Source organism: Lepeophtheirus salmonis, chromosome 5 (assembly GCF_016086655.4).
Source record: "Lepeophtheirus salmonis chromosome 5, UVic_Lsal_1.4, whole genome shotgun sequence".
Taxonomy (NCBI): Eukaryota; Metazoa; Arthropoda; class Copepoda; order Siphonostomatoida; family Caligidae; genus Lepeophtheirus; species Lepeophtheirus salmonis.
Genome location: NC_052135.2, coordinates 8,963,892 through 9,035,980, shown reverse-complemented (window position 1 = coordinate 9,035,980; position 72,089 = coordinate 8,963,892). Strand labels below are relative to the sequence as shown.

General features: G+C 30.6%; 1 protein-coding gene across 6 annotated transcripts; it reads right to left on the bottom strand.

The window, feature by feature from the left end:
• Positions 1-21,942: 21,942 nt before the first annotated feature.
• On the bottom strand, positions 21,943-60,906 carry LOC121117055 (uncharacterized). Of its 6 annotated transcripts, XM_071888218.1 has the most exons (6): positions 60,562-60,905; positions 50,476-50,568; positions 46,622-47,105; positions 26,221-26,418; positions 24,931-25,522; positions 21,943-24,807 (listed from the first exon to the last, which is right to left on the bottom strand). In XM_071888218.1, the coding sequence occupies exons 4-6, from the start codon at positions 26,341-26,343 to the stop codon at positions 23,807-23,809; spliced, it is 1,716 nt and encodes a 571-aa protein (XP_071744319.1). In that variant the 5' UTR covers positions 26,344-26,418; positions 46,622-47,105; positions 50,476-50,568; positions 60,562-60,905; the 3' UTR covers positions 21,943-23,806. The 6 variants fall into 6 exon arrangements, with proteins under 6 accessions (XP_071744319.1, XP_071744317.1, XP_071744316.1 ...); XM_071888216.1 differs by lacking the exon at positions 50,476-50,568 and having other exon boundaries at positions 60,562-60,906; XM_071888215.1 differs by having other exon boundaries at positions 21,943-25,522; positions 60,562-60,842.
• Between the last annotated feature and the right edge of the window lie 11,183 nt (positions 60,907-72,089).

Below are 72,089 nucleotides of genomic sequence, written 5' to 3'. Positions count from 1 at the left end.
CCAAGAAGACTACAGAGACCATCCAGACTACCTACAACATCAATAAATCAATTATAGCCCCACTCAGAAAATAAAAACTTGAACTTATGTAGTTACAATATGGATAATTTCTGGCTTGCCAACATGTGACCCTTCTATAGGCCCAACTACCTAGAGTTTAGAGAATCTTGGAGATGAATGTCTGTTGCACCTCTCATCCAAATTTGAATTCGTTTCGAGCTGCCGTTATGACAGCTCGGAACGCTATGGTCACGACCTTAATTGTCAAGAGCTGTCAATCAGTTCCCCGGCATGTCGAGGCTGTTATTGCTTGTAAAGGAGGACCTATTCCTTTAAAAATATAGCTAAATATAAAGGGAACGGGGATCAAATTACAAAAACAACACAAAATATACATTTTTTAACTTTTTTATTAAAAATCAAAACTATGACGAGCATATAGGTATAGAGTAGCCATTCCTTCGATATAATCACCGTTGGCATCAATAACGGCTTCAATACGGCCTCTGAACTGGCCGCAGGCTCTTCCGACCATCTCATTCTCCATGTTGCCGAACCTCCTTGATGGAGTCCATCAGGCTGACCTTGGTGCTATGGGGATGTCTGTTGGTATGTCTCTCGACATAGCCCCAGACAAAATAGTCCAAAGGATTAAGGTCGGGAGAGTTAGGAGGCCACAAATCCTTGGATACGACGTCATAACAGTTCTCGGTTAACCACTGCATGGAGATTTTGGATACATGGCAGGGTGCTGAGTCCTGTTGCCACACCCAGAGCCTGTCTCCGGCCTTCATAGACCTGGTAGGGGCATCCTCAACCATCTTCTTCACCGTGTCGTCAAAGCCGGTGTCCCTACCTTCCTGTCGGCTCCCTCCTCCTTGGGTGCTCTCTTTATGGTGGCATCAACATCCCAGGTATCCTCTAGCTTTTTACAGATACGCTGAACAGTCCGTAAATTCACTACTAAGGTTGAAGCAATCGTTGAATTGGAGATTTCACCTCCATTATTAACCAATGCCATGACTACGGCGGATTTCGAAAAGCTCCTCGTTCCACTTATAGCTCTTTATCTCCTCATATGATAACGGCATGATGATAACTGAACTACTTATCGTCAGCTGACGAAAATAGCTTTCCTATTTGGTAACCGGTTTTTTATTTGACAATGTCGTCTTCACGTTATCAAGGTTTAAAGTAGGCGACAATTTGATCCCTGCTCCCTGTAGTATTTAAACATATACCAAATTGGTTTTGAGTTGTTGTTTCTCGATTCCTTAAAAGTAACGCTTTTTCTAATTTAGTAATTCAGGTTTTGGGTTCCCACTATGTAGAGGAAACTGAAATAAGTTGCACAGTTTTTTGCAAGCACGTTCATAGTACTCTTATTTATTTATTTTTAATCATTTCTCTTCACAAATTCATTAAAACATTAATTGACGAATATGTCTAGCCTTTCACCATAAACATTTTCACGATTTATTATATCTCTGTATTTAGGTAAAAAACCTAAACTTGCCCCATGATTTAAGGAAGTTGCATCAGAGCGATGATGCAAAATTTCTTTTTAAACACATAGACATAAACAGTTACATAGTGAATAAATGTGAGTAAAAGCATTCACCATTTAAAAAAAAGTATTACTAACCATTTGATGTTACATATATTACATTTATAAATGTATATATTCATCAGTTAATGTTCAATTGTTCCAAATTACACGAAAAAGCGAGATGATATACCAACAACACAAGGGAAAGGGTGTTTTATTTATAATATGTATTGTTTTTGGAACGAAGCTTCGTCATTATTATTGTCAAAAATAAAAGATGGTTTCTCTGATATCCGCCTTAATACGTTTCAAAGATAATCAATTGACACAACCTGTGATACATATATTTAAACTTTGCCTATGGTGCACTAAAATCCTACATTTCACATGTAAACTAATATATTAATGCCAGGAGAAAATGAATATACCTAGTACTCTAAAATGTATTTTAATTTCATACAAACACGAAAAGATAAAAGAACGAAGTAACTGACCAGAAGGTTATTTATTTTAGTTATAACTGATGGGTTTAGTCACTTTTGAATAATTTATAAACGGAAAAAGGGAAGCCAAAGGAATTAAAACCATATGATAATATCATGGATGGACAACTCCCTGAAGGTAGAAAACTCAAAAAATAATTAAAGAAAGGGAGTAAATATAATCTTACCCCACTGCTCAACGTACCATAGTCTCCCCTGTACGAAAATTCTTGATAGAAACGATTAAAGAGATAGTTTTTAAGAAATTATGTATATGTTTGGGCCAAGAGAACAACAGATCCTTTTCACATACCATAATATATATATTTATCGAATACATATGTATGTACCTAGTAAGAAATAAAAGACATAATAAAATATATTTTTTAACAAGAAGTGTATAAACCATGAATAAAATATAAGCCTTTTGGCAATTTATTCACCTATTTAATTACTTTTTAGGCCCTTGCTTTCTAAAATGATACATAGGATATATGTTTGTAACTATTTTCCCCGTTTTCTTTTTATGCGTGTAGCTATGTAAGTGTGTTACATATAAGGTACACCTCACTCTCTTTCCGTGTAAAAGGCTTGAGTAGATTTATATGTAGGAATATATGAAAATAATATATATTTAAAGGCTAATGTATTTTACTTTGTTTAGTAAAGATGGGAAAAAATAATAGATAGAGTCAGAATGAAGAGAAAAAAAAGAAAAAAAAAAAGAGGAAATTTGAATCTCTCTTTGTATGTAAAGAAGTAAAAAATGATTTACAGCCTAGGTTAGTTGTAGTGTTAGTAGTGGTTTAAGGAGAAAAGAAATAGAAGATGATTTGTTTACGAGTAGCTGTTAAGCATACATTATATAATTTGTATTTTTTTTTTTTTTTTTGTAAATATATAAATCAATCCAGCTTAACATTTTTTTTCTTTCTTTCGTTCGTTCAAATGTGTTGTTTTGTTTACTCATGTTTGAACCTTTTTCATATATGTATGTATGTAAGGACGGGTGTTGACGTAATGATAGTGAGGAAGGAAGAATAATCTATAATAAAATGATGTCATTTGATTTATAGCTTATTCAATTCCTTATCTATGGGAATTGTTTTTTTACAAGTTCGTCCACCCTCAAAAACTCTGTAAATTTCTTAAATATAAAAATATTGAAACGATTTTTAGGATTTAAATGTCCTTTCTGTAGTGTTGTAAATCCTAAACATTTATTAGCCGGTGAGTTTTGTTTTTGTTGTTGGCATCCTGAACAGTGTATTTTATTTTCTAAAGTTGTTATCAACTTTCCTTAATTCATAAAATAGAACATCCTAGTTTTAAAGCGTAACTACGTGTGTATAATCATGAACTTACTAAACAATTTACCGATTCCCACCATAATATAAATGGGTACAGCAATAAAAAAAAAAGATATTGTGAAACAAATTATTCATCAGACCAACTGAGATGGAGGGCAAAATAATTTGTGTGTCTTCCCTTTTTGACATGGGAATAGGCTATGGCCAGATCTCCCATATTGTCCCCTGCTCCAAGGGTATAATTACCAAGATTAAAAGTCTAAAGGACGACAAAAAACAACCTTGAGAGTAATTAAAAGGACAAAAAAAAAGTGGCGTGAAGATAACTTGCCAAATTTCAGGCCCTGGTTAATGTGGCCTTCCTTCTTAACAGACTGCAAACTTCTTCACTATGAGATCGGCAATGACATCTAAAGGAAGGCCTGTACTACCTCCTATGTGAGTGTTGATTCCCTAAATGCTGGCGTGGAGAATGAGTCGGCTCACATATCGATGGAATACATGAAAAAGATCTGTAAGGCCGCCAGGTCCAAGATTGAGGGCATGGTGGAAGCCGAGAGTGGCCACATAGAGATTTAATTGAATAAATAATATAAAAATGAACTAAAATTATATTTAGAAAAAAAAAATAGATTCGTTTTCATTTTGTCACGTATTACTCAATTTGAATTTTGAACTTAATTGATCAATTTTTTTGTTGACGTCTGTTATTATTAAATCATCAATAACCAACAGATTTAATATATATATATATATCTAGAGAGTTGTTCTAAATTAACCAAATATATAACTTTACATACAACATTGTTAAATTTTATATCTAGGCGCAACAAAAATAATAATACAATTTATTGTAAGCATTTCATGGTAATATTAAAATTTCATTTGAAATTCCTTTCATTTGCATGAATCACGACCCCAAAATCTCTTTACTACACCGACACTCACCATTTCCTCCGTGATATACAGCATTTAAATTTGAGCCTTGGTGCAGGATTATTCTTTTCTATACTATCCTCTACATTATGAAGTCCAGAGGATTCTAAATTGGTGAGGAAGAAGGCCAATTTTTTTAAAATTTATGTTTGACTAATTTAGAACAACGCTGTATATGTTTATATTATCTCTGAGACCTGAGATATAATGTCTAAATTGAATTACTAATTCATAAAGAAAATGTATTTTTTCATTCCGGATTAAATATCTGATAATTATATAGTTAACCATACTAATTTGTGTTTTTTTTTGGTGATAAAGATACTACCTGGTGTGTAAATATGAAACCGGAATTTCTTCTAGAAAATATATGTTTATTGGCTGAAAATAATAAATAATATTTTATTGAAAGTATACCCATCTCTAGCCAAACATTTTCTCCACCTGTTTGACGATTTATGGATACCACACTTGAATTTTTTGCTTTTTTTCACTAAACCAGCCATCTAGCCATTTTTGCACATCTTTGTAAGGAGCAAAGCGCTGCTGAGCAAGTGCGTGTCCCATCGATACAAACAAGTAATAATCGGGCATAACGAAGTCTGGTGAATAAGCTGCATGCCAAAATATTATCCAAACAAACGTCTCAATCTTTTCCTTTACCGGTTTTACTATATGTGATAATCCATTATCATGACGAAAAATCCCGTTGTGTTGCCTTTTTACGTTCAGGTCATTTTTTGCAAAAAAACAAACAACAATCAAATTGATCAACCATTCAGTAAAATCGGGTTTGCCATACTTTAGCAGCTTATAATAGATCACACCTTTCTGATCCCACCAAAAAAAGTCTTCTGTCCGTATCTGACGTCAAAATTACACTTATCAATTTTTTAATCCACTCAAAGTAACGTGATTTACCAAGAATATGCTCACCCTTATCATCGACAAGCATTCGATGCAATTCTGCAGTAGTTTTCTTTAAATAGTAAGTAACAATCAATGCCGTTCGCAAACATTGTTCCCAGGCACAATATCCGATATTTTCAACGTTATTACAACTGCACTATTGTATGAAACGTGTATTGTGGAGAATGTAAAATCTTCTTTGCTATAATTAAGAAAGAAGGAAATTGTGCATTGACATTGTCTGACGGCAAATATCCCTTGCAATATGATATTTTGTATATCATTTTTAAGTTTACACTGAAGATTGTTTTGAAACTTTATTAAATTAGTTCATGAATACTTTGGGAACAAAATTAAGTTTATTTTCAGTGAATTATAAATGAAAGCGACAATTTTTATTCCATGTAACCTTATTCTCAATTACGACCTCCTCCCTCTTCCTGAAGGTCGTCGTACATACCTTACATATGTAGTATTCTGACAAGTCAGCCTATGTATCCTTGATGGCGGACTCCAAAGATCTCAAATCCCCATGAGCCTTGTTGCAGGCAGCTCCCTCTACCTTTATCCAGATAGAATAATACAAAGGATTAAGATTGGCGGAGCTGGAATGACAACCCATTTCAGTTGTTCAACCATCTCAATACGCAAAAATATCCAATATGGGTTGGTAGACGTTAAGCCCACAGAAACTATGAAGTTTCCAATGAAATTAAAGCATGGGGAATTGAGCTACAGATCACTGACTGATTTCCATATTATGCCACGAGGGCAAGGTGTTACAGCCAACTACTTTGTGGAGAACGTCCTAGAGAAGTATCTTCTGCCGGCAATATAAAGGAGTAAAGAAAATGGATCTAATTCAAAGAGGAAACTTTTGCCTGACATGTAGAAGGAAAATTTTAAGTTGGACAGAGATCGCGCTAATCACTCAAAATTGACACAGGATTGATTTACTTCAAACAAATTTGGGTTAATTTAAACCAAAATTTATGAGCCATTGTCAAAAATGAACTCAAATCTTTGAATCTAGGAATAAGTGAAAAGTCTTTGACTGAAAAAGTTAAATTGCCCTGATCAAAAGTTCAGATATTGTAGATAGTTTAATTGCATGTATACTAGAGTGTATAAAACTCAAGGATGATATCATTGGAAAATAAATTCATTAAAAAACTGTATTGTGTTATTTACTCTTTCTTAAGGTATCAGAAACTTCTTGACATACATACTGCATAGTCAAACTAACACATTGTATTTAAATATACATATTTAAGTAATTATACGACATAATTAAGTTAGGTCATAGTACCATTTGAGTGTTTGCTCCTTTAAAAATCAGTATATGGTCATTGATCACCCTATTTTTATGTGTATGAGCATATATATTCTCTGAGAGATTGTTAATGACGTGTATTTTGTATATCATTTAATAATAATGGCACAATGGACATATTTCTCTGTCTTGAATAATAAAAAAAAATCTTCTTCAAAAGGAAGGGTATTATTATTATGAAGTATATTATTTATAAATTTGTCAAATGGACGACGACGACTCCTTGAAAAAAGAAAGGAATAGAAAAGGAATGTGGAAAAAAAAGGAGGAATTGTTACTGCATGTCAGAGACAATTTTTCTCTTTTACATACAAACATACAACATAGAATAAACAGACTGTGTATTCCCTAATGATGTCTCATTAAAATTATAGCATTATTATCAACCATTCATACGCTTGAGTTGTTGTACATTTCAACGGTAAAAGAAGGAAAAGACACTTTCTCTCTCTCTCTCTCTCTCGTTCTCCTTTCTTTTCTTTTCTTTTTTTTGTTTGATATGATGATGGTTGTCATATTCAAGAATTACTTGATTATATTCGACTTTTTATGTAGTAGAGAGTCGAGTCCCTCCCTCTTTTACATTGTACACTCAGTCTAAATAGTTGAAGGAAAAAAGCTAATTCTTTGTAGTATTATTTCCTTGAATAAATGTACAAAATGTGTCACAAACTTAGATTTCAATATCTTTCTCAGTTTTAGTAACTATGTATATGTAGAGTAATATATTCTTATACTTATATACAATTCCTTTATTTGAACAAAATATAATTTCTTGTATTCTTTTTATTATTCACAATGGGTTGAGAGTTTATTCATTCTATTTTTGTAAGAAACAATATATATATATATTAAAAGTAAGTTTTTGTAACCTTGAGAGATAATTAATTAAACTCAATCAATGGAAAAAATGTTTTCATATACCGTGTGTATCCGTACATAATTTGTTATGCCTCAATGCGTTTGCCTTTGATGATTTTTTAGGAAAACATTAGGAACTAGAATGGGCACGCGGTAGTGGACAAAACCTCAACTTATGTATCCTAATTTGTTCAAAATGAAAGGTCAATTATGCATTTTTTTTATGTTTTGTGTTACCTTGACCTTTGAGTTTTACCTCTCAAAATTTAATGGCTTTTTACTATGACCATACATAATCTTCGTAGTAAGTTTGATCAAAATCGATCGGTAATTTTTGGCATAATCCTGATGACTAAAAACAAATAATGACAAAAACGAACCCTCTGTTCAAATTCGTTGCAGAGGTAATTAGGATGTATCAATATGTAGAAGGAAAGGCTATTTTGGGGACTAAGTCCTTGTCAATGTTATAGCAGTTGTTTATTGTTCTTGCAGTTTCTTTAATACTTTAAAAAGTTGGTTTTATTCAACTAGCTTTTTTTATTTTTTTTTATGGGGGGAGTGGGGAAAGTTGACGTATCTTTTTGAGCTTGTATATGTGATATTGAGATCTGAGGTTTTTTTTTTTACAACGTTACAAAGCGATATAGTAATTTTAGCAAGGAACCATTACATAGCATACAGTATATAACAACAAAATCCTGCGCTTTTTATCTACGAGTATCTACTTTAAATTACCATAAAATTGTCATTACTTACGATGTATTAAAAAAACAAAAACTAACCTCCAGATACAATCATTGAAAATATATCTTACTCAATGTAGCTTCCTTTTGTCTCAATAGCTGACTCGATTCGGATCCCCAATCCGCACAGAGCGCTGGAAAGTATATCCCGATCGAAATTTATGCATGTCAGGACGATGGAGTCGATCAGGGATTTATTGGTGGAGAGAGGAACTCTGTTGACTTTTGAGTCAAGGTAGTTAAGTGGTAAAATAATTGAACCTTTGGATTCAGGGAGTTGGAGCTAGGAAGCCAAATATCATTAAACACCCAGTCATAGCAGTGTTCCTGGAGCAATCCTGAGTCGTTTTGGAGGTGTGGTGGGGGGCAGAGCCATGTTGATCTTTGTCATCTTTGAGACCTCAGTACCGATAATATCCCGAGGGCTGCTGTTCAGCAAAATCAACATAACAGCACACATGTGTTCTGCCCCTAAAAATTTAATAGGAGGTGTTTTGGCTACTAAGTGGAACGTTTATGAGTATATTTCACCAAAAAAAAAAAAAATGTGCTGCTTTGTTACCATATATGCTGGAAAAATCTGGATTTCGTTTTAACATCTTGTAGCTGTAATTTATCAATCTTAATGTTGCCAATTTTTTAATCAACTTTCTCCATTTATGGATAAATAAACAAATTATTTTATTTATTAGTATAATACAAAACAATATTTAATTAACCCAAAAATATATATTTCAAATGTATTTTATAATAAATATATACAATATATGTATGAATAGTAAATTAACAATGGATAAATATTACTTAACATGATTAATTTTTTTTGTTGCAGTAATTAAAACAATGTTGATTCTTTAAAACAAATGGCGGAAGTTTCTTGTTTCTAAACTTTCTAAAATAAGTTATGATTACAACCCGAGTAAATGGCTTTAAATTATATAATCTTTTTGGGGAAGCACTGTATTATTATGTTGAACATCTTAATCTCTGAGACACATTCTATCAAGAATAGTTAGGAAAGTTGGGGGGGGGGGGAGAATTCCTAAAAAACTGAAATTTTTGAAAGACTTTACTGGTTTATCTATTGAATTCGTTCATTTTATTTGATTGGCAGGGGTATACCCGGCATTGTTAGAGTTATTTGACGTCTTCCAACAAACAAACTTAGCTTTAAAATATATAAAATAACTATTCAACAAATCTTCAATGTCACTCACCGGCTTTCATGAGCGCACTCAGACGTAATTACTTAATACACAGATGTTATCTATTCAAAAGTGAAAAATTAATACTAACAGCTAAAGGAAAAATAATAACATAATATTATAACTTAGGAATCTTGGACTAATTTAATCTCTAGAGACCTGCTGGCTAAGCCTCAGCTACACACTCTCCATGCTACATGCAAAATACCTTCCAAGTTTAATTCATATGACTATATTGCTCTTTCTTGGATAAAAAAGTATGTATAGTGCAGGGAACACTATATACAGTACAAGACTTTACATTGACCCTTGCCCGTCGGTCCGGAACAGGTAAATAGTTCTGCCGTACATGCTAATATAGTTTATATAATGTCCAACCGGACAATTTGTACCAATTAATGCTAACTAAGTTGGTTTGAGAGGTAACAGAGTTGTATAATATTTGTTTTTTAATTTTATTTTGCCATATTTACATCGACCATCTTAATTTTTGATTATATCTCTCGCATATGCGTAAAGTATATCGTTTGGAACTGTAGAACTGTGTTTTTTTTTTTGTGTAGGACACGTTAAATAAATTAGGAAAAAAATTAATGTAAAGGCCTGGGGTGCACCTTCTATACCCGCTCAATGAAAACGCGAAAATGATTTTTTTCATTCATAAATACAGACAAAATTTGTTTTATGATTTTAGAAAATATGAATGTACATCGAGGGTACAATTCAAAACTGACTTTGCTACTGTACCAACTGTTCTGCTCCTGATATGAAAAAAACAACATATGTAATAAATTTTTTTTGGATATTAGAATGAAATTGATTTTTTCATATATTACATGGTTAAAGGTTTGAACTAAAAGTATTGGAATGCTTTTTTGACTAATTTATCATTTGTCTGATAAAGTATCAATTGCAATTTTTTAGTCCTTTGTCTTGTGAATATAATGGGTCCGATTTCTTACATGACAAATAGTTTTCTAATTAGATCCATAGACGTTCAACCAGTGTATGTATTTCAAAGCTATATGTATGCATATCTTTTTCCATCAACGTTTTTGTTTCTTTTAAGAACAGTATTTCTTGCTTTGCTTTTGTTCTAATTCTTTATATTTTTGCAAAAAAAAAATCAGACCAAATAGGGGATTATAACCACAATATCTGCATTACATTGAAATATGCTGAATATTCTTAAGTTTTTTTTATTTTTTTATTATTACACTAGAAATCCATTTTTATGTATGAACAGCAGTTATCTCTATGACACCCTCCCCAGAACTATTTACCCTCCCCCTTTCTAACAATAAATATGAACTTTTTCATGAACATTTTATAAACCATTATTTAGACAGCAAATAATTTATTAAATTTATAATTATCTAAAATTTTCTGGTGAAGATGCATTACAAAAATATTACTAAACATTATTTCTTCACCAGATTAAGAGTTAGAAATATAAAATATTCAAATATCTAATCTAATAACATTAGCATCTAAAATCAATTAAATGCAAACATATATTATTAAGAGCAAATTTTCTTCTAAACTAATAAATAGCGAGTTTTTTTTGCTCTTTCTATAAAGCTTGAGTATTTTTCTCCAAACTCCTAAAATGTTTTGATGCGTTTGATGAAGGGTATCCCATGCCCAGTCCCAAGCACCCTCAATCGCCCTAGGGATCTTCAATTCAAACGCGCCATATCTTACTACCGTCGGAATTTAAATAACACGAATATCCTCTGCAATCACAGGTTCTCATACAGTTATATTCTTGTTAGGTAGCTCTTAACATTAAATCAAGCATTTGCAATCGTCTTGGCTTAAGGAGTACTTTCTTTATTTTTTGATGAAACGCCAAATAGAAATATTGTCGTAATTATATTAATATGATTGTTCTCCAGTCTCCTCATGCTTTAACTAATAAATGATCACACAATATGTAAATGTTGACATTCCGAAAAAGATTTTCTAATATTCTTGAATAATTTACCACAATCTTTATATTGAGTGGTCAAAAACTAAATTCCCGTAGCTATTTGAAATTGAGCTATGAATTTTCTTCCATCAGCTATTTGGTAAGTAGAAGATATAGTTCTAAACATACAATTACTAGATCGATTTAATTGCCTAACCCACCCATCACACCTTGATAACGCAGAGTCCTCTTCTGAATTAGAAAAAAACCATTTTGCAATTCCAAGGAACGGGCAAATTGTGTAGCTTTGCATGTCTAATGAGAGGAAAAGTAAACTTCCTTATAAAAAAAAACAAAAAAAACTGATTTTTTGTGAGTACCTCCAATTCAAATGATACAGGGTCCCGTAAATTTTATTTTATTTCGAAAATAATTAAAAAGACTCAGGTGCTAACTATATTTGAATATGCTTGAATTCCAAACTGAAATTGATTTGTAACACTTCACGTTAAACCAAATATTTTTTTTCTGTATTTATTCATACTTGAATAAAGTATTAAATCAAGATGGATTACACTTTGCTCTTGTATAGGTACAAAATAGAAAGACGAAAAGATGCAGCAGTTTTGGAGTGGGTGGGGAAAGGTGGATAAAAATATTATCTCTGTCCATGATGCTGTTTCGTACAATAGATTTGCGAATGGGAGCCTTCTATATTCGTTAATAAGAAGTGGCAAGTGATACTAAGAACTAAACTTTGACCAATAAAATGAAAATACGGAGAAACTATAATAATAGGCATACCCATTACAGGCCACAATAATATGAAGGAGCATTAAAAATACAGGAAATCTGGACAAAACAAATACTAAGATCCAATTGTGAAATCTAGAATGGTATTAAATTTATGGCTCAGCTACAGATTTCAGCAGGACTTTTTTTCCTTTTACAAACCCTGTAAAGACTTTGAGAAGATGTATAATTCGGTCATCCACGCATTTTCTGAGTGACTTCACATTGCAATACTAAGACTATTTGTTTCTCTAAATATGAAAGGGATATGCAATACAAATTCCAGCTACCTATTAGCTATTATTTATTTTTGGATTAGCTGAGGGAATTATTTTTCCTTCAAAACATAGGCAATATCACGCAACCTTTCAAAAAAGAAGCAGATAAAAATCATCCGGTAGTAAGGCAAATAAATCAATCATACCAAGTGATATTTATCTCTTGGCTACTCATGGATAATCAGTATAATCATTTTTCCCCAATTTTTAAAATGAATTGCATATATATATTTCATAATTTTAAAATCCTAGATAATATTTTAATCGATACTGTATTATAATATTGACAAGTAATATTTATTATAAGCCGTATGTATTTCTATATGATAGTAAAAATTTATTCATAGAAATAATAAGATGACCAACATATGGCATGGATCAGAAATAAATTATATTCTTCTCCTTTTGGAAAAGGAATAAAAGTGTCGAATAACTTATTACTTCGTTTATTTACCCAAAAGATTAGATTATGAAATAGCCATGACATATCAAGTCAAATGAGGGAATAGACAGCTCAAAAAAAAAAAAAAAAAAAAAATAGGATGATTTTCAAAAAGGAAGGTAACCCCATGATATATTATAAAAAAATCACTTTGAGAGAACCAATGAGAATAGAAAATTATAGATCTATTTTAATAAATGCCACAGTAAGATATTTTGTTTTAAGTATCAAAATACCGAAAGTCTATGGACAATTGTGGGATTTTGCCACCAACATAGTGAGGTTCATACCTAATAAATCAGAAAGTTATTTGTAAAATTAAAAACAGATTGTTAGTAGTTAGAGAAAGCATCATTGTCCTTCAAAGATGTTAAAGCTGTGGATATTTTTATTACACTATTTTCTAAATTTTCGGAGTACTTATTTCTTTCTTTTTTAAATATTTATGTCAATGTTTTTCATGAATGTAATGGATTATTTTCTTTTCTTTTTTCAATGCTGTAAAGTGAACACTTCATACTTTTTTAGAATTTTCTAAAATTAGAGATATATAAATGGACGGAAGAACGGGTCTATCATCGGAGGTCTAATTTTAAACTTAAATCTTTATTTATACTTTTTAATACGATTCTATAAGTTATTTATTTATTAATTAATTGATAAACTATTAATTCAAGGGTTGAGGGGCAAATTGTTGCAACTCAAAAATTACAAATATTAGTATTATTGCTTATACCAGATGGTCCACTGAAATCTGAATACTTATTAATGCAATAATTAATGAAAGTTGATTGATTAAAGTTAATTTATATTTCATTACAGTAAAGCATAAGCAATTAGTTACAAAACAAAACAAACCTAAACTCTCTAGTTTATGTGCAAGTCGAGAAAATGACACTTGAATGTGAAGGACAAATTTCCTTTCGGACACTCCAAGGAGTTGGGCGTCTCAAGGACCACACTCTAAGCCGTCAGTAAGTCCAAAACGTCGAAGAGGAAGAAGGGACATAAAAAAGGCCAAACTGGTCCCCGGGGAGTTAAAGAAAAAGCCAAGGCCAATTACCTCAAAGTACCCATCCAAGAGATCTCGGAGTTTCACAACAAACTGTCAAGAGAAAAATAAAAAACTTGATGGAAAGAGCCTCGTGAGGGTAAAGAGGCCACTTTTGATACAAGTAATGAAAAAAACAGATATCCTCCGTTGCAAGACGCTTTTGAATGAGTCTTTTGAGCTCTTTATTCTCACTCCCCCCCCCATACGGCCCTGATGCTAACCTAGCCTGCAGTGTCCGTCATCCAAACAACGAAGCCCTCAAAGCCACTGTCAGCCAGCACTGGGACGCTATGATAGATGACTAAATCTGCCACGGCATGGAGACCATCATTGCCACTATGGGCGACTACATTAATGATGAGGAGAGCTCAGACAAGCACATATTTTAATGTATTAATTTGGTTGAAATTCCATTGTTAATTACTTGATAAATTATATCTTGTGGAAGTTTAAAATTCAAATTGTTCAGATTTTAATGAACCACTCGGTATGTCATCAGATAAGTATAATTTTCAATGTTAATACTTATAAATAAAGAAATTCAGAGTGTTAAAATGAATTTCTCAGATCTAATATACTCTAAAAATTGGAAAATATTATTATTTATAATGAAAGAATAATTCTGTAAGTATGTATTTCAGTAACAACAATTTGATTATCACCCCCTGATTTTTAGTGTTATGTAATATTAAATAAAACAAGTCCACATAAAAAAAAATCGAAAAAAACCGAATTTTTTTTAGTGAAATGCTTAGAATTAAGTGATTTTGAGAATCCAATCATTTACTCTAGTGATTTAATACTATATCTACGATGTGCAAATGATTCAATCAATGATTTACCTTCAAGATTCACTATAATATATTCTTGTTCTCAATTAATATTTCAATACCTACTTTACTTTAACTACAAATAACGGACGAAGGATAAGAGGAGGGGTTTAATTTGTCATGGTTAAGGTAAATGTCTTTAGTGAAAATATAATTGGGAAAGGAGGTGGATATGTCTCAAGGTAAGACTGTTCAACTGGCAGCCCACGTCCAAAGAGGTATCTCTAAGTGTTGTAGTTTAACCTTGTGTTGTCGTGGCCCTTATTTAGGACTGAAGACTACAGTACTATTCATTTCTTTCTCTGCCCGGTCAAGTTCAGTTCTGCATATCATTCCTAAAGTTCATATAGTTTGGTCTTTGAAGAAGCCAGTCAAGTTATAGTCCTGATAGTTCAAAGGATCGGTCCCAAGGACTGAACAACCGGTCCTAAGACAGGACTGGACCGAATGAATAAGGACTGAACCAGTCCTACAAGTATGTGTCAGTTTATATATATACGGTCCAGTCCAATCTTATGAACGGTCCTATCTGTCCTTAGGACCTCTCCAATCAGTCCTTGGAATTGTTCCTTTAGACTGTTTTAGTACTAAAACAGATTAACAAAAGGAGAAATACAGGTGATGAACATCATAAAGGACTGAACTTAATAAGTTTGAAGACTGATATGCACGACTAACTTTTTATCCCCTTTCAACCTCGACTGACAAAAAAAAAAGGAATCATTTGAAGGAAAAAAACGTATGGTGAGCACCCTTCTCTATTTTCCTTGTTGACAACTGTTAATTATTATTATGATAATAGCTATTAATTATTATACACATTAAATAGATACATAATTTAATCAAAATAAGTATCAATGACAGTATATGAAATGACAGGAATTCTAAACGAAAGCCCTTGACTGATATCAATTCATATAAAAATCCTATCATATACCTTTTTGAGCTCATAATACGTAGAATCGGCGGCTTTAAATCATACAAGATTCAACTTATGAAAATGAATGAAAACAGCTGAAAGAAAAATATACGACATCTTTGTTTATTTAAAAAAGAGATCTTTGATGCAGGTCTGAACTAGACTGGACCTAGATTGAACTGAAGGGTACCGCAGTCTTCAGTCCTACATAAATAAGGACGGACACAATACTAGTTGATCCCCAGGAAAAGAAACTATATTTGTTTAAATAACATAAACCTCGTGTTAAATTCTCGGATAATACATACGTTGGTTCTTTTCCAAGGGAGTAGAATGTGAGGGGAAGGTTGTTCAGGGGGCAGATGTTTTAGAACCAATAACTTTCATCTCCATAAAATTTGATTTGTTTAGAATCCCTGGCTATTTTACAAACTTTATCAAAAGAGTAGTATGAAAGTTCCATATCAGTACTTTATATATTGTATGTATGGATGAAATGTAAATAGAGCCAGAATAATCTTTGAATGGATTGACAACAAAGAAACAATGAAACACATATTATATGTACAAATAATCGTAATGAATGTGTCTAATCTAGGGGCAAAGGTTCTCAATTGAGCAAGCATACGGAAAGAAAAAACAATATGTTTATGTATGTGTGTAAAATAATGTAACAAAGTCGAATTGATAAAAATAATGAGAAGAGGCCTTGGGCCTTTCAATTCTTATTTCTATGTAAGTTTGATCCATTTATTTGGTGCCCTAGATTATTTTTTTTGAGCTGTTGTTTGGTTGCGTAAGGAAACATTAAAATTAAAAAAAAAAGAATACAATCGTAAATAAATACTACTGCAAGTTTTGTGTACCCACACAGTATAGGCATACATATTATTATATTATTTTGAAGGATAATATTAGTCCCAGGTTTGAAAAAAGTTTGCTTCAAAATGACTTAACTTCTAGTTTTGATTACAGCCCTAGTGTATGTTTGATTAGGAACTACTTACTTCTTCCAGGGTTTTATCCAAATAGATAAAATAAGAAGGGTGCTTACACTCTGAAAAAACAAGATACATTGTATAGAACCGAAAGTTAGTTGAAAGGTGTGAGGGGGGATGGATGGATGGAACAATTTCAATTATTTGTAATTAAGAATATGTTTAATAATTAATTCTGAACCACCCAGTACATGCGCCTTATGTATTATATTGTTATTGTATTAATATATATTTTTGTGCCTTTGAACTTAGTTCCGTCTTATCTCGAATCACCATATGCAATATGACAAATTTTATTTGTTATCGTTATTTAATTTATAAAAAATAAGAATAATAGGAGTTAATTACGTAGAGCACTTTTTCAAATTTATATCCGTGTACAAACATATCAATATGTACTTATAACAGAGTCCAAAAACCGATCAATGCTCTGTTGATATAATTTAATAAACTATAACAAAGCCTACTATATATGCATGTAAAATTATTGTTATTACCTACTGACTACATTCTCTAATCAATAAAGAATGTTATATATCAAGGAAGTCGTGTTTACAAGTTTTTATTATTATAAGTAAATTATACAAGTTGCAAATCAAAGTGAAACGAAGAATTAACTCATTTATGATAACATTATCCAACAAAATCAAACTTTTTTTTATGCACAAGAACAGTATATGCTCGACTTAGTACAATTTGATCCCCTGATTCCGAATATGGCCTTATTTTTTCTCTAAAATACTCATGGCCTCCAAAAAAGGCAATACATTTTTTATTATTGTGGGCTATTTTTAAGGATTATAGCTGTTTTAAATTATTATTATAATATATTTTAGAGCGGAAGTTCAATAAATTTTAAACCCATTTTTAAAATGTCTGCCTTATACTTTTTACTCGAGTTATCTTTGTTTAAAGTGGAAAATACGTGCTTTTTATTCAGAGGCTCGTAGCTTCAAGACAAATAGATTCAAAAGGTTTAAATGTATCTCATTGAATAGCTGAAAGTATGAACTTTGATTTAAAAAAAAGAGCCTTCCCAAAAACACTCTATATTGTTGTCAATTTGAGAGAAGGCTACGACAATATTTCAAAAATAAAACTCCTTTTTAATTGATACCTTAATAAAAGTCCATATGTATTTGCACAGCCCAGCTAGAAGAGATAGAAACAAAGATAGAGAAGAAATAAAGTTATAGATTCACTTTTTGTATAATTATAATTATGCAAAAGTGAATTGTAAACTTTAAATAAATATAAATAACTAATCATTAGATATTATATATCACAGTATAAAGGTCAAATGCCCACAGTTATATTACTTTTTAAATACGCTTCTTGGAAAATTAGTGTCGGAAAAACTGACTTCCGGAAAAATTACTCTTCTTTTACATAACAAAAACTCAAAATGAATAATACTTCAAAATATATAATCAAATCTGTACACAGGATCCACGGAAAGTCCTGTTAAATTAACTTTATATAATGTAATTATATGTTAGGTTACGATATATTATGTTTAAACTCTAGTTGGGTCGAAACTAGATCAAAACAAACCATTTGAATTAAATAAAAGTTTTGCAAACCACAATGGAAGCCAAGAAAGAGGCTATAATTAAGGAGTTCCTGAAGAGTAAATCTCCACCAGCCATCTTAAGGAACCTGAAGAACCTGGAAATCAACCACATCCTCACCAAGGGAACCATTGAGAGGTACGAGGATACTCAATCTTTCAAGGAAAAATCCAGATCCGGCATACCAACTTCAAAAAGGACGCCCAGAGTCGTTAAGGCAGTCAAGTTAAGGATTACAAAAAATCCAAGGGGGAACCTCACCAAGATAGCCAAAGATTTCAACATGGGCACAACAACAATGAGATACCTTATTCGAGATTACCTTTGGATGTATCCCTATAAATTGAAGAAGCAAGAACACCTGTCAAACAAGGTCAAGGCTAAAGACTTGAGAAAATCAATGTCATTCTTCAGAAGGTGAGCCCTGGCACGGCTTCCAACATTGCATTCAGTGGTGAGAAGATTTTCACTGTGAAACAGGCTTTCAACTCCCAAAATGATTGGATTCTGGCTAAAAAAGGGTAAGCTGGGTGGCCATGGAGTCAACAGAGTGCAGAAGCTACAGTGTGTGATGGTTTTGGGGCCGTGATTGAGACAGGGAAGTCCCCTTGGTGTTTGTGTCGGCCGGCGTGAAGATTAACACCTATGTATACATCAGCACCATTCTAGAGTAAGGTCTTGTTCCATGGGGCCAACAACACTTCCAGAATTAGCCATAGACCTTCCAACAGCATGCTGTGACCTAAACGTCATGGATTACTTCATGTGGTTCATTCTTGAGCCTGTGTGACCCCCAGCAAGAATTTGGACAAACCTGAAGGCCTAACTGGTGGCTACCTTGGACTCCATCCCGTGGACATGGTGCACACAGTATGCAATTCCTTTCCTGAGAGACTTCGGACAGGGGTCAAGGCTAAGGATGACCATTTCGACTGAAAGTTATACCACATTTTTTTAAAACTTGTGTCGATCTATGTCTATAATTTTACGCAAATTATTTAATTAGTTATATGATTAGTACTTTAATAAACATTGAACAAAAGTTTCTGGGGAATTTGTATGATAAAAATAAACTTATTGTCAACGTTCTCTCAAATATTAATTTTTTCATACATAAAATACTTCACAAAACACGAAGAAAAAAATCTGCATAAAGTTAAATTTTTTTTCCTTTTTTTGGTATCAATTTCACAGAATTCATGAGAATGAAGAATTCCTATGATAATTTTTCCTTTTCTCATAGGTACATGATGTAAGCTGGCACCAACATTTTTGTTCGGTATATTTATTTTTAAAGTCATTTCACATTGCTTTTCAATCAATATAGATACAATTCATGAGTTCCCCCAAAAAAAACAACACTTTTGCTAAAAAATAAGTTAAAAATACTCGATGATCTGTCAAAAACAGGATCTAATTCACTGGTTGTCAGGTAATTGAGATTTTTAGAATTATTTATTTATTCAAAATGTATTTTATACATTTTGGGTATAAGAAAAATCCATTTATAATCAATTTTTCATTTGAAAAATAGCAGTTTAATTTACCCGTAATTTTGCCGCAAATATTTTTCCTGTGTTAATCTCACCTATTTGAGATTTTACCGTATGACATATTTCCTTCTTTTTTATGTTTCATATCATTGTTTCGAACTTTAACTTTATGTACATATGAAGAGCAAGAAAAATGGAAAATGGTGAGGAAATAAAAAAGGATTCTCCATAATTTTGAAAATTATGAAAAATATCTTGATAGGCTTATATTCCTATTTACAATTGCAATTAATTTTATTTGCTACCGAATTTTCAAATGTTATTTGAAGTTTATCAAACATTTTTTTCTTAAATTATTAATAATACTTATATTAAAATGCTCGTCCTCACCGAAGGGCTCTAAACATTAAGAAGTAATAATATTGATCATTATCAATGTTTTTCCCACTAACTCCTTGGCTTGACCAGCACCGGGTAACTATAGGCTAGTATATAAATGTAAAAAGGCGGCGAATATGTGATGTGGACAAATAACCAAGAAATGAAATTGTCACAGACAAAAATGTTACTGACGGACAACCTTTTCTAGGATAAATTATCTAGAGCCATAAATATGTATATATTAATTATTTCCAAAAGAATCGGACCTTGCATTTGCTTTTGTGTTGAATTTGAATATAACCTCATTTTTTCCTAAATAGTCTTACATTCTATGCATTTTTTGCCTTTTATTTCAAAATATGAGTTATGTTGATATTAAATTAATATACTTAAAGTTATAGTACTCAATTTTCATATATGTAGAAACCTTTTGTTATGCCAATATAAGCTCATTTTTACTTTCTTAGCTACATTATTGATAATATTCTACAAAATGTAAATACTTTAAAAAATACATATATATAAGAATTAGATTAATATATTTTGCTAAGTACCAATTAAGATGTAAGTCTAAGAAAAATATTGCATTGTATTCAAATTCAGCTCAAAAGTACATTCAAAGATATTTCCTTTTATTGTAGCAATTTCACTGAAAAAAACACATTTTTTTAAATTATTTGTTCTATTTTTAATGCACCACTTAAGCAAATTCAATCTTTGATGACATTAAAATGAAGTAATCGATGTTTATACAGGGAAGAAAGGATGGAAGACTCTATAAAAAAACAATCGCCAACATACTTCTCTGTACAACGTCGTCGTTCAAATAAATTGGCACGTACAAGATAATGTGGCCAAAATTTCGAGAGGAGGGCCTATAGCATCTATCATTCAAATGATGAAGGCATGAATGGTACAATTTCATTTGACTTGCAAATTATTTTTATTCTGTGAGGGAAATGTTTGTATCAGGAAAAGAAATATTTTTGTTAAATGTATGATGGTACCGTCGAAAGAATGTCAAACTTTTTTGCTTTTTCATTCCGCCAACTGTTTCAATAAGTTTTAAATTTTTTGTTAAATGTATGATGAACATGTAAATTGAAGTATTCTCCAAGCTGATTTTTATACTTTAGTAAATCGCTAAGAAAGGATAAAAATGTCCAGTATGGACAAATTTCAAGAACTGAGTGCGTGTTGGTCCTTCAACAGAGGTTTGTTTTTGCCTCTGTTTGTTTTTTTAGTCACCAAGATTACGCTAAAAGTTAATCTAACATGCTTCGAAAATTATATATGTTCACTATACCGAGTGTCCATTCTATTCCATTTTTTTAATTATTCCATAATATATTAAAATAAATTATAAAACTCAGTTAAACTATAATTTGTTTGCATTATATTGCATTTTAATGGAAATAAGACTATTTTTTTAAAGATATGTGCAATGCTCACCTTACATAGGTCATTTGGCCTAATAAACTATGTACATTTATAAGAAATAGTCCAAGGACCTGTCTTATAACTGGACTTAACCGAATAAATAATGACCAAAACAACACTAATCACAACTGTGTTCATGTTCAACTTATTTTGAACAGTTAATAAAAATTATTTTCATTTAATCAATATAGTAATATTAGGCATATCTCTGATATTTACTAGTTATAACATACATTTTAGAAAGGCAAAAATTTATTTTGTCTCTCCGAAACATTTTGAAAATGTCCAAAGTGTAAAATTGTATTCTAAAGCAGTTAAATGACAAGCAATTTACCCTGCACGTGTACATACATACTTAGCAACCCAAAGAAATTATGTAATCAAAATGGAAAAATATCATATGTTGTTGTAATTAAATAAGATTTTAATAGTCATTTCAGCAGTTATTTGTACCAGTTCTAAACAACATTTGTTGAAGAAAAAGACGGCGTACTATTTATATTATAGTTATATTATGCAAATCTTTGTATATTTCTAAAGTTAGTTGTGTCTATAAATCCAAAAATCTAAATAAAAAAATCATTGTTTTTATCATCAATTATGAATAGTATTGAAAAATAAAAATTAAAAAAACAAGAGACATTAAACTAAAAAAAGTATGATGATGGTGCAATTTGCATTCGAATGATTATATTTCTACACAACATGAGGGAAGGGGCGGATGAAAGTGGTAGTGGAGTTGGTTTGTGGGGTTAAAGTGATGAATAATATAATGGAACAGGGATATTACTAAATATATTGCAAATGAAGAAAAAAAAAAATGCAGATTGGCATATATATATATTATTTTTTCAGAATGGCACTCTAAGTTCATATATATTTAATATTTATATAGTCATATAAGTTTTGGCCTTCAAAAGAAAAAAAAAAAAAAAACTGATTATTATTGCTATATAATTTGACATAATAATTATAATAAATGATTACATACATAATAATTTAACAAATTTACAATTTAATTGAAGGTGTGGATATTATTGCTCGCTGTTGTTTTTGTAGGTATTTGGCACGTTAATATAATATTTAATACGGAGAAAGGGAAAAAAGAAAAAAAAAATATCTGAGTTTCACTCAAAATCCCACCTGGAAAAAGGTAACCAAAATGCATCAATTCAGTCTTATCGATTTAGACACTTGGGTTGGGAAGGGGTAGAAAGTACGTTGGGGAATACAAGAAGGGGTGGGTCATTGTGCTCTGAGGTAGTAGTCCTTGGGAATAATATATAAATATGTAACAATTTTATATTTGCCAAAAGTTTGGGAGAGGGGTGGGGTGGGGTGTTATAGGGATTATATCATAATTATATGTATATATGAGCAACACTATTTGCCATATACAATACTTATACATACATACTTATTTTGCATTTTTGTTTTCGTGTTAAAAAGTTGTGTTCTGTACCTGAGGTAGGAGGGAAGTTGATGAAAGGAATTTGTAATGATAATCATAATAATTAAAAAGCTGGGGAAATAAATAATATTATATGACAATAATAGCTACAATCTCCAATCTTTTTACCCAAATAAGAAAAAGGGCTCAGGGATAACCGCCAGGCGGTCAAACTACGTCACTTCATCACAAAAAGTTGTTTTACCGGGATAAATTATGCGTATATATATGCTTATATTTATTTTGTTTATTTATATTTCATATTAATAAAATTTAATGTGAAGAACACGAGGAGAAAGGAGGGACGAGAAGAGAGTGGAATAACAAATGAAGAAATAATTTATTTGATTCTGATTATGAACAATATTGCTAAAAATTACAAACTAACAGAAAAGCAACAACAACAACATTCTATTGCTGTAAATTTTTGTGTTTTTTAATGTATTATTACATATCCTTATTATTTTCCTTTTGCTTTTTGGTAAACCGGGGATTATAATTCTTCATTTGAACAATTAGGTTAGCACCTACTCAAAAAAAAGATTTTTTTTTCATCATGCAAAAGGGAGAGGGGGGGGAGGTTGAAAAAATCAAATATTTGAAATGATGAAAATAAATAAATGTAGAATTGCTTTACAAATAAATATGTATGGATTTAAATATCATTCAAGTAATGAATTATTATGTATAGTAAAGTAAGCTAGAAAATCATATGTAATAATTATTGTAATGATAGTAATAGGAAAAGAAAAAGAAGTCATATCTCCATTAAGTTTTCGTATCTCTCGAATAAAATTTATTATAGTGTTGTGTAAAATTGAATCGCCATCGACTGGATATACATTTGCTTAACGGTGGTTGTACATATTCATGTCTTTTGTCTTATTGTTCCTGTAAAAAGGACACACAATTGGTTCAGGGATTCCCTTGTCGTCCTCCATCCTCCACCATTCCTTCTTTCAAACTTCCACCTCGATCATGTTGAGTCATGACTTGTTGCACTTGTTGTTGTTGGATGTGATGTCCTCCATCCTCTGTATCAGATAGATCCTCATTATCAGCATCGGATCCTAATTCCCCAGCCATGTCCTCACGATCAGATCCTGGATCTTTGTCTCCGTTTGAGGGTAGCAAAGTACCTGCTGCAGCTGCAGCTGCTGCAAGGGCAGCACGCCCAGCAGGCATGTGATGAAAGTTGAGAGCTGCCGCTGCTGCTGCCATGTTATTTTCTCCAGCTGCATTGATCATTGATAAATAAGTATCCAGGAGGGCTGAGCCCAGACCCGGAGCACCACCACCCCCGAGTGGTCCCCCAGCTGCAAGTGCAACAAGGTCTTTTGGATTGAATTGTGGTCTAATATGTGAGGATGATAGGTTAGAGCTTGGAGAGGATCCATAAGGAGAAGAGGATGGGACTCGAAGATCTTCGGCATCACTACTTCCTCTATCACTTCCATCCCCTCTTCCAGAGCTTCCTGAGCCACCAACTGGAATACTGGGTGGAAGGGGGAATTGATGTTGCTGTTGAATATGTAAGAAATTGGAGTCTAGTTTGGGGAGATCACTCCTTCGTGGTGCTGTAGGTGAAGCTCGGGCAGCAAGCTCTGTGGGTGTTACCTTTACTCCTGCCTTATTGAAGAGTTGAGATGCAAGAGCGGCATCAAATGGAGCTGGCATGGGAACAACTGGAAGGTCTTTTGTGGATATGCCCCGATGCTGTCTGGACATATGAGAGTGAAGAGAGTTTCTGGACTTTGCAACTGTGCCACAAAGAACACAGCGATACCCTGGACAGACCGTGTGCTTATCCTCCATATGTGTTCGAAGAGTGTGTGCCGAACGATAGATTTTGCTACATTTTGGACATGGACGTGGATCTGTTGCTCGAACTCTCATCATTTCTAGTTTTCCTCCAACTGCAAAGAGAGAGGACTCTAGATCAGATTCATTAGAAAGGAAGTCAAATGAAGTAGAAGTGTAAGGAAGAGCAAGGGTACGAGAAGAAGGAGCTGAGGAGCCAAAGGGATACAACAACTTACTTGTGGGATTAGCTGAATGACTTTGCAATCCTCCTGACTGAATTGGGGGTGTCGTTGTCAGTGACGATGAGATAGGATTATTGTTGTTGGTAGTGACAATTTGATGTGATTGCATGAGACCTCCATGTGAATGACCTTGATTAACGACTGCAGCAGCTCCAAGTCCACCCAAAAATGCTGGCGGGAATCCAGCTTGCCGATACAGAGCCTCTAGTCCGGGTGGAAATATATTATTCCCTCCCGGAACACCGCCCAGAGTTGGAATGTCCATTTTTGAATCTTCTTCATTCATGGATTCATCATGTCTCTCTGAGGCTGCGTCATCCGACGCACTATCATCATGATCTGTGTTATTGTTGTTATTATTATTGCTGTTAAGAAGAGGAGGCTTTTCCAAAGCCTGACTCAGAAGGGATTCCTTGGTATTGTTGTTATCTGAGGGCTCTGAAGAGTCTCTTCGATAGGAAGAGCCGTTCATGGGAGAGTCTTCAGAGCCATTTAAGCGATGTCTCTTGGGGATGGGAGAGTAGTCGTCTCTGTCTCCTACCATGGCTCCTACAGGATGATCTCGATCATCATGAACCAATGAGGTCTAAAAAAATAAGACTAAGTATTACATTTAGGTATTATATTAGCGACGTACGCAGGGGGTAGGCTTGAGGGGTTGTAGGCCCTCCAAACTAAGGGTTTTTTACTTTTTGGTGAGGATGAAAATTTTTTACAGGAAAATAGGGGTAAAATTATTTGTGAATTCTTGTTGCTGTTCACAAAGAATTTAAAATATTAACTTCTTTGGTATTTTATAATTTTTTTTTTAATTATAACTTTTGGATTAAAAAAAAAAGAAGCCAAGCTTCTCCCAAAATATAATCCAGCGGACGCCGTTGCATATGTATGACGTAAGTATGTGTGTATTTACATATTATAAAAAAGTTAAAAAAACAACAACAAGGGCATTCGTTTTTCCTTAAGACAATATAGGTATATATAATATGTATGTATAAAGTTAAACAAAGTTGATTGGCTTAAATTGGTATTGATCCTTATGTATTATTTTACTTTTTGTTTGTGTGTTTTTTCCTTCTTGTATTGCCGTACTAAAACTTTTATTCCATCTCAATTTTTCTTACAAGAAAATAAAAAAAGAGTTATAGTTGTATGTTTCAAAAAACAAAAAAATAAGTTGGATTCTATATATCCTAATACCTACATACATATAAGGAGATACTCGTAGCCTCTCATCCCATGCATGTACGCTCTACATACATAGTTACAAACAGATCTACTTACAGTCAGTGGCCTCATTACATCCTTTGAGAATTGCTCAGCAAGTCCTCGTATTTGAAGAGACTCTGCAGTTTTGAGAAAGTCTTTGATTCGATCCTCAGATATTTGAACTTCTCCATTGTACATAAACTTTAAAAGGGATTCAATGTCAATTTCCACCACATCTCGTAGAATGATGATGGGATGATGACAAGGATTACTCTGAAATAAAGGGAAATAAAGCATTATTAATTCATTATATATATGTGAGCCTGCAAAATACATTATGTTTTTCAATAAATTGTTTTATGTATGTAAAGAAAAGATACTTCATAATAGGATTAATAATACTCGTAAAGAGAAAATGTCCCCGTCAGACCATATCGGAGACAAAAACAGTTCCATAAATGAAATATAGACATTATATCTAGACTTGTATTAGCATTTCCGGATGTATATTTATTTATTTATCAAGCCATCTAGGAAATTTGAATATATGTAACTGACTGAAACATGTCGTGTGAATAAAAATCCCAATTATATTATTTTATTTCATATATATGTATATATGTATACAGGCCAATATTGCATGGACATTTTTGAGTCAGTTATAGGCTTTGTACTCAGTTTTTTAGAATGAGTTAAGATATCCAAGAATTTTAGCTATTGTTTAAAATCATTATTTAATTGAAGAGACTTATATTTGTCCTGATATATCAATTTCTCATTTTTTTTTTCTTTGCTATAAGGATCAATTTAGCTACTTTAAGAGAAGTTTGGGACACACTTAATGGATTTATTACTTGCTGATAAAAATGAACGATAATTTGTCAAAGAATACAAATATAACACGCACTTAATTTTGAGAATACCCATTCTATTTTTATTTTTTGTTGACGGACCAAACATGTCGATGATATAATATTGGGTATGCGAGGAAACTATGCCGAAAGCCTTGTTTCCAAAAGAGAAAAAATGTTTAAAGAAGAGAATAAGTCAAAAATTAATCATTAATTAAAATTCAATGGACAATGGGAATGAATCAATTGTTTGTATCGAATCTGTTGAGAGCTCCTATGTATTTGGTCTAGTTCTGATTGACACTTCTCTATTCAAAGGTTGCCTCTAATCTTATAATTATCAAATGTGATTATTTGAGTAGTCTAATAGATAATTACATAGTATTGTAACATTAATCATAATAAATTATATTTATATGGAGACGTACTTTTGATTTCAGATAACTCTTTCGGGTACAAGTTCCAAAGTAATAACTTTTTGACTTTTTTTTAGCGGGACAGACAGTCAAAAAGTTAATACTGTCCTTACAAAGAAATAGCATATTTTGTAGGCTCTAAGGTCAAGCTAGGAGAAATACACTCGATGAGTTTTAAACTTTGTAAAGCTGTACGCGAATGTTTAAAAAAAAAATACTGGACACTTTGCTGAAAAATTAGGCAATCAAGTTTTCGGCAAAATGTCCTAGAATCAATATTAGGGCCCTTTTCATTTAACTGTTCAAGATTGATTTTATGTTGATAATAGCATATTTTTATTATAATTATTACAAGTATGTAATAGCAAAACCAAAAAAACCTCCACATTCTTTTATGCTCTGACTTTTTTGGGATCATTACTTAAAGTCTGAGCAGTAACCACGCCGTACCTTATATATTTATAATTTAATACTTTGATTAGTTTCCTTGTTGTTTGTTCCTTCTATCGGTAAAGCGTCATTTATTATACAAAAGGTTTTTCCTTCCATCTTTTTTATATATTTAAAACGAAGAAGTTTTATTGCTTTCTAAGTATCAGGAGAAGAAGAAGAAAACTAAATAGGGGACCCCCTCTTCGTTTTCGTTAAGAAAACGAAGAAAAGTTCTTATACATATATTGTTTTGTTCATCACTCCTCTCAAAAACTCAACTACTATTCATTTACCGACTACATACTATTCAATATACATACACATGTAAAAACAATTAATAATAAATATAAATTGCTAAAGCATCGAAGAAGAAATTAAAAAAAAAAGAAAAGAAAGGAGAGGAACGAGAGATGGGATAATGCAAAGTGATGTTCCTTCTATTTCATATATTTTTTGAAGGAGTAAATTACATCCCTAGACACTAGTGTTGGGTTTCAGTCTGAAAATACAAGGGCCGGTCTGAGACACTTACAATTTAAGAAAAGACCGAATGAGTTCGATCCTCTGAAGAAATTCGGTCCGGAACGAATTCAACTTTTTCAAGTAATTAGAATAATTGGTACTTTGGAGGATTATAAAAGAAGATGGAAGGTCTCATTATGTGAAGGATGTTGGGAGTTTGTCTCATATGAAGTATAGGGAGGGGACAGAGAGGAACTCGGAGTGATGATGCCAAGTCAATTTGTAGTGTCTTACACAATGAGGTGTGATCTCCTCTGGCCTCATTCTTACATCAACGGATCAACATTGAGTCCCTCCTCCAATAAATTTAGCTTCAAATCAGTCTACATAGAACAGTGATAGATATCGTAATAAATATTCTGTAAAAAAAAGGTTTATAACATTTCTTTTCTACAGCGTGTCTCAGCGAAACGTGAATAAAACTTTGAAAAGATTTCATTCACTTACAAAATAATTTAGCGATTTGTTTTCATGAGAGCAAAGACAACTGATATAGAGGACAAAATAAATCGTGTTTCATCGCTTCTTGACGCAGGAATGAGTTATACATCATTCCCTGCTCCAAGGGTCTCATTATCAAAATCATAAAGCTGGTGGACAACAACAAGAGCCTTGAGAGTAACTACGGGGCCAAAAAACTCAAAAGTGGTGTGAAGACAACTTGGGAAATTTCTGGCTCTGCTCAATGTGATCACCAGGCAGCAACACTCTTGACTAAGGGATCTGAGGCACCATCGAGAGGAAAATCAGTCACCCATGTGAATGTGGATGCCCTAAATGCTGCAATTGAGAAGGAGGGGGTTCACATCTCAGAGGAATATCTGCAAGCAATAGGATGTAGACCATGGTGGACCCCTTTGAGATTAAATTTTTTAAATGAATGAAAATATATATATAAAAACTCTCATTTTGTAAGCTTTTGAGAATCTTGATAATTTGGGCTTGTGAAAATTCCTTCACTACTCGTAGAGACACACTGTAACCCAGGGAATATCTATTTTAAATGGGATTTATTCTTAAAATAATATTGTAACAACTATCCCAAAAACAAAGAGGATATAAAAATTATGCGTCACATATTCTACTGGAAAATATGAAAACTTCAGGGTCCTTGTGCTACCACTAAAATTTCTGCTCAATCATGTTTTTATTTTTAATTATGGGGGAAAATTTGATTCCTTTTAATAGTCAATCTGTTGAGGATGTCTTTATTAAAATTGGGAAATCCATTTATAAAGTTTAATATCCTTTTGTCTAAATCAAAGATCATATAATACCGAACCGGACAACATTCAATCTCGGACGGATTCTCAACTCTAATTCTCTCCTTTCCTATGAACATACTTCTTCTCATTCATTTAAATTCGACTTTATATGTACCTATATATATATATATATATAAAGCCGACAAACAATTAAATATATTATGTAGAAGGTATTAAATACTCGTATATTCATCATCCTCATTATAGGAGTAGAAGCAGTGTCTAGGGAATTAATATTAATAACCGCATATTCCTCTCAAAAAATCATTAAAAATATATGTACATTATACATACACCTTCAGAAAAAAAAAGAGAAAAAGAATAAAATTACTCATAAAAATAAAGAAAATGATAATGTAGAAAAATATAACTATAATAATTTTATTTTTGTACATGGAAGAAGAAGAAAAATAAAAGTTGTCGTACTTAAAGATGATATAAAATTACGATAAAAGTGTAAAGTAAGACAAAAAGTTTGCAAAGTTTTATTTTCCTTCTTCTCCCTTTATTGTTATTATTATTGTATTATTGTTGTTTTGTTCATAGTACATACATTTATTTTATAGGAAAGAGGGATTATTTAAACACTTTGTAAAGTGTTTGTAATGGAAGAAGGGTCGTCCACGTGAAGTACATAGAGTGTGCGTAGAGTATGTATGTACAAGTGTTGGCAGATTGGATTTATTCTTTCGGTGGAAAATGATTTCCTTATCAAATAGTAGAGCTTCTAGTAATTAGGCGTCCGTTAAAAGACAAATTGTGCTTTAATAATATAGAAAATTACTCCCCAACAAAATCATTATTATTACTCGCCATTTTGTATGGGCATACTCATTTGTAGTTTATTCAATGCTTATATCAATTCATATGAATTGTTCTCTTCTCAAGAATGAAAGAGCAAATATAATTCTAGAGTTTGAGAAAAAAATTATAATATGTATATTGGGGTGACTGATGAGTACTTTAGAGCACTTATTAACAAACAATTAATTTTAACATAATAGCGTTTATATTTAATTCAAATCTTAACATATGCCGAAAAAGCATATGAATATTGATATACGGAAGATATCAATAACGAAAACAAACAGATGTACAGCCTGCAATATTTCATAAATAAGACTACATTATCATTTCTTATATTAAAAATATATATATTATATACATCAGGGATCACTATATACAGGATAGTGCTATATGCAACACATGCTTGCTTGATGCTTGTTTGTAATCCTCATTTAAATTGATATTCCCTATATTTTTTTTAGTGTTTTTCTTTTCTTTTTTAGCATGAAGCACACGCTAATGCTTCATGCAAAACCCCTCAGTATGACTACATTGTTATTTCCTAGAGCAATAATATGTTTATGCTATACATCAGGGACCTGCATACAGACTTATAGCTATTTGCAAAATGACTGCAAGATCTATTTTGTCTGCATTGCTATGCGCACAGCTCGAAAAAAACCTTCATTGGGTTCAAAGAGTCATACAAACATATAATATGTGTTACTCGTTAGATGACTCATAAGTTGAATCGATGTTACTTTCCAAATACTTTTTGACAACAACCACCAAGATTTTTTGCAAGAGAACAGAAGTTTCACTCTATTTTGGTCAAATTATATCAACTCACAGAATATTTTTGTTCACTGTCATGTGTGTGATTTCTCATTCGTTCTTTTCGTTCATATTTTTCGGTTTAATCCGTTTTTGTTTACTGATATATTATTTCCTGTAAATAATGATATGTGTGTTTTCTATTTCTCTTCTAATAAAATATTTGAGACAGAACTACAGAACTATTTCATAAGGATGACTACATTTTTATTTCTTAGATCAAAAATATACATCAGGAACCACTCTATATACTGATGGAAATCCTTTGTATCTTTTAACTGGCATGATTTTTGGAATGGGTAATTTGAAGAATGAAGTTTCTTTTCCTTAGGTGTTATCATAATTATTGATTTTTTTTAGTAGTGATCTTCCTTTCCTATACATTTCATTATATTCAAAGCGTTATAATTGTAAGTCCTATTTGAAACTCGGCATCAGAGTCATTCTTGCCATGGCTTTGTTTATTTCCTCCTCCCCCCCCCCTCCCTTGTTCCAGCGGATTGTAGCTGAAATAATGAATCGTTATGACAGCTCTTCCTAAACAATTTTTAAAGTGTGAGGGTTCTTCTGTTGATTTTCATTTTTTTAACAAGCCAAAAATACACACGATTTTCAACACGAACTATATATATATATATACAGTGTAACCTGTACATACGCTCGATGCTACATGCGAACCGCCTGCTAGATTTAATTAACATGATTTCATTATTATTTCTCAGTTCTAAAAAGCCTCATTTTAATTCAGACATTCCTACTGAGAAACTTTGCTTTTTTAATATTATTATTCTATTTAGATATCTAAATATATTTGTGAATCATAGATAAATATTATATCTAAGTAGTATGTAATGTATAGAGATGCCGAGTAAATTTATACATATATATATATAGAAACAAACAAAAAACTCTTCTTCTTCCCACCTAGCTAGGTGGTATTTATATATATATATATATAGAAAAAGGGGGAGGGGGCTGAAAATTATATATGTATATACAGAAATAATTAATCACTCTTTTCTAACTTTGATAAATATTTTTTTTCTTTCGTTTTCCTTTGATATACATAAGAAGGAGTACAAACGTATATGATATGAAAAGAAGCAGAAAGGAGAAGGGAAACAAACAAATGTATGGAAAGGAAGATGGAGATGAGATTCTTGATCTTGACAAATACAGAGTTGAGGGGGGGGGGAGGGTTGAAGAGGTGGTCCCTCATACAAACAAACAAATATATGATATACAGTACATTCAAAATGTCCAAAATTGTAGTGCTCGTAAAAGGAATTTAACAAAGTAAGTGAACATTTTCATATATTTAGTTGAATCCTGCATCTATTTTATGAACTATAATCACTCCGCCAGACTCTCTAAATTATCATTTTATTACTATAATAGTTTTCCTTTCTAGATCCTTTTCTTGTGAGTACAAATATTGATGGTTCATGGAAGTAAAAATATGTATACCCAGTTCTTGAAAACTTTCCCGAAAGCCACTTTCCAAACATACACATTGCCAAAAAAAAGGAATAATAATAATGAATATATTTTATGATAATTCATGGTGCAATACTTCAAACAATATTTCAATTCATGTTACTCCAATTTTAAAAGATCCAATGTTTAGTTATTTTTCACGAACTTGAATGAGTAAGAAGAAATCCAAATATTGACATCGAACAACAAAATCCTATATATATATTATTGTGTTAACGAGGTAACATCATGATATATTGGACAATTGTTATGATTTTTGTAAGTAAAATCCGTTCAAGTCAACTATTAAATCATCCACTAGAGTAAATGGATCAATTAATGATTAATCAATGAAAACATAATGATTGCAATTTGTGGCAAATAGTTGAATATTTCTTCTTCTAAAATTTGGGTAACATGAATGGGAATCATAATTACATAGTTTTTCAGGATGAATCATTATTAAAGACATTTATTGTTTGTTCGGTAAAATGATTTTCGGAAAAATGTTCATGCACGTGTTTAGGGACGTAAGGATGGTATGGATTTTCCCCCCTTTTACGGAATTCAATTTTTTATTTGAATTAAATTTATAAGAGTGAATTTATTACAGTTTCGTAGAAGTTAGTTTTAACTAATATTCAAGGCAATTTTAATACTCATCACGAACAAAAAAATGGTTGATTACATCTCTGTTTTCATTGGGATGATTAAGTTGTATTCCATACAAGTGTTTCTTTTTATCATTTTGCAACCCATTTGATAATGTTTATTGGACTTTTTTTTTCCTTTTTTTAATATTTGTCCATTTTTTTTAGGTATACATATATTTCTCAATAGGATATACTTTTCATACTTCTGACTTTTTTTTTTTTTTTAAAGGAAAGGTCTGAAATTATATGATTTGTTGTTACTCTTTCCAACTAATTAAAATTTGTAATATTCACAGATTCCTAATAAATAAATCGGGTTTCAACAAATGAAAGCGTGAATAAAGTTAGAAAAGTAGTTAAATTGACAGCTGAAAAAGTTATAATGTACATTATCATGTTTGTGACACAATGGGATCTTAATTGTACATACATATTTCTGAGCTTTTTTTTTTTCGAAAAGAGAAAGCCCCATAATCGTTTGTTGTTTTAGGAAAAACATTGTATCCGTTCATCCAACTGTGGCACAAAAAAAATTTGATTAGGATTCAGTAAATTAAATCACAAAGCACTGATATAGGTCAATAGTCTGCCAATCAACAGCTGGCAAAAATAACACGACTAAGTAAAGTAAATGGAAAAAACTGGAAAGGACTACGGTTCTACGTTACAAGTATTCATAGTTAATATGTGGGCCATCAATATAAAAACAATTTGAACAAAAATAAGAAAAATATAATGTAATCAGGAAAAAGGAGGGAATGGAAAATAAAATGTAGTTTCATTTTTGTAGACGCATAAAGCTTCATACGCAGAGTATTCAGACTTAAATAAATGCATCTGTTATGACTTATGTGCTTCTTGTAAAGAGTGGGAAACAAAGTTTGCCTCTATGGTCATTACATAAAGTAAAAAATCCAAAATAAGGCTGATTCATTACCAAGGCTTGTCAAGTTTGTCTTCCATTATAATCGCTCTGATTTTTAAAAGTTATTGTAGCTTACATTGCTGCAACCGTACTAAATGTATGAATCCGTATTTTATAAGTTAACTCACTTGTCTCACATAAGTCAGTCTTTTCGATCTAGTAAAGCATTAATCAAACAAGGGTTTAAACAAGATAAAGTAGACACAGTTGCTAGAGTACTTACAACTCCAAAATAATCCGTCAAACCCTAATAAATGTTTTGCCACTTAAAAGCGCCGTTAAATATTATTATTAGTATTATTTTTTTCAATATAAATCTGTTGGTAAACTAAACAAACCAATACTTTATATCATCCGTCCATTTTTAGTTTATTGGTGATAGCTTATGCTAGAGTAGCTATTGGGATTTTAGGGTTTATTATTTGAGCACTGTTGGTTTTTACTCAGACACCAGCACTTATTTTACAACTGCTACTATAGTAATTGCAATTCCAACAGGAATTAAAGTATTTAAATGATTAGTATTGTATATTTTTGCTCTTGTCTCCTTCCCCCTCTTCCTAATTAAGGTTCAAACTTCAAAGGAGGGGCATCAATGAATGCAAGCTATAATACTACTTCTTCTTTGACTCACTTTTAGTCCTATTATAAGTAGTAGAAAATAACAACAATAAAAGCTACTTGATAGTCAGTGCACATGGATGTAACAACTCCCTAATTACAGGGATTACTTTTGAAAGTATTGTATACTACTCGAATAGTACTTGTCGTTTTCCTATCTCTAGTCTTTCTATATATCTAAAAGCTTCCTTTTCTTTAAATGAACACATACGTATATGGATGGAAAAAGGAGGTAGAATTATGATTCTGTCGTTCAACCTTGTCTTTCTTGTTGTTGTTGTTGCTATTAATACATACAATAGAAGAAAAAAAGTAGAACTAGAAAGAGAGAGATTTTTTTTTGAGGGGGGGGGAATCAAATCCCTTCTCGCGCCTTTGTGAAGAAGAAAAGAGTATTTATCCCTAAGAAAATGTGTCTTTTTAATAGTAAACTGTAGGTATGTACTTGAAGAGAGGAAGGGATATATACATATATAAAGATATAATGATAATATCAATAACAAGGAAGAAGAGGAGCTCCATGAAACAGATATTTTTGCAAAAGAAAAAGAGAGAGGGAAGCACCATTTTATAGATATGTAATTGGTGCAGAGAATCGTAGTTTACATACATATAATATGTATACGACATGGAGCAATAAAAAAAAAAAACTGGCAATATGACGTAGTACAGCAGACGAAAAGGATATAAAAATATATAAATAAATAAAAGCATCCCCTATTTCCCGAAATTTAATTAAAATTTACATATCAATGATGCGTCTGATGATGGGGACACACAACTCAACTTCTTCTCAGAGCATGCGGCGTAGCCAGGAAGAGGGGGGGGGTACTCTCCCCCTATTCTGACGTAAAAGAAGTGGAGGGTAAAATAGATTATTTGCTATGGCAAATGTATCAATAAGTGGATAAATTGAAGTCATTTCATCCAATTTTGGTTGGATTATACATTATATTTGATTATGAAGCTTTTAAATTCTTTTAAACAGCTTTAATATATTTACATAATTGATATATCCATGTGGTGAGCGAGGGCATAAACAATCTTGAACAAAATGAAGAAATTTATTATATATAAGTATACATATAGCCCAATATTGTCCTAGACATATTTCGGTTAGTATGCAATTTTAAGATAGCAAAGAATTGTAGCAACATGCAATCTATTTCTTTATTACATGGATTATTTTACTAATTTACGGGACATTGCAGTCTCTCCAAAGAATTGAAATTGATGATAATTAGCTATAGAATGAATGCAAATGTTAAACAAACTTAATTTTGAGAAAAATCATTCTAACTTGCTTTTGTAGTTACAAGTTTCATATATAGAATTGATTATTGTCTTCCTTCCTAGGCAATTTATAAAGAATTGAAGTCAACGATCATTAGTTGTAGATTACAAATGTTTTACAAACTTTAATTTTGCGAAAAATCATTCTAGGTTGCTTTTGTATTGAAAAGTCACACATTTAGAAGGGAAAGTATTTTATATTTGGTGCACGACTGTCAATGTATAATTCTTTCATTTCGACATTGAAAGTGTTTTATACTTTAAGGGCAATTTGCAGCCCTTCCAATAATTGAATTTGACGATAATTCGTCAAAGAATAGAAATATCATTAGAACTCAATTTAAAGATTTAAACCCTTCTCACCTTCTTTTTTGTTGACATGTCACATGTATAGACGAACGAGTATTTTTTACAAAGTCAACAAATTGCCTTTTGCATATTTTTTAAATGAAATTATATGAAAACAAGCAAATTGATAAAAAAAATGGTATTGTTCCCACTATATCAGTAAAAGTAATGGCTACGCCACTACTCATAAACTCATATATGTATGTACATATGTACCTCTTTTCCTCTTCACTTCAAAAAAAAAAAAAAAAAAAAAAAAAACTTAAGAAGAGGGGGGAAAAAAACCAATTAAATCTCAAAAATAAAAATAAAGCAAAAAAATACAAAAACTGATGATTAAGATGAATAAATACACAGAAAATAATTTCGTTAGTTGCCTTTTAAAGAGAAAAAGAGAGCGAAAAAAAAAGTTTGTTATATATATGTACTACATATATATCATAGTATATAAAATGTCCTTAGGGGTGCTGAAACACACTATGAAGAAAGAAAAAGAAAAAAAAAGTCAGTCAAATGATGTACAATTTATGTTTAATTCTATGTAATACGTATTTAAAAAAATTTATATAACTTTTTTTTTTGAAGATTTAATTTATATATTTTTGTGTCAAAAAGATGAATTTTGCCTTCCTTTTCTTCATGTTACGTAAACATGATTATTGTACAATATAGTATAATATCTCTATCACTACAACATAATATTCCCTTTCTCTTATATTATGTGTTCCTTCATTTGCTCGTGCTTCTTATAGTTAGCCCTAATCTAATTCAAGAGATATTCATTTCTAATTCCACATCTCTCTTTTTATATACATTTTCTTTCTCCTCTTAATGTATGAATAAATACATAGTTAGCTCATATACATAATAATAATATTACAAAACTCCTTTTATTTTTTTCAATTTCCGCCAAAATACACTCACTATTATATATATATATATATATATATAATCCCTAATTTACTGCACCCTCTCAATATGTATGTATTTATTAATAATATCACTATACTATTAATAGTATAGTGATATTCAAATCTACATATTTTTTCTTTCTTAAAAAATATATGTGTACACATTAAAAAACTAAAGAAAGTACGAATGAGTCATGTCTTATTATTATTTAATAATCAACTTATTGATTATTTATCTCTCTCTCTCTCTCTCAATATATATATATAGGTATGTTACTCACATAGAGGGCGCTTTGACAATTCTTCCCATGGAGTGAGTGCCATTATAAGTATTGTGCCCCTCCTTATTTAGAAATTAAAACTAAAGTCCCTTTCAGTTCAGTCTGAGTCTGGTAGAGTTCTGTCCTACATATCAATTCTAAAAACTTATAAAGTTCAGTCCTGGGTAACATCACTCAACATTATTTGTTCTGAAGGACTGATCTTTAGACTGGACCAACACAACACTAGTCGTTATTATATATTGCCCATTAGATTTATTTATTTTTCTCAAAAAATGTTTATAATGTATTTTGTATTTGATTTTGTCATCTTTAAAGTTTTGAATTAACAATTTAAACTGTCATTTTCATGCCTGAAAATGGTTGTAGTTAATTAATAACTCATAACTATTCATTGAGACTATAGACAATATAATTACTATAATTTTCAATTATCTCTTTAATTACGGAGTTGTATGATACTAAAAGTAATATTAGTGATGAGTAAAATAGAATACCTTTAATACAACTAAGGTTATATATATTTAATACAATTATTTTTGTATCAAATGAATTTATATTTAAAAAAAAAATAGATTTCAACCCTCTACTTCACTGTTGAAAATTATTGAGGTAAATTAATAACTCATTACAATATAAATAAGTAAAAATATGATATGTTGTTTTATATTGCTTCATGATTAAAACTGGAATATAACAGTTTATAGGACCGGTCCTAAGAATGAACTAGACCGAACATAAAAGGAATATCGCAATGCGAACTATAATTACAGACCTCTAATTGATTGTTTTTGATTCCAAGTATCAACATACCATACTATCAAAAGAAGAAAGAACATTAAAATACGTGAAAGCTCCTTCAAATGGCTAAAAACATTTTATATCCTTCTATATATGTATTTTAATTCTTTTTCTGTCAAAATAAGGTTTTCCTTCCCCCTTATAACAAAAGTAAATAAAACATTATCTCTCAATGCTGTTATATATTTTTGTTGTTTCTTCTCTCATTGTTAAATAACTTTTTTTTTCTCCTTCTTATAAGAAAAATTTACATTTTATATCCCTTTTTTTTTTTTTTTTTTTTTTTTGACCAGCAATTGCAAAGTGTTTACTTTGTATTTACAAACACACAATAAGAAGATGAAGAAAAAGGAACAAAAACAACAAGAACAAAAAAATCATTCTTTTTATCAAACCACATCACGTTTGAAGAAAGGAAAGAAAAAAGCTTCCCACTTTTATTTAGAGATTTTTTTTATTTATAAAATAAAAAGTATGTGTTGAGGTGAGAGGAAGAAATCCAACCAGAATATCTCTTCATCATTTTTTAGAGGAAGGGAAAAAGAGAGGTCACGGAAATGTCATGCTTTGAATGATTCTCTCTTGCTCTCATGTCAAAATAATAATAATAACAATAATAAAATTGGAAAGCAGCAACCCCACATACACATAAATACTCTATAGACAAACATTTTTTTTATATACATACTCCCCCAAGGGAAATTAAATTTATTTGAAAAAGCAAGAAGAGTAACATAATGACGATAAGACATTGTTTTACCATCCTCCATATTGTTATTGTTATTAATAAAAAACTTAGTTGTAAAAGTATGAATAAGACTCATTTCACTCCTATCGACAGCTTCTTTCTTTTCAGAATCCTAAAGTGGTGGCCATTTATCCCATAAAAGTAGTTTGGTCAGGCTAATTTTCATGTCAGTATCTCCTTTATATATATATATTGGCCATAGGCGAATGAAGAGTGTTGTGTAAATCCTTATTTATTCGATTCAGTCTAGTCTAAGGATCGGGTCTATCAGTCCTTGGAAATTTTTCCCAAGAATCTCAGTAGTTTATTAAGCCAAATAATATATATAAGATATATATAAACAGCATTGCATAATTATTGCAAAATGAACATAAAATACACCCAATTACGTCATGAGGGATCGATTTTACTCTTTTCGAGGACAAATAGTGGAACTGGACTAGACCGCCTTCTTCAATCCCAAATAAAGACCAGTACTATAAAAAAATCTGCTAAATATTATTATCTTAAAAACATAAGAATTTTCTTTTTCAAATTGAAAGGTTCCGTGGCTTGAAAAGTATATGGTTAATAATGGAAAAATTTACCCCAAAAATAAGAGACATCCTCCTCAAATTGCAAAGGATAAAAATCCACCTATGTGGTCAAATTTCAAAAGTTCAGATATCACAACTCTGTTGTGATGTTCAGTTTATTGTGCACAGTTTCAAAAGAAATCTTTTATTTACTATCGAGAGTATATCCTGTAAATTTTTTTAGAGTACCATGTTGTATCTTGTCTCTCCTGAACAATTTTGAAATGTTCAGATTGAACATTTTTATCTTGAAGCAGTTTTTTTTAAAATTTGGATTCTTATAAACAAGAGACGTTTGTGGTCGAAGAATCTATTTATAACATAACATTATGAATTGAAGGAGCTTACTTAAAATCTTAATGCAAGGTCCTTTCATTTAACACATGGATTGAAAAGTGATGGGCTTCATATATAAATGGCGCTATTTTTGTTAATTCACCTCATTCTCAGTTAGTAACTCCCTTCATAAGACAGCTTAAAAAATTTCATGACAATGTGTTCCTTAGTTTGAGAGTTATTGTTCTATGTAATACGCCACTTTTGTTATTTCTAAAACAATTGGTCAGAAAAAATTGCATGTTTTAATTTTACACCCCTTCTTGAAGAAAAAATACCCTTCAAGGTAAGCAATTGCTTCAAAAGTGCTATGAGAACTCTGCTCCATAACACGAATAAAAAAAAATTATTCAAAATAGAACCCCTTTGAAAAAAAAAGAACGTATTTAAGTTGATTTCTAGAGAAGTAACATATAGCTGAATAAATTAAAAATTATGTGTATATCGTTGAGTGGCTGAGACATCGGATATGACGTTTGCGTTTCAAATATGTACGAAAAGAGTCCACTTTTAAGATTGAAATCAACGTCTCTAATAGTAGTCTTACCTACCTAAGTGAATACGATCTTATGTACGTATCATTATGTATATTTTTTTTCTTGAGGGGATCCTTCTTCGAAGGATTTTTGAATCCCTTAAGACCCCTCCTAACAAACATATAATAATAAATAAATAAAAAACTAGGGGAAAAAGCAGGTTCTTCCCCTTTTTTCTTGTTCTTTAAGTTTTTGACGCGAGGACCTCAAAATCAGTTTGTCCGTCCACAAGAAAGTTTTTGTATTCAAAAAAGTTAAAAATAAAAAAGAAAGAAAATCAATGATGGGATTAAAAATGAAAAAAAAAAAAAAAAAAAAAATAGTGATAGACAGATAGAGAAAGGGAGAAAGCAGAATGATATATATTGTATAGGCGGCAGCAGATGTTTTGTCCCTGTATACTACATATATCAAAATACGATAAAATATTGTAAAAAAAAAAATATCGTTAAACAAAAGACACTTTTTTTTTCTTCTAAGGATTAAGATTAAAAAGTTTTTTTTAAATTTTTTTTGATGAATATTATAAAAAAGATTATTTTAGTGTGTCTGTGTTAAACAAAAAAAAATGGTCACTTTTGTTTGTCTTTTTGTGTGTTTTTTTTTCTTCTTCTTTTATACGGAAAATCAATTTATTTAAAAAGATAAGTTTTCCAGCTTTCCTTTTTAAATTAATATATATATATTGTATGTATATGTAAGATAGAGTGATGTACATTCAAACAATGTAACATGATGTATTTAAATTTACTTTAGAAAGCTCTTTAGATTATAAAAATAGTATTTTAACGGACAAATGACATGTATTTAGTTTCATTGTTAAGTAATCAATGGACTGATGAAGAAAAAAAATATATATATATACTGTTTATCAACAGAGTAAGAGTTTCCAAACCTTTTAGAATGGTTCTTTTCATCAAATATAATCCAAATTGCTTTCTAACATTCATCTGCAATTATCTAAAATATTTTTAATCATAAAAATTGCATTTTTTAAACAATTATGTGTGTGTTTAAAAAAAGCTAAATGATTTTTTTTTTTTTTTCTCATTACAGCTCAACTCAACAAATGCTCATCCCTTGATCATCACAGGTTTGATTATTTTTGGAATCGACATTTTCTTATATATGATCTTTGCCAAAATTTTAGCTTTCAAAAATTGACAATTGATTACTTTATTAAAGCCGTTTCAAATGCTTGTGTGTTGTAATGATAAATAAGTCTATCCTTCTATTATTTCTAAAGCTCTGACTTAAAGGGATTCCTTGATAATCCGCGGGTAATTTTACATGCCTTTAATTTAAAATAATACAAGGTAGCGGGTTGACGTTAACAAATTAGCCATAGCAGACTCATTAAACTACAAAAGTAGTGGAATTAGCGATAACAGAACGGCCAAAGGAAATTAGTGGATTAGTTGATAGCAGATGGAAAAAAAATGAGCGGGGCCCAACTTGGATTTTATTATATAACTACGTAAAAATATAAAATTTTATTATAATTAAATTAAGATTTTTTTTTTGTAATATATGTGCAAGGCTCTTAATACATATGTAATATATCTTATTTGGGTTAATAAACCATTAGTATTTGTAAGAAAAGTTCCTAAGACCGACAGTTAAGGACCGATAAGACCAAACATAACAAAACATAACATTGGACTGGACTGAATAAATAAGGAACAACATAAACTAATCACCACTATATTTATGTCTTATATTGGACTGCAATCCATTCCTGTCTCACTTGTTGGTTCTTAAATAAGGTAAAATTGATTCTTCATTATGTCAGTGTTTTTTACTTTTTAAGTAAAAATAAAATACTATATTGCATTGTAATCAAACCGTGTATATTTTTTGCAAGATAGTTGCAATGCTCTGAATACATGTCTCACATATCTTATTTGCCTTAATAAACCATCGACATTTGTACGACAAAAACCCAAGGATTGAAGGTCTATAACAAAGGAATTGCGACTGAAACACAGCAATAATTGTGACCCATTTCAAAATAGACTCATCTATATACATTTAAAAGTTTGAAAATCAAAAGTAGGAGACAAAGAAGAGAGAGGGAAGAACAGTCAAAATGACGGGCTGTAAATATGTACATATATTGTAATACCATAACTATATTAATATTCAAAACTTTCTAATTTTCTTTATTACATACTAAACATATTATTTATTGTTATCGCATAATCATCATCCTTCATTCTCGCCTCGCCTCATCTCATCTCACCTCCCTTGATTTTAAACTCATATTTCTATGTATATATGAAGACAAAATAACAACCACGAAAAAATAGTGCTACAAAGAGACTTTTTATCTTCTTTCTCCTTTTGAATAATAATAATACATCTCTAAATACACACAACCATTTGAAAAATCATCAAATCAACTCCTGCTTTTGAACCCTTTATTTGCTAAAGGGAGAAGGAGGGGGGAGGGGGAAGAAAGGAAAAAGTAGATATGTTTGTTTGTATAGTGTAGGTAGACAGAAAGGTTGAGTGTGTTCTTTTCTTTCTTTCTTTTATAGTTATATGTATGGTAAATAATCACTTTGTCCCGAATTTGTATTTGAAATTTCAATGAACAAATAATTGTCTCTATAGAGCGTTGTCACGTGACGTCAGAATTTTGATGATTCTTGATATTCACCTAAATATAAGCTTCACTATCTGCCAAAGGTGTAGTCAAACATGTACATGATACTTTTTCGACCAAAAATATAAAACAAAATGCTGTGAAGGACAATTGACAAGGAGCTTTCGAAAAAAAAGCGGGTTTTTTTTTTTTGGGGGGGGATGAGGCTTGATCAAAAATTGAATTACTTTATTATTATAAATTTTTTTCCTTATAATGGTCCATTTTATTTGGGTGATGTTTTATTAAATTGGAGTGGTTACGTCATCGGCAAGCCATTTTTTTATGACGTAGTGGGGCTGAAGGTACTAGTTCCAATATCAGTTAATCATTGTACTGTTTTAAATGGGTCAGTAACCTGCTCCACTTTTGTACCAGTATAGAGCGCTTTCCCCTGACGTAAGGCTCTTAATAATTTTCTTTAACTATCCTCCTTTAATCACTCTAATCATAAACAATTATCGAACCTACGCATATTTATCTTTATTGAATGATTTTTCTTTAGCTACGTTGTTACAGCAAGTTTTTAAAGGGAATAATTATCTACATGCTAAAATAAAATTTGTCTTTTTTTAGCAATAAATAATTTTAAAATATAAAACAATTATTAAAGTAAGAATAAAGGGTTGGGTTACAAAAATCTGAATAGGCCAAAAAAGGCTTGTTAGAAGCAAAAAACTCTTATATTGTCATATTTTTACATAAAAATAAAGCTGCGAAGATTTAAAGTTACTTTTGTTTCTGTTGATTTAAGGTCTTTTGTGTCGTCAGAATGGGCCACAAAGTGAAATTAATTAAACAACTTTCTTTTAAAAAAATAAAAAGTACTTCTGCTACTAATATATAAACCTCATTTTCCTCTTTTAATTTGTACCCCTGCTTTTTTTTCAAATAGAAATACTATTTTTTAATTATACGTATTTTTGAAAATAAATATAATTTTTTTATTGTTATTATTAGAAAATTAAATATTCACAAGCTCCCCGCAATATTTATACATACAAGGAGAGAGAAAGGTTTGTATACTATTGAATATTATATATATATATGTACTGACGATGATGTTCTTCTACAACACACATGAATTATAATACTTTTACAACAACCAACCAACCAAGTATGTACGGGAAGGAAACATAGTAATAATAATATCAAAATGAAGAAGAAAATTAACAGAGAAAGCATTTCAAATAACAAGAATAAAAAACTTTGTAATTAAAGTCTTATATATGTGTATGAATTGGTATATATTGTACCATATAACATATGTAACAGCGTGTATTTTGTGTTCTAATTTTTGCCTTATATATTTATGCATATGTAAATATACTGTGAAGCCTCTCAATCCCTGACAGACAGACAAAAAAAATCAAATTGAATTGGTTCATAGTGGATTTACATAAAGCGGAGAAAATAAATTTTTGATCCTTGACAATGAAAAGAACCGTCTATAATTTGAATGCTAGATAGTTTTTAACGGTGCTTGGGCATAACATATGACAAGATTTTTGGGTCGAAATGAGCCATTTTAAGCCTATTACATCGTACCAAATATCATTCCGTGAGTCAGCTTTTTACTTATGTTAGTATTTGATATATTACTAAGAAAAAAAATATCATACCTTTTGTTTGTTTTTAATCATTTAAGGGGTCCAAAAAGTGCTTAATGATTTGTAATTTCCCTGTTTTATCAAAGATAATGTTCTTTCATTTTGTTTAACAACTATCACTTCCACTAGAATTACTTTTTGTCATATTACTTCTCTTTATGATTTTAATATAAAAGTGAGATACCGCTTGAGCAGATCTTAGATGGACAATCCCATAGCCTTAAAAATAACCTGAAAGTTAGAATGGGAAAAACATCGAACGAAGAATTTTTAGGAGGATATTTCGAAACAAAAAAATAAAATTATGGAGCAAAGAAAATTCAGAAACAAAGAAATCTGAGGGTTGGATACAGTATGTTGAGGGTGTGTTTTTTGGGTCAGGGGAAAGAACGACTTCATTGGATCGAAACCTTGGTGGACAACAAATGTTATGTCGGTCCTTATTTATTCAGACAAGTCTAGTCTTAGGACCGGTCCTATGAGTTATTACATCTTACTTATGAGTTCTATGAGTTACAACAATACCCCAAAATATACGGTTAAGCCAACAAAGGAGTAGCTCAACAAGAAGGCCATTAAGGTCATGGAGTGGCCTAGCCAGTTGTCTCCAGACCTCAATTCCATAGAAAATCGTTATCAGTTGGCAAACTTAGGAAATCGGTAGGAGATCAAATAATTATTTCTAGTGTTGCGTTAGTACTTATTTAGGAATGAACATTGCGTCTAATTAAGTATCGGCCTGGTCCAGTATAGTCAGTATTTGATGACGTTACTCAATAATATTTCTTAGTTTTATAATGGTTCTAGTAGTACTGGTAGTCCCAAGATCCGACAGTTTTAAATACCGGTCCTCCTAATACTGTACTTGACCGAATACATAATGACTAATGCAACAATACTTATTTAATCTAATATTCATAAGGTTGTCATGTTGAATACTAATGATATATCTGCCTTAGAGGGATAACCATATCCTATTTGGACATTTTAAAATTGATAGACGGTCCCCGTTACATTTTAAATGAATCATGTATAACCAATAAATTCAAGTAGGACATTGGTAGTATAATTGATATACCGTATTTACACCCCACCTTTACCTCTTCTGTTCATACGTTCTTCACGTCTAAGTAGCTATATACTTGTCTACATTTAAGTTATACACAATATATCAGTATGTACATATTTTATGTAGAACTGTTCTTCCAATTAAGAAATTTTTCTGATTTTTTTCATCATATGTAGGTATACATATATATATACATATTTGATTTAAATTACATCTTTGATGTGATATAATCAATTTTTTTGTTTCAATCTCTCATTTTATATATAACTATATATATATATATATAGTTATATGATTAATGTAAACAAGATTTTTTTCACATCATTTTGAAACTATGTATATACATATATTAGTTAAATGAATTATTTAAATATATACAAAAAAAAAAAAAAGCAAAACTTTAATATATGACAACATCACATAAAAGATTAAAAAATTGTGCTTTTTAAGATTAATGAAATAAAAGACATTATGAAGAAAAAATACAGATTGAAATAAATGTATAAATAAGAAAGAGCACATTGGCATTTCATCTCTCACCTTAAGGAGCTTTCTAAAATAAGGACTACAGGCGGAGAGAACGACTTTATGAGCATTGAACTGCTGAGAATTACAGGCCAGAGTCACGTCTACAAAGTCCTCTTCCTCTTTTAAATCACGAAAAGAGTTCACGAGGCTTTGAGGATACTGATCCCATTTGAGTCGAAGTTTCCCTCCTTCTCCGGGGTTTCGTTGTTGTTGTCGAGGTGGATCTGTGAGGAACTGAGAAGGATGGAGGAGGAGCGTGAGTGATTGGGAGAGTCTTCGTGGATAGGTGAGGAAATGGAGCCCATGATAGATGTTAGGGCTAGAAGAGCGTCTGGGAATACTCCTGAACGCTTCTTCGTAGATGTGAATGTTTCTTTCTTTAATTACTAGCCGTGAGAAGAAGAAGGGAGAAGGAATCAATCATAAAAAAGTTTCTTTACTCTTGTTTTTTGCAAATTCCTCTTTTTTTAGTATGATTCTTGATTCTTCTTTGCCCCTAAATGCAAAAAAAAAAAAATAATAATTAAGTATTAATGAATATTATGATTAGAAATACATAAAATTATTATAATTTTTCAATCATTAATATATTCTTTTTTTTTTCTGCAATGTTTGCATAGCATCATGCTTTTATCCATCAACAAATTAATTAACTGCTTCTTAAAAGCAAGCATTATTGATGAAGGAAATGAAGAATATTAAAGTATACGAAAATTATTTAGAAATTCTTCAAATTATCCTATTGGTACATCGTAAAAAAAAAAGAAGAAATACACCCATAGTAGTGTCCTTTCAGTACGAGTATTTGACTCAAACTGACAAGGGGAAAATTGCACAGACATTATTATTATTATTATTACACACTTGTTACCATAAAAGAAGAAGAAGAAAGGGGGTATCCTCGTTACGCGTATGTAAGGATAACACACACAAAAAAAGCTCTTACATACTACGTACTACCGTACGTAGTATGTAGAGGATCGTAATAGCAATAATATAAATTGTAGGGGAGTGTGAGGGAGGGAGGGAGGGAAATTCACTTGTTGCTTCAGTTTCCTCTTTTTGTCGCAAAGAGATCTTACGACTAGTACATACATACACATACATTTATTTCTCTGTTTCTCTCTCGTTGTTACTTTTATATATATATATGAAACCATGAAGTGCTTTCATTTGCTTTACTTACTTGCTTCACTTGAGCAAGTAAGTACAACATACCCCCCTTTTTTCGTCTAGTTTCTCTCAACAAAACGTCTATGTAATGGAGACAAGGGAATTCCCCTTCTTTCTTTTGAAACGTGGGTTCACGTATAAATATCCCCAGTCTACAGACGACACTTCCTTAACAATAGCCTACTTTGAGGGATGCTCTATGAAAGAGGTGAATAAGAAAGACAAGGCAGGGCAATTATTTTTTTGACATCAAAATTACGGGAGCGAAATCCACAAAACTAAACTTCATGATGGGTTGTTACAGTATCAGAACCATCCACACTATTCAAATTTTCAGCCGCCTTTTTTGCGTTTTACCCTTGTTCGATAAAAACCTGTTAAATATTGAGTATTTTCTCTTTGGTGTTATCCATCTTTGACAATTGCACAGACAAACATGAGTGAAACAATCACAAACTCTTTTCAAAAAAAAATTAGTACTAAAGTTAATCTTTATAATACCATCTAGCATACACCGAGCCGTGACTACAATTTTTCATCGTGTGTGAGGGGAGGGCTTTTTGATAATATTGAGAGAATGTTTTTGGTGGTTTTTTTATAAATGCCAAATAACCATTTTTTAGAAGAGATATACAAAAATAATTTTTGGGAAAAGATTATGAAGATGTTTCATTTTTTTATAAATATAAATTCATCCCCGAACATAGAACGGAGGCAATGACCCATTGGCCCACATGGTTCCTGTGCCACGGACAAGCCAAAAAAAATACAGACTAGAAACGTTTTTTTGTTCCTCAAATGAGCAAAACAAAATTAGAGAAGTGATTATGAGAAACAGAAGCGAGGCAATTATGAACTTTGTCTATTGAAACCTATGTATACAAATGATGAGAGTGGTGTAATTCTACACTTCACTCCAAAGACTCCCCCTCATGCAATTAAAGTAGGTAGCTAACATATTAGCCTGTAAGTAGTGTGCAATCAGAGTAACCGAAAAATAAGTATAGGAAAAGAATAAACCGCGGACTTTTGTCTCTTTGTTCTCGGATATCTAATTGATTTATTAGGTGAATTAATACAAAACAATGACCTTACAACCTCTACATATGTTCTCTCTCCTCACTTCATCATTGTTTGTTATTTCTACTATTATTATTGTCAAAAGGACATTACTTTTATGTACAGAGACATCATGAGCAATGTTTAATTTGTCTAGATACGTAATATATAAATAAACGAGTTATACCTTTTGGCTAAATAAAAAAAAAACATTCACGGAACATATTGAGAGAAGCGTGTACATACATATTTTATTATTATTTGACTCAGTCAGAAGAGGATTTAAACCTGTCACGATAAATTGCTAAAAATACATACAGTATTAAATTTCTTTATATATATACATAAAGGAAAAATTATCATTCCCTTTTTGATTAGCCATGACTTCAATATGTACAATAGGGTGGTTTGTTTTTCAACTTTTTTCGAATTTTGATTATGGGTATTCCGAAAAAGTTGTGATATTATAAGAAAATAACAATACAAAATTTTATTGACCTACGAGAAAATCTAAATTACGTCTCACATCCCGTTACAAGTTTGAAAGAAGTCAATAGTTATTTATACCCTCAATAAAGATTAAAATACAGCATAAACCCTTATTTAGCATTTATTAATGGTGATAGATATTATTCTAGCTTATAAAAAGTATTACTGATTTTTTTTTTTTTTTCGAAATCTATCCTATGGAGCAAAAATAAAGAATATCATAAGAAGATTTTGATCTTTCTCAAAATGTAGAAAAATAATGCGGCTATTCGCGGATCATCAAATTTTTCAAACTTCTTTCTTTTCTTTTGTTGCATAAGGGCAATATTAGAAGAAGAAAAAAACTTTACAAGCACTTTTCATGGGTAAGAAAAATTTATATCCATTTATTTATTCAAAATCTAAAAATGTTTTTTGTATCTATATTTACTAAATAAAGAGTTTTTGCTTTTGTCATAAATTGATTGAGATGTGCCATCTAATGTTTACCTTGTAGGAAAATGAAATTTTGCATATGTAATTCTCATACTAAATCACTTTTTCCATAAACAACACTACCCATAATAGACATTAGAAAAAAGTTATAAAACGAACCGTCCTAATGTATCAATGAAGAATCGATCCAACCTGTTTAAAGGTATAATTTGATAGTCATATTGTAGGTCCCCACTTTATTTAATTGAAGTTGCAGTGTAAATTTTCTAATTAGCAAAAAAAAAAAAATTGGGAGTAAAAAAAAGTCGTTTAATTGATTTTATGTATAATACATTATGTACTATAATAAGTTGTACATAGGTTTATAAACTAACAAGAGAAAATATCCTGTGACGTCATGACCAGGATATGTGTGTACGAGAAGATGAAGGAAAATATAAGAATTCAAGGTTATAAATAAGAATAATATTATTTGAAAATAACTTTATATTATATAGTACATAGGATTTTCTTATTATCGTTTTCTTATTTTTATGCTTCAAAATGTTATCATTATTCTATATCAATCCACAAAGAAGAATCGAGATAGCTTATAGACAACAACAACAACTTTGGGCCTTCTTCAAGTTGACCTTGAGAGAAATTAACGGAAAAATATTAGTTATACCTATTAGTGTGTATGTTAACTACATCATATAAATGTACAGTACCTATGTGCGTAGTGTTGGGGCTGTGAGAGAGAGAGCGAGATGAGGGGTCAGTTCTTTACACAAATGGCTGCTGACCTTTAGGTTAGGACATACCTATGATGTAAATAGATAAAACGACATGATTTTCCTGTCAGAAACCTCCTCACTTGGAGTATTGTATTTTATACCTATGGCGTATACCCATTCACTTATTTATTTTTTGTGTAACGTTGCCTCTTGCATACCTGGGATACTCTACGCATAATGGATCAAAACACACTAACAAGCCTAGCTACATTCATGTCCTTATTTGCATATCCTTTGTTGTGTACAAATTGTTGCTTGTATAGAGGGATTGTACAAGTGGTAAATTTCTACGATACATTATGTTTTTTTTTAAATTACTAAAAATAATAAAACTACATATTCGTGATTTATTTTGTACTGTAAAGGGTTCGGTTCGAAAATCCAAGACGGTTATGAGACCCTATGGACTCATTCAGTCCAACTTTGGTAAGAACTGGTCTCATAGTAAAATATTGTCTACAAAAAAAATGCTCTTTATTCGGCCCATAGATTGCTTGAGGACATTGATATTGCATAAGTGCTTAGTGCTGGGGTGTCCTCATATATATATATTTTTTTTTTTTTTTTGGGGAGGGGTTAGAAAAAAAATAATAACAAATTAAATTTTTGAAAAGAAATTGAAACATCAACAGCTGGTCACAATTTTTTTTCTAAATCTGCAGCTGTTTTCCACAAATTATTTTTGTGGAAAAAAATTTCAAAAATTAAATTTCAAATGGTAAATTTTGGAAAATATTTTTTTAAATTTTTAGCTATTTAAAGATTTTTTTTTTGGGGGGGACTATTGTCCGTCCAGCCCACTCTCTATAGACCCCCCTGAATTTTTAAGCTACTTTTTTTATTTCCAATACAATGGATCAAAAACAATTTTGTTCTTTAATTTTACACCGCTTCTTTATGGGAATAAATACGGACCAAGCTAAGCAATGGCTTAAAAAGTATTTGTTATGAGGACTCCGCTCTATAAAGCGAATAAAAAAATAATAACAGTTTAAAAAAAGGCCAATTTTTAACGGCAAAAAGTGTTTTTTCTTTTTAAGCCGGGACTTTTTAGCCATACGTTAATTAGTCATTTTCATTAATTAGTATTGAAAATAATTGCAGTATCCTTATGAGAAGTAGGATCTTAAAATAATTATTCTTTCTATTTATGATTTGCAACTTGTACAAACTGCTTATTCACGTTACAACTGTTACACGACTTATATGAAGTACTTGAAGATTAAGAAATGTCCACTTTCTTTGTGTTGTTAGTATGTTTTATAAAATACATACATAATTATGAATATACATACATATATTCAAATTTTAAAAGTAGGTAAATACATAGAGTTCTTGCGCATCTCTGAATTGACCCATGGAATGTACTTCTTAAATGAATGTACATTAGGGTGGTTTGTTTTTCAACTTTTTTAGAATTTCATAACGGCTAGTTCGGAAACGTTGCTATATGGTAAGGAAATAACCTAAATAAAATTTAATTTCCTTACGATGTCATCTAAATTAGATCTCGCATTTCGTTCAACGTTTAAAGGGAGATAAAAGTTATTTATTTCGTGAATAAAGATCAAAATGCGGGAGTAATCATTACTTTGCAATTTTCAAGTATAATAGGCATTATTCTATCCTATAATAAGTATTAATAAATATTTTTCTAAAGCTATCCTATGCTTGGAAAAAAGTGAATAACATAATAATGTCAAAAAATGATGCGTGCTATACGCGGATCATTTAACAACTATTTCTATTTTTTTACTCCCTAAGACAATTAAAAAAAAGCTTTTATAAATATATTTTGTAGGCTATGCAAAACAACTACAAATGTCTTTTGAATATCTATATTTACTCAAAAGAGAGATTATGTCTTTTTTTCCTAATTTGATTGAGAGTTTAAAAACGAACCGCCCTATCGTATATAAAGTATATATCTACTACATAACATTTTGGAATGTTTACATACATTCATACAAATGTGTTTTTGTTCCATCTTTCTGTTTTTGGCAAAGGAGAACAGAGAAGTAACTGAAACAATGTATGAATAATTATATCCTTCTTTAATTAATTAGAAGGCAAGGGCAGTAGTCCTGCTCAAAGGGTGAATTCCTCTCATACTCAAAAACGAATAATGAGTGTACTTGAGAGCAGAGGAGAAAATATTCGTTTCAGTGAGGGGGGTCAAGTATCGATATTATATATGAATGTACTATTCATTTCAATATCTACATACCTACATATTAATTAATTTTAATATATGTAGAATATGTTATATTTCTAAGGCAATAAGTCAGTCATGAGTGACGACGGAAACACAACACTTTGTAAGAAAGAGAAATAAAACAGGTTCTATACCCCCCCTCCTCCTTTAATATCGTATAAATGACAGATCAGTGACAAGGAAAAGAGCTTCTTTATCTAACTAGGCCTATTAGCGCTCTCACAATATCAATATTTTTGTACTGGTTCCGCTACAAAAATTGATATCCGTTTTTAAATACTTTTTGACAAAAGTTAATTCAACGAAAATATAGCAATAGACAATGCACATTCCTTTAAAGGGACGACCTGATAGATGAAAGCTGGCTAACTCATTTAATGACATTATTTTGTTATTTAAAAAAGACATTTTTGTTTGGGGTATCTCATAAATTTAGGGATTCAAGGATGGAGATGCCAATATTCTCTGCGGACTATCAGCACTGAAAGGAGATTGCACACGCGTTGCCTTTTTAATTTTTTCTTACATTTTTATACTTATAGACATGGGATGCAAACAAAACTTTTTTTTGTTTCAGCTGTGGCTTGGTTTTACAATGAATTATCCTAAAAATAACAGGATAAAATCGTAATTAAAAACTTATGCAAGTTTTGGGTCTCAACTCTGTACGTCAGAGTTAATTTCAGTTTCTTTCGTCATATTTAGTTTAATCTTTATTTCGATAAAAAAAAAAAGAAATTTTTTAATAAAATGTGTTGTTTCGTCTTTCTTTCGGTATATGCATGCAAAAACATTCTTAGACAAATACGTTTCGTTTAGTCATAGATGACAAAAGGAACAGTAGTGTACGTCACGTTTGAGTTAATACTTCCATGACGTAATGCTGCAATTAGTACCAAAGTTCCAATATCAATTTAGTAAACATACTCTTGGATGTACTAGGATAATTTCTTAATGTGTCCTCTATCCAATCAAAACCTTACATAAGCTCAAATTTTAAACACAAAGAGGTAGTTGAATTTTCTTTAAAAAAATTCAAATGACTCCCTGCCATCAATTTTTTGTGATATAAATACTTTAATATGTTTTCGTTTAAAACTCTACTCTCTTGCTAATTGTGAATATATATTACGATTCCATCAAATAATTAAGTACTTTTGTTCTTTTTCGTCTTGTGAGATTGATGATGGGAGGAATTATAATAGAGCGTAGGTGTGAAAGAAGGTATTGAAATATTTTATTATTTAGGCACTTATTATTGCTAGTACTATAAAGACTCACATTTTTGCTTTTGCAAATTCTTTTTTGACTCTGTTATGTATGTAGTCTAAATAATCAGGGGAAAAAAGTTAATACTTAACACTACTTAAGACTTGGAAAAATTAAATTGTTTAATAATCTTACCTTGTATTTTGATACTTTATTATACAAAAATAACTACGCTCCGATTATTATTACGTCTCCCCCCCCCCTTCTGTGTTCATACTGCAATACACAGTGCTTGTTTTTAATGTTTATTAATGATTGGAGAATTATTTAGAGAGAGAAAGAGAGGCACAATTACAATTCAAGTTGCAATTAAGAAAGAATTTTTATGCGAAAATAAGTTCCCGTTTGCTTTAGTTGTTGTTTTTATTAGCATTAATTAATTAATTGATTGATTTGTAGGTTATTCATCACTTCATTTTGTAATATGTTATACGTACAGCTCTGTAGGTTTAAAGACAGAATTTAACATCTACAAATCCCAAAATTCATGATAAAAGGTAGATTTACTTGATATTTGAAGGGATAAATTTGAAGTATTATCCTGTGTTAACGTCTCATTCTTGGAATAAACATTGAAGGCAAATGTTATGGGGGATTTTGAAATCAAATATATTTTTAAAAGACAAATTTCCTAATATTTCACTTTCTGTCTAGTTTGGAGATGTTAAAAAAAATTGATATTTTATGCAGGGAACACTCAGATAATTTCAATTCCAGAACCAACTAATCTAAATTCTTGTAAATCATTTTGTTTCCTTGTTTCTATTTGGACAAACCGGTATTTTAGAGGGGCTTCCTTTGAACTTAAGTCAATGAAATATATGAATAGTACTTTTTATGGATATTTATTTCGAAAAATATCGTATTTAAAGTTATTAAATTCTTGATCTATTATAAACTCCCATCCCCAACAACCTTGACTTATTTTGAAACAAAATTACCTCCATACTAGTAAAGGCAAAATTTGACAAGCTCTGTTGTCTAGTTGCTAATTTTAACGACCGTTGATCCCTGCATATACGAGTAAAGAAAGAATGGTCACAAGCGCTTGACATTTTCAATATCTATACTTAATTTTTAAATAAATGAAATAAAATAAGCCAGTTTCTTGGCAATAAATTAAAGCTTTTTTAATTAGTCAATCTTTTTTTTAACACTATTTACTCTTTTTATATTTCTCCCCTAATTATATTTTAATTAAAAAGTAAATTTGGCAGATTATTTTTCTATGTCTCTCTCTCTTCAAGGAGGGGGGAGTTAGGTTTATAGATATATAAGTGAATACCTAACTATCTAAATAATTAGAGTCCTATTTACATATATTTTGTAAAAAGGGAGTTCAAGTAAACACTCGTTGTGTTTTTTCATATATATATATTTTTTTATAAAAAAATAAAATAATAATGAGTCATATCCGCAAATAAAAAAGAAGGGGTCAGTCCTTTTTCTATTTCAATATATTCATTCATGGAAGGAACACTCTCAAAAAACGAAAGGAATAGGATACAAACGCATCTGCCCCGGTTTTATATAAATATATATTTATATACAAAATATATTTACAACAAACATTTATTCAAAATAAAATTCGTCAAAACCAAAGACTCACTTTTTTATCCCCCTTTTCTCTTTTTCTCGTTGAAAGAGACTTATTTTCTTTAACATTTATATGTACATATAATAGAATTAGAAATTCGTCAAATATAAATACAACAAAAAAACCTCCAATATATATATATCCCCGATTCCCATCTGCAGTAAGTGTGTGTGTGTGTGTCTGTCCATAATCACGCATCAAATTTGAATAATCAATACCCAAATTTTTATAATGATTTTTTTTTTTTTTCCTTTTTAATTTCTTTTCTTTTGAAAATGGATTTGTGATGATGATGATATCGTTATTTATCTGAGGGAGAGAGAAAGAAAGAGAGTTTGTTTCCCCCTTGGTATATATATATATTTATTTTTTTACACTCATATGTATAAATGAAATTTATTTAAAATATGAATGAGGAAGTGGATCTCCTCGTCCTGAGTAAGTGCTTTCTAAAAAACAGTGGAAAGATTTCTTCTTTTCTACTTTTTTTTTTGGTAATATTTTTAATTTATGTTTTATTCCTTTAGCTGCCTCCTATTTAACCCCTTCCTTTCCAATGTTTGTCTAAAGATTTTCCTTCCTTGATTAAGAAGAAAAAGAAGAAGAAATATTCTTCTTCTGATATTATTTTCTTCTTTATGTCTTGAATTAAATAAATTATTCCTTGTGTGTATATGTATAAAAAGGTAAAATATGTATAAATATATAGGTACAGAAATTATAACACATAACTTTCATTTCGGAAATTACAATATATATTTTTTTTTAGAGTTTCGTTCCGTTTTTTTTTTTTTAAGGAGTACAGTAAAAATAATAAGATTTATGGCTGTAAACAAGAGAAATATACATACACAATAATATATGTTGTTAAAAATATACATTTTTGACACTAAGAACTATTGTTATATAGTAATAATAACAAATATAGTAGGCTGAGAGTAATTTATGCAAAATTTATATTTTATATATATATAAAAATTAATTTAATTTCCTTTAAATCATATTTATTTCTGTTAAAAAAAAAAAATAGAAAAAAAAGGAATCAAATGGAGAAAAACGTTTTTTTCCCTCTCCCCTACCAAACAAAGTACATTATGTAATAATTTGGGAGCCTTTGACAACTATAATTTGATATGATGCTTTTTATAGAAAGTTAAGCTCAAATTTTCTTTCAATCGACTACTTTCTTAATAATGTTGCTCCATTTAAGAATGTGTATTTCTTAATTATCTTAAATAAAAGTTAGTTTTTTCTCTACGCCATCTACTAATTATAATGATCATAAAGTATTCGTTGAGTGATGGATTTGATCAATTCTATGCAACCATTATTTAGCAATAAGTTGAATGTTATTTGTACTATTTGTTCGCCAATATGTTGTTAGTCTGTACCTTGTAGTTTTTTGCTAAAGGTATGAGTTATGCTAGTATTCAAATATCAATAAGCTATGTTTCAAAAGCTATGTATACGTTAGCCAAATACACACCAGTGGTGAGCATTAAAATGTTTGTTTGTATGGGAAATATTGTGTTATCGACTAATTATTTGCAGTTTGCTGTATATATTCAATAATTTGATAGCACTTCACAATTTTAAACTTATGCTTTAAGTGAATTTAATTTTTGAAATTTGGTATTTCGAAATGCAAATAAATACAGGATTTATGTACATAACTCAGGGAAATACTCCATTTGAGTACTGATTCGACCATTCCAGATTTGTAACTTTGGTTTTCAAAACTTTTTTAGTAACGGAATCTACTATACCATCAAAAATATAATGTTACTAAGTTACAAAGGCAGTATATGACTATTCCAATTATTACAAGTGTTTCAGGTTATTTCCCTATAAATTCAATAATTTGACAATATTACACAATACTAAATGTATGGCCCAGCAAACAGTTCCCTGTTAATACCAAGTTATATGCAAGTAGAGAGCCGAACAATGTCTAAGACAGTGTAACTAAGTAATTAATTTATTCTTATTCTGCAAAAAAATTAAATAAAAAATATGTTCGATTTTCAATTCTCAGCATTTGAACGCTAATATACATATATTTATTAGTTTTCTGTTTGGCGTGTTTTAACACAAGCAAATTGAATATCAATGCTTGGCAATATGCTATCTTTGAACATTGTAGGTTATAACACATAGATCACAATTACACCCCTTGAGTAGCAAATGATGTAGATTAGATCAGTTCTGGTTTGCTATATCAAAGACATTTCAAGATATTTGAATTGTAGTAAAATCCCATCTGTAAAAAAATATGTTTGTTGGTCAAGGAGACCATTTTTTTATATAAATATGTTCGGATCGAACTAGCCAGATACTGAATATGAATATTAGAATATGGATTTATCAAAACTGAAAAAATATAAGTACCTTTATTAAGAGGTTGACTCACAGAGATATTTTAAAGATTATAGTTTGGTGACAATTTATTAAAACATCAAGAATATTTATGAAGATACCCCACATTATAAAAGTATGGGGTTTCTAGTCTTATCATTGCTATGTTCATACAGTTACTACTAATCATAATGGTATACCATTTCGAGTGAAAAAAAAAAGAGTTAATTCAAAACGAGAGAGGATGGAGGGGGGAGCTTTTAATTTAAATTTAAAAATGAATTATCCCTTTCTCTGTGTTTTTTTTGTTTTTTTTGAGCATACATATATATAAATCCGCATTATATTCGTGTATAATACAGGCTATTATTATTATTATAGCGATAGCTATAAATATAATAATATACATACATGTATTTATCCATATAAAAAATAGCATCTTTTTTTGACAAAAAAATTAATGAATTCTTTTTTTAATTCGTTATAAAAAGGTTTACGTTATGGCGTCTACAATCAATACGAATACTATCAATTTCAAAATAATAGTAGAATGATCCCTTTGATCTCTGGCTTTCACTTTAACTCTCTCTCTCTCTCTTTATTCACATATTTAATCATGTATCATATTGGGTAGAGATCATCCTTGATGTTATAATAATCTATAGATGGTATGGTTCAATATTTTTGTTGCAAAAGGGAAAATATTGAAAGTATAATCAGGAACTTCCGCAATCATCAATCACTTGACTCTACGTACAGTAATGTGCATTTAGCAATTTCCCCCATAAAACATTATAAGTGTAGCAACACGGGAAAGGAAATAATCTAGCCTTGATTTTGTAAAAGACATATTTACAATGTACAATAATTATTACACACATTCAAAAATATGAATTGAATAGTTTTTACCGCAAACTCTAATCCCATTTGTACTCCATTCCTATCTCATTCCAATTGGGAATTAGAATTAGCTAATTTTGACTAACCTTACTTTTAGACTATAATCACATTATATAGATGATAAAGTTAAGTTTGAAAGTATATTTTAAGGTGTAGTAGCACATAGAATTTTGATTTCTAAAGAGTTAAGAGATTAGCTAAAATAAATCCTTATACTCTGAGGGATTATATATTTACGAGATGTCAATATGTCAATGAAATTGCAACGACATTTTAATTAAAAACTACAAAAAAAAAAAGAAGTTATTTTTGTTCGGAAAAAGTTCGAACATCCGTCTAAGCGTTTATACATTCTATCAATGTGTGCCAAAATTAAACAGTTAATACAAAAGGATCCAGGGATCACACATTTGTCGAAAAGAAAGGGGTTTGAAGTGAAAGATACCCCTAAGAACAATAGCAACCAGGATAGTGGATAATACGTTTATATGGTAGATATATCGGTGCAAAGATACGGAAGTACGTACATGGTGTAGTTGGAGTAATGGGAAGAATAAAAAAATAAAGGGGAGACTCCGTGAAAGCGGTGGAGAAACTTTATTAGTAATAAAAAAAGTTACTCATTTTAAATTCAATTGTTAATTTGTCAAATCTCCCTCTATTTAATTAAAGGTAGGACAATATATGTACTAGTTATATGAAGGCAATTGTTAAATATGAATTGTTTAAAACTTTATTTTTGGAGTGGGGTTGTAACCTATTTTTTTTTTTTTTTATATTTTTTTACATAGAGTTTTTATTTTCAAATATTTAATTAAGGACTGTTTTGTGTAACTTTGACTTCATTTCCTTTTTAATTGTCAGGCTTGTGTTACAGCAACTTACCTTATGACTTGTAGGGGTCGGTAGGTACTTTGAACAAATTTAAAAGTCCATAGAAGAAGAAATGGATTTGATGGGTAAGTAAGTAAATTAGTGCACTGCCTTCTTCAAGTGTGTGTGTCTTTATTAAGATTCTAGTTTCTTCATGTTGTTGTTGTTGTTGTTCTAAGAAGAAGAAGAATCACAAGGAAGAAGGGAGCTTTTTTTTTTTTTTTTTTTTTGACTCAACTGCCTCTTTTTCCCTTTAATGAGACTTTACTTGGTGCTTACTACTGCTACTTTATGAGGTTTTTTCTTCTTGAATATGAAGAGGTGAATTGAGGGTATTTTTTTTTTCTCTTTACATGTTTTTTTTTTTTTTTTTTTTATGTGTGTGTATTATTTTTATTTTTGTGTTGTTGTTGTTGAACGGAGAAGGAATTTTTTCCGCGCATCTTCCTTACTGATATATAGGTGCGCCGAATTGCGATTTTTGCTAGAGGACCCGTTTACGCGCAAAAAGACTGATACTTGCGTGCGATTTACAGAAAAAAAATCTCTCTCTTTCTTTTTCCCTTTCTTTCTCTTTTATTTATTTCTCTCTAATTTTTTGTTTTTTCTTACTTTTTGTATTGTTTGTTTATTTATTTGTTACTTGACTCTTATTTTATTTCAATATATAGATATATATATTTAAATATATAAATCAAAACCCCTACGTCAATATTCCCGCAATTCAATCCTCATGAAAGTGTATTTTCATTTTTTGGGGGACACTTAGTCAAATATATTAATTAAAAGATAGTAAAGCACAACTTCTTACCTTTCAAATCTCCTCCTCTGATGATGTTTCCACCTCTTTCATTCTCTCCAAATGATTAATAAAATAATCATCCATTCTAAACAAAATCTTGACTGAGAATAACTTCAAACACTCAAAATGTTTATTACAATACTTAATTCTTTTGAAAAAAACGTCAAACACTTTATATTGTAGAAGAAGAAGAAGAACGAACGAATAAATAAATGACGACGAGTTGCTGTTAAATCATAGCAGTCTACTAACTGAAGGTGTATGAGTCCTACGAAAGAACCTGATACAATAAATAATTCTAATAAAAAATCGGGAATTTTTCCACAAGCAGGAGAACCAGGAGATATTGTACTAGAAGTAGAAGTGTAGTAGAAGAAATTGTAGTTAGCAGCGCGGTCAGGGCGAGCCTTAAAAGAGAGCACGCTTTCAATTCTACTACATATTATATTTATGTATTAATACTACTACTATAATAATGTTATAACATCTATTATCTATGTATATGTATTTTGACAAATTTATTAAATACATACCTAATCTATTTCATTTCTCAATAGAGGAAGGTGACAAATAATTAATATATATTTATATATAACTATTAGCGGATTTTGAATGGAAAATTGACCCGTACAAAATATTTAATAACATGAATTATGAATTTACCAATATCCACCTATATAGAATCATGTTGTTGCTTGAGGGAGGTCCAAGGAAAAAGGATTCTTCAAGCATTCCTTTTTCACTTTTAATGAAAGAAGAAGAAGAAGCGACGAAGCCCCCTTTTTTCGTACTTAACGAAAGAAAGGGGGCCTTAAAAGTTTTTAAACCGTCTAACAACGTTTGCCACTCGGTTTGTTCTTTTTTTTCTGTACTTATTCTCTTCCTCTTTTATTTCGCGTACTTATCGTGTAGTTACGAGTAAAGAGAGAAAAAAACTCTCTTTTTTTTTAACTGTGTATGTATTGAATGAAGGAGTACTGTAATAAGAAGACATCGTACTTACTTATATACTTACTTTTACTTACTTACTTGCGTTAAAGAATGGCGGGAAAAGAAAAGAAGAAATAGAGACTCACTACTGGAGCCTTGATTTTTCGTCATGATACTGTGTCAATTCACTTTAAATGGCGGAAGAATGACTGTATTGATAAAATATATTACATGGACTTATCTTTAACATCACGTACCAGTTATAGCTAGTCAATAATGTTAATTTTTCATTGTAGGGTGGGGGGGGGGGGTACCCCATCCTCTACAACTCGTGCACAAGGTTATACCGGTACAGCCATTAATTTAAAGGCCTGTTTCTACCAATTTAATCCAAGAATTGTAATATGATTTTAATTTGTGTGGTACTTTTGCAAACTTTGTTATAAACATAGAGAATGAGATATTGAATTTGGTAAGAAGACCTTTTTGAACGGATCGCTTAATGGCTGTGGGTTCTGCCATTTCTGTGAAAAGTTTTTTTTTTTTTTTTATGGTTGAGGCAGGAAATTTTTTAGCTCACGGCATAAATTGCATCATAATTGAATAAAAAAATCATTTTGTGTGCTCATAGTTGATATATTTAGTACATAAAATTGAAAAATTTCCGATAAATCATGATGCAACTTCATCAAATAGCTTTAAGAATAAATAGAAACTTAATATCGGCATTGAATACTACTTGATACAAATGATAAACAAGGATATTTGAATTAAATCAAATTAATGTATCCAAAAATGGCAAGAGTTGTAGAACTTTTTCATTTGAGCAATTATAGACAAGAAAATTAAGATAATTGGAGAAAAATATCTTACTTTTTCCATTGTAATAGCTAATTTTTATCTACATTACGGAAATGAGATTGTACATCGATGTAATAACCTATTTTACAAAGATATTAGGTTCATATATTTGCATAATAAAACTAGGTAAATGAGTAATAAAATTTTGATAAACAAAAAAATCTTTTATTTTTTGGTCTATTTTGACATCCAATAGTTAACAATTTTCCTTAAAATTACAAAAAAAAGGTTTTTATTGTTATAAAACTTGGTTGTTTAAGCCTTAAATGGCCCATATGATGACGTCAAGTGAAAACTCTCTATAGAAATTTCAATTTGAATACATTACGTCGCACTAAATACTTGAAACTTCTACATAAAATGAATCTAGAACGATATTTATCATAATTAAGTGTGGATAATATTTGTATCCTTTGATTAATTATCCTCCATTATTTGTATTAGTCCCTTGTAAGTTGCACTTGAAGTAGCCAAAATTGATCGTCACAATAAAATAATGAGATATTGATATATTATATTTGAAAAACGTTATCGGAGCAAATATAAGTCTCTTAAATCAAATAACTATTTTTAGCCATGGTTAAAATTTAGAGTATCTTAATTCATTCCAGAAATTTGAGCACAAATTCAAGTAAATGACTCAAATATATCAATGAAATATTGTACTGTATGTAAAATGAACTAAAAAAATAATTAAGGATTTACTCATTTTCTTGATTTTTATTCAAGATTGTTTGTATGTTCACACACTATATATATGGTTCCTAAAAATGACAACTCGATGCTTAATAGGTGGAAAGGATGGTTTACAGTTATTTTTGTATAATTTATTAATAGATTGTAGCTATTTTTTAACCTTAGAGATAGCAATTTTTTGTGATTTTCAAACATAAATAATTATCACCCTGAGAAGTAGAAGATTGTTTGATCACAATTTTTACTTGATAATAAAAATTAGTGGGTTTTCCAACTAAAGTTTAGCTTCCCTAGGGCTATGGGAGTCGTAGAACACAATGGAGGGGTCGCGGGATGAGTTTCAAAAAAGAAGAATGTAATATATACTTACAACATATTGGATTATTTCTTTGTTGTCATTTTTATACTTTTCATTATAAGTACATAGAACTAAAATCTTTATTTATAATGAATATGTCTCAAATAATTTATGTTATTTGCCTTTGCATTGAATTTTATAGGGTTGACCCGGTCTTTTAGTTATCTATTTGCATAAAATGCACTCCAAATTTTATATGAATCTCTCAATGAGAAGTGTAAGGGTGCACATTGTAAGGCTCGAAATTAAAAAGTTTGGGAAACATTGCCCTGGGGCTCAAATAGGTTGTTCAGGACTACTGCGATATATTTATAAAAAAAATTATATAATATCATTTGTTTTATATCCAAGGATCTGGAAGGCATCTGAGATAATATTAAAAATCTGTAAATTGTTGAAGAATCACTTATATATGTAGCAGGAAATAGCTACGGGATTTTGAAAGATATAATATATATTAACATTAAAATATCTCAATATGCGGAGTTCATATAGAGTTTTCATACAAAATATGTGGTTATTGTTTTTAAGTAAGAAAATGATATATTTCGATATTTAATTCGGTAATTCCCCAGCGTGGTTCAGGGGATCCTTCATAGTTATGTAACATGTATTACTTTTGTTTTTCATCAAATAAAGCCCTTATAATAATAATTATATATTTTTGTAAAAATAAGTGGAAAAAGGGTGGTTAAGGTCGATGATTGGTTGAAAATTCCTTTAAAAGAATCCTAAAATCTCGGGATATCGTTTTCCAAAAACTTCTTAGGGAATTTATACCTACATGAAATTCAAAGAATGTCATAAGTTACTAAAGTCCAGTGATTCGCCACCAATTTTTGATCTATCAAATGAAGAGAGTGATTTAGTAAAGATCAACCATTTAAAAGCAAATTTGTTAAACATGAATAATAGAGGTGTCTTAGTTTCGCCTTCTGATATGGTATATGTATATATCTTGTGTCTTCACTGTTAAACTATATATGGAAATTATGAATGTTATTGCATTATGCATTATTATTTTTTTTCACTGAATCAAATGATGAAAAATTTTATATCTATAATAAATGACTTAATATATTCCAGTAAAAAGCAAAAAGATATATTTCAAGGGAAAAATTGTCCTTCATCCAAAAGAATTTCTAAATTATCTTCCAGTAACTTATAGTGCTAATACGAACATATTAATTGATTTGTGATTTCGTGCCTAGTTTTAGTAAAATATATTCATATTCAAAAACGTAACTCTTCATAAGTAATTTTTAAGACAATTAGTAGAGTTGAGAGATAAGCTCGAGTGAAGTTGAGTGTCTTTGGACGTGTGAGTTAATGAGTTTCAAACCTCGGATCTTATTAAAAGTTTAACCTCGTCTACGAGCTGTAGTCGAGTTAAGAGTCTTTTACATCCAGTCCTAGTCAAATCTTAAATTTCTTTTTTCTACTCCAAATTGAGTCCTCGTTGAGTTTGAAGTCCTGATTCAATAAGAGCTAAGTACAGCTAGTGTTGAATTGAGTTGAGAGATAAGCTCGAGTGAAGTCTCAAGAGTAAAGTCCGATATAATACGACTCTAAGTCAAGTCGCGAGTTTTTGGGTAGGTGAGTTAGTTAGTTTCAAGCTTTGAGTCTTATTAAAATCTGAACCTTGTCGATCTTTACAACGAATTCTGGACGAGTTAAGAGTCTTTCATATTGAGTCTGAGTCAAATGTGAAATTTCTTTTTTCTAGTCCAAATTGAGTCCTCCTGGAGTTGGAAGTACCAATTTAATAAAAGTTAACGACAACCCATGTTCAAGCTTCCAATTCTGATTAGTGAACTATAATTATGATTAATTGATGACCAAATAAACTGAATAATATTTTCTTCACTTCACTTCTACGTATTGAGTGTAACTAAAGAAAACAGCACGCACTTTTAATAGGTTGCGTGATCCATTCAAGCCCTGTAGTAAAAGATGTCGTTAAGTACCTACCAGTTGATTGACTGCATCCTTTTATTCCTTGCCCCCTTGACAAATTAATCATTGTCATCAGCTACATAAAAATATTCCAGGTGGTGAGGAAACAAGGCTACATAATTTATGCATTATTGCATCAAATAATTTTTTGAGTTTTACATCATTGTGAATATCAAATGGAGAATTTGTTGTTATATTTATACTTGTATAATATCTGTACATATGTATACAGATGTTTAAATGAGTCTTAGGAGAGACATAGATAGATAGACTTGAAGTAGTTTAAAACAATAATAAAGGCAATTGAGTAAGAGAGAGAGATACATAATATGTACATATTGAAATTTATTTGATAGCACTAACTTAAGAATATTAAAGGAGAAAAAATATTGCAGCAATAGTTAAAATTATTTTTGGGAACAACCGTAGTACATACACATAAATAATACGTAAAATTAATGTTGGGGTTCGGTCTGAAAGTCCTAAACCGGTCCGAGATCCTTAGATTTTAAATAATTGAGTACAAGTTCGGTCTGGGCCGGTTTCATAGAACAATTCTTCTACATAAAAATAAACATTGATCCTTCCCCAAGTTATTTTTTTACGTTAAAATAAGAAATAACATTTGGTGTAAACCATTTTCACTGACGTCACAAATTAATAAATAGCGCCTTCACGTAAGAAGGTATCAACTCAATTTTTAACTAAAAACTTCCACCTAAACATTCTTGTATGTTAATTGTGAAGTCACATGAAAACAATCTGTAGAAAAGATAAAACAATTTCGAACTACGTTTTTCATTTCTGAGTATGGCTTGAATTGAGGTACACGTCCTTAATTTTGATATGGACTGAAATATCGGTCTACTGATTGCTATTAAAAAAAACCGTATACCCGAACTAAAAAATAAACTTGTTCTACCAAAAATAATCAAATTGGTTGGATCACACATCATTTTTATTTAAAGACAAGTAATTGCGTTTTTTATTGACATTTTTCACTTACATAACGGACAAATCGTAAGCGCCATCCATCACATTGGGGTGTATGCACTAGATTGATAACTAAAAAACTCCACCTAGGTACCCCTGTCCATTCAGTGTGACGTCACGTAAACCCACTCTCTAGAAAAGTGAAAACTGTTTGATCTTAACTTCGGACTATAATTTGAATTTTGATCTGGACTGAAATATTGGTTCACATATGTGTATAGAAAAGACACCGAACTGAAGAACCATTTCATTCTTCCACAAAAAAATAGTTTTTGATTCGATCACACGTCATTATTTTAAAGAAAATAAATAGTGTAAAATAATGCGTTTTTACTGGCATCACAAATGAACAGAAACAGTTGTCATATGAATACACTCAGGAAAGAGAAAATGATTTCGATCCACGGACTTAATTTAGGACTGTGAATTGAATTTCGATCTACAGGACCAAATATCGATTTACAGATTGGTATACAAAAAATCCCTGTAGACCGAACTGAAAAACCAGTTCGGTCTACAATAAAAAGTTTCCCTTGATTCTGTCACACTTTATTTTTTGAAAAGAAAGAAATATTGTTGTGTATAGATCTAAATTGTAAACCTAAAAACCTCCACCGAGGCAATTTTATCTATTGAATGTTACGTCACGTGACAAGTATATAGAACAAAGCAATTCCATCGTCGTGTATAATTTCGAATCATGATTTGAATTTCAATTTTAAGCTTAAATTTTTGTCTGAACCAAAATATTCATCCATTGATTGCTATGTATGTAAAGAATTACTGAAGACTAAACCGAAAAACACATTCGATCTCGGAACAAGTCTCAACACTAATAAGTATTATAAAGCAGAGGCAAGAAGACTTTTATGACTCCACTCACAAGACTTATTCAAAAAAGAACATAAAAACAATAATAACAGCAACAAATAGAAGAACCCAAGAAATGAAGGTACATACATAAAAACTTAATTTATAATCGAGCAGCAGCAAATCTTCACAATCAAAGGAATAAAAAAATATACTTTGTTATATGTATGTATGTAGATAAATTCTTTATTTTTTCTGTTAAATTCTTTTTGCTTATTCTTCTATGCACTTATTTTTATGTAGATTATAAATCATGGATTATATGGACGGCCCCGGGGGTTGTGAGTAGTGCAATATCTTTTTTTATGACAAAGAAGAGGCGGGAGAAGAGTCATGTGAGTCTAATTAGGAAAGGGCTAAGCATTCTTACCTGGTTGCTCTTAATAAATGACGTATGACTCAGTAGTATGTTGTACATATTCTACTACACTGAAGATAATATCTAGGAATCACTCCTCTTCTTCCAAGAAATTTGAAGAACCAAAATACCTAGACCGAAAATTCATTTTTTTCTTTGTCAAAATATTTTCTTTCAAACAGTATGAAATAAATTATACTTAACACAAAAATATATGCACTGTAGTTTGTTATCAGCCGTAGATTTGTCTACTTCCTTTCTCTGTGTAAGTGTTCTAAACATTATTTGTTTGTATTAGTTTTTTTAAAGCATATATTAACAATTTCCCCGCAACTATTCAATAATAATGAGATAGTTTGGAAGAATTGGATTATAACCAATAGTTTTTGGGCTATTTCTTTTCTTTTATTTTTGGAGGAAATGTTGTTAATAAGTTATAGGTACTAGTTTACAACACAGTCGTATTATACTATTTTAGTTTAATAGAATAGTTATATATCCTTGAAATGTAAGTTTTATGATACAATTCAAACCGAAGAGCATTTTTTTTTTTTTTTTCAGTTTTGCGCTGAGTTTAATATATATTGCCTTCAAAAACGTACTATCTAGTGAATGCATTTTATTAGTTTGGTATTTTAAACAAGCATAAATAATAATAAAAAAGTTGTTTCCTTAGTGAATAGGGGAAGCTAATTATCAAAGCACAATTTCAATATCCTAGCTTCAATATTGGCAAAGATATAATCCCCCAAATATTGAAAGTTAAATATCTCACTTCAAGCTAATGTCCAGATAGCATATTTTTTCCGTGGGTCAACGATATATAAATATAAATTTATATAAAAACTATTTATACAACTATTATGTACAATTATGCCACGTAAAGGATAGGGTTATGCACAAATTGCAACCAAAAGAGGATTGTCATGGAAATACTACAATACAATGATTGATTGTCTTCAAAAGTGTATTTTTTTATAAAAATTACAAATTGTTCCGTGACACAGTTCCATTTCTTATGATTATTTGTATAATTAATAAGTAATCTAAAGAGATCAAAAATGAAATTGTAATGAAAAGGACTGACTCAATAATTAAATTATGAGATGCACAAATTGAAACATCCACAATCTGTTTGTAGCATAAGTTACAAAAGTTACTGGTACAAAATCTCAATCAGTGTTAATTTTGTCATCTTTATATTTAGTCGTGTCCTTATTTCGTCAGGAAAAGGAAACTTTTTTCATATTTAGTAGGACAAAACATTCAAAAACATAATTTCGTTTTATTTCATCGTTGTCATGAAAAAAAAAAAAAAAAAAAAAAAAAACTATCGTTGAGCAATACATTTCTACAGAGTCATTAGCTGACAGACTTAACTCTGATATGAATTTGGACGGACACAACATACTTTCTGTACTAATAGCAACTTGTATAAACAAACTGTGTAACTTCAAATTTATTCGTCTTAAAATACATTATTTAATTACAATATTGATTAAATTGATTATTAATTGACAATATAATTTCATGTTGACCTATTAACAGTCAATGGTTATTATGTATGTATGAGTAATATAACTGTGGACATTTGAATTTTAAAATGCACCACAGAATACTATACTTCCTAATTTGTATTTAAAGAGTCATTAATTACAGCATTACATATTGATCACCCACGGAGCATTCAACTATTGGATAATTCTCCTCACAAGTACTCTAAATCCTTCATTTATAAATATACATCTTCTTTTGTGTTACAACTTGTAGATACTTGCAACTTCTACACAATATATATTTTATAAAAAAATTAAAAAAACGACTTAAGTCCCAATATCATCACCAATTATTCTATTAAACTCAAAATCTTTGACTTTTGACCTTGTCTTACCTCCTCGGTAGTGTTGTGTCGGTCCTTAATTAAGACTGAAGACTACAGTATTTATAATTTATAAAGGTCAGTCCTTGAGGACTCAACTTTATCTATTTTTTTTTTCAAATCAGCTCTAGCTCTAACAGTCCCAAAGTCGAGTCTCAAGACGGGACTGGACCGAATAAATAAATACTGAAACAACACTATTCCTCGGTGACAAGAACGACCTTCAAATATTGATGGGACAAATATTATTATATGCAACGTGCAAATGTACATACCTTATTTATGACCTCTTAACCTTTAGGTAGTAGTAAATACGATCAACCCATTATATACAAATTGGTTTTGAGTAATGGAACAATTACTTCAAAAATGTAGCTTTGGTATATGTAGGTATGTAAATAAGGTAAAACGTACTTACTTCAAGTGAAAAAAAAAAAAAAACTGTTTGACCTTTCAATTCCATCATTTAAATGTCAATTAATTAATTTGAGGGTCTAGTAATTATTTTTTACGAATATCTACAACTATTTTACTAACATGTTAGAAAATGGTTCTGCAAGATTAATTGATTTTTTGTCACAAAGGGATGATAATTCCTTTTTTGCTTACATCCATAACTTTATGAAGCAGATGGACAAACGCCATTTTACTTTTCCTTTTTACTTTCTTATTTACAGCTTCTAAAAGAGACATGGACCAATAAAAAAAAAAAAAAAAAAAAAATTGACAATTTATTGTTTGATATAAAATTTCATGTTTAGTTACAGTTACTTTTCCTTTTCCCATCTCTTAATCTCCCCCTTCTCTCCTCTGTCCTTTTCTTCACGACTATATTATAGGGTACATACAAATAAACGATCATAAAACATAGATAGATAGATAAATCAATCGTCACTTTATCCACGATACAACTCCTAATTATTTTTTTTATATTCATAATATAAATATATAAGAATCATTCAAGAAGTCGATGCTTATTTGTTGATGAGGAAAAGACGAGTATATTATGTAATGGTCCATTAGTGGACCTTCCAAATTATGTAATGGTAGAGGAGAGGGCTCTGCTCCATTCATAATAAAAATACACCACCCAACCTCTCTATCCTTATTAGATTAGATCGATGGGATAAAATTGTATCTAAGAGATTTTTTTTTTTGAAGAATTTGACCATATTATCATTTTTTTTAAACAAAATAAAATTTCACCACCAAATTAAATTTTCTTTTTGGTTGATAAAGACAACAAATCCTTGATTAGGGGTGGGTTCAGCCCCTCTAGCCTATCCCTTCCGATCACCTCTGGTATCGATCCCACTGCCAGCATGATATATTTTCAAGTGAAATGGCTTGTTATATCATACTTTCGTCATCACTGGCTTACGCCAATTTTTTTATGGGAAGGGGGAGATTACCGTTAGACTTTTTTGGCAATTTTGTCTAAATGCTTTTGTTTTTATCAATATCAAATTTGACTAAGAGTTTTTTTTAAGAGACTATTTCTTAAAACCTTTGGAGTTGATTTTTGGAACGAAAATAAAATTTGAACGAATTAGTAGACTTTTGGATTTGATTTATTTATAGAGCTATTATGTTTCATTATGCAGTGTACAATAGGGATTTTCTACAAAGTTGCACAACAATTAGGATTTTGAGGAGGAAAATTATTTATTAATATTTTTGTTGTTTCTTAATAAAAATAACATTAATGATAATTGTATATATAATTAATAAGTAATATTAAAAGATCAAAAATGAAATTATTATTGAAATGCCTAATTTAATAACTAAGATGTACAAATTGTAACTTGCACAATCTGTTGTTTTGGAATTTGATTTTTCTGATTATCTAATTTTACTTATATTACTGGAATATAACATTAGTTATTCAAAAAGTCAAGGACTATCGGGTCAGGATATAAAAAGATAATATGTACGGGAAAGGATGGCGATTGGTCACCTTAACTATTATGCACACCTCACCTACTCTCCTTATTCAGCAAATAATTTCTTTTCTTACATTTGAAGAGGGGAAAAATCTCTCTTCTTTTTTTTTTTTTTACCTCCCACATTTTTATGCTACATATAAAATATTATATAACCATCATTTGGTCAAGAAGAATAAAAGGGATTCAAATTGAATTTCAACTTTTTTTTATATGTAATTTACCAACGAATCAAAACATATACATATATACTTATAAACTCTCTACATACTCTTTCAATATGTACACTACATGGTGGTTCAGGATATGAGTAGAATAAAAAAATTGAATTGCTGACGGATAACGTTTTGTATTAGAATGATGTGTTATGTATTAACACTTGTTTCCAGGTTTAATTTTGTCATACCAATTCACCAATATCTCATTCAATGTACTTGTCCTTGTTCTGAAAAACTTGACCGACACATCTCATCCTAGACTTGCAGATAGTACGTACTATTTCTTACAGTATTAGGCTCCCCCTTGACCATATCCTAAATATAGGAAGGATCCATATTATTTTCGGATCTAGTTTAGTTCGGATCTTTAGACGTAAATTTTCGAGTAAATTTTGGATACACAAATTTTCATATCCAGATACGAAATCAAAATTGGACATTTAACCAAAGTTTGGACAAAAATAAAATAGAATTC

What these genes read in the sequence shown, in the direction of transcription:
- LOC121117055 (XM_040711354.2), bottom strand. Translation starts at nt 26,343, where the DNA reads ATGTACAATGGAGAAGTTCAAATATCTGAGGATCGAATCAAAGACTTT. An exon ending in ATGTAATGAGGCCACTGACT is followed by an intron (nt 25,523 to 26,220) that starts GTAAGTAGATCT and finishes TTATTTTTTTAG; the next exon opens with ACCTCATTGGTTCATGATGA.